At 54.6% G+C, this 70,016-nt stretch overlaps 1 protein-coding gene across 3 annotated transcripts; it reads left to right on the top strand.

The window, feature by feature from the left end:
- Positions 1-27,949: 27,949 nt before the first annotated feature.
- LOC125108694 (tyrosine-protein phosphatase non-receptor type substrate 1-like) lies at positions 27,950-68,335 on the top strand. Of its 3 annotated transcripts, none has more exons than XM_047744850.1 (9): positions 27,950-28,329; positions 29,352-29,439; positions 46,345-46,698; positions 51,426-51,746; positions 52,334-52,672; positions 54,587-54,694; positions 57,614-57,638; positions 63,830-63,881; positions 65,798-68,335. In XM_047744850.1, the coding sequence occupies exons 2-9, from the start codon at positions 29,361-29,363 to the stop codon at positions 66,050-66,052; spliced, it is 1,533 nt and encodes a 510-aa protein (XP_047600806.1). In that variant the 5' UTR covers positions 27,950-28,329; positions 29,352-29,360; the 3' UTR covers positions 66,053-68,335. The 3 variants fall into 3 exon arrangements, with proteins under 3 accessions (XP_047600806.1, XP_047600805.1, XP_047600807.1); XM_047744849.1 differs by lacking the exon at positions 27,950-28,329 and adding an exon at positions 28,752-28,815; XM_047744851.1 differs by lacking the exon at positions 27,950-28,329 and having other exon boundaries at positions 28,861-29,439; positions 63,830-63,869.
- The last annotated feature ends 1,681 nt before the right edge of the window (positions 68,336-70,016 follow it).

Raw genomic sequence — 70,016 nt, 5'->3', positions numbered from 1 at the left:
AAAACCACTCACTGCCTTTCTGGACGTCACCGTAAGGGGTCAGGAGAATCCTAGGAGACACAGAGGGTTGCAGACGTTCACGAACCATCTGGAGACGCACAAACACAACGTGTCCCTCCACTTCCAGCAGTGCTTGTCCTTGTGCTTGGAGAACCACAGGAGCCCACAGCAAGCAGCCTCCATCCAGGCTTAGCATCTGGGAACCATGGTTACAGCTGCCTTTTGATGGGCAGGGGATTCAGAACGCCTTCTAGCCACCCCCTGGCTCCTAGAGGCTGTGTCAGAAGCAGGAGCAAGGTTCCAGGGGACAGGCTGGAGGTCACCAATTACCCTGAGACACCACCCCCTGCACCTTCCCCGCCTGAGCCGATCATCCGGGCACCTTGCACCACCACGAAATCCTTTTTAGAGCCCTGAATTAAAAATAAATTTGCAAGCACATAACCAGATGTTACATGGGGAAAAGATAAATAACTCAGCCTGTCAAGGAACTGCCTCATCTCAGTCAACCCTCTCTCTTTCACAAGGTTTTAATTTTTAATTTCACAGCGGTAACTATAGCAACCTGCAAAAATAATATATTCCAAAGCAAAACAACTTTCTTGGCTCTGGCTTGGCATCTCCATGTTCCCTCCTTCCCTCCTCTCTACCAACTTCACGCAGGTCTGTGCCCAGAGTGGATGAATGTTCTCAGCTTTGAACTCCCTTATTCATTAAGCAATTAATCCATTCATAGGCAAGTATCTCTTGCCATCCAAATCCATGCCACTCCAGAGTTCTGGTTGCAGAATATTGGACAATGGGTTCAGAATCGTGAGAGACGCCATGTTACGCAATGTACTGGTTCCTAAGTTTTGCGTGGATAGGAGCAAGAGTTTGACTAGCAAGTGACACCTGTATTCCCTGGAAGCCTAACTTGTCCCAGGGTCAGTGCTGGGCACCAGGGAGTGAAAGAGCTGAGGAAGACTCAGCCTGATTTACAAGGAGCCCAAAGTCCTTTGGGGAAGACAGACACAGAAACAGATCATTTCAGGGGCGCCTGGGTGGCTCAGTTGGGTTGAGCATCTGGACTCCTGATCTCAGCTCAGATCTTAATATCAGGGACATGAGTTCAAGCCCTGCCTTGGGGCTGCCAGTGTGGAGCCTATTTTTAAAAAAAATTTTAAAAATGTAAAAACCCAGATCGTTGCAATCCGATAAGACAAGTCCCTGGCTAAAAGGGATGAATAATGGCTACAAATGGGGCACAAAAGAAGGAAGAGGTTTCAGTATCTAGTGGGGTCTGGGAAAGCTTCAGAGAGGAGGTGACTTCTGAGATGGATCTTGCTGATGAGCAGAAGTTTTCTGAGTACCGAAATAGGAAAGGGCCTGCCAGGCAGGTGGAACGGAAGTGCAAAGGCAGAGACGCGGGAGGCAGGTTGGCGGGGTCCACACGCAGGACGCAGGTTGTGCCTCGTGGGTGGAATCCTGGCGAGGTTGGTAGAACACAAGCACACCAGCCCAGATCTGTGTTGAGGATTTCCACTCGGAGGCAAGGGGAAATCAACAAAGTCATGGGGGTGGACAAAACATATTTTAAGAGGTGACTCTGGGGACAAGTGTGGGGAATGGATTGGTGGGGACAGACTGGAGACAGCCTGTAGGTAATGCAGCGGGTAATTGGGAGGATGTCATTCAATGCTGCTTCGTGATGCCTGGAAGTCACCTAATAAATGTGAAGTGTTAGTATTGTTCTTTGGGGCAAGAGTTTTGAGCACGGCACACACGTCAAGCCCCCAGGAACAGAGCGGTCACCACGTACACACAGGGGCCTGCCCCCTGCTCACATGCTGTGCGCAGCCTCGTGGACATGCTGAAGTGCTTTATATAGAACGTTAAAGAAAGCGAGATAGGAAATTATGCATAAAGCTTGATTCTAATTTTGTTTAAACACATACACTCACGAAGGCCCGAGGGATACACAGCACATGTAACGAAACTTAATGCTAGATGGTAGAATTGAAGGTGGCTTTTGCATTTTTACAATTCTTTCCTGTTTCGTTTTTTTTTTCTTTTATAAATTTCGCAGTAGATTGTGTTATTTAAATAGCCATTTTCTAAAAAGAAAGGAAAACAAACATGCTCTTTCCCTGACTTCCCTACCCCTCGTGCATTTCATCGGCTCTCTGGGGAAGCAGGAGCACCCCCGTCTAGGGGCGGCAGGCTCGTGCTTCCCAGGGGTCCCAGTTGAATCCTGGACTGACTGACCTTGAGTTGGGAGGAAAGGTTGAGCTCCCTGTCAGTCTGCCTATGAAGATAGGCTCTGCCCCTGGGGTCTGAGGATGTGCTCTGTGCTCATCCATCGACCTGTGACCAGAGAGGAAGAGCTGTCCAGTGCTGCGGGCCAGTGTGAACTGTTCCATGTGCCCGCATGTCCAAGCCACATTGTCTGGATGGCTTTCTATAAGCTGACATTTGTCCTTCATCTCCAGCTCCTCGGCCACTCCGAACTTGAGTGGGGGAGAAAGGAAAACTTGTGTGGTCACCGTCAAATCACTGGGTCCGCACCTGGATCCTAAAAATGGACTATTCAAAAAGATATTAGCCACTGATTTTTCTCAAGTTTCCTACCCAGTCTGACATCTAGGACTGTGTGATATGCTCGGTGTTCATGGGAGGTTCTCATAAGGCCCCCATGGTGGGCTTCATGGTATTACCTGTCTGAGTCCCTTGTTGGGAAAATGGTCCTTTCTTTGAGCTTTCCATTAAGGGCACTCAGACAAGGGTGGTCTTGGGCGTCGTGGAGGACCAAAGTGATTTTTCTGGATTAGACGTATGGACACACACGTGGATATACGACATGGAGGAGAAAGAAGCCCTCTCTCTGGCCAGATTGCTGATTTGGGGCACACGAGTCTTGGTCTGCTTGTTAATGGCCCTCTTCCCTGTTACATGTGGAGAGCCGGTTTACATGCTACATGTGGAGATACAGCTAAGCAGAAAAGATGACTGTCGAATCCCTCTGTCCAACCATTCCTGAAATGGCCTTCCCAGACCAGAACTAGGACATTCCTTTTCCTTCTTAAGTGAGTGCAAGTTGGGGTTTTATCTATGGAAATGGAAGGGATCCTGACCAGCATCCTAGAGTGGATGTCTACTGGGTAGAAGTTAATGGCTACCCGAATCCACGCCCCCTTCCTACTTACCCTCACTGAAAAGACCAGTTGTTCCTGGGTCATGATCTTATCCCTCCACCCTCCATAACCGCTGAGTCTCTACCTGGATCCCCAAACAGATCAGGTGAGGTGGCCATGAGCCCCTTCCAAGTGTACCCATGAAACTTGGTCCTCCAAACCCTACCCTTTTCTCTCCTCCACTGGGGGACGCAGAGATCCAGAAAGGAGCTCCAACCCCCAAAGGTATGTCAGAGCCACTGGACAGAAGGCGGGATGTCCCAATGACTGCGACAAGTTGACCCACGTAGGAAAATAGCATGAGTGGGAAACTCACGTTATTGGGTTGAGCCACTGAGATTTGGGGTTGTTGTTTTTGTTTGTTTGTTTGTTTAAAGATTTTATTTATTTATTTGACAGAGACAGAGTTCACAAGTAGGCAGAGAGAGAGAGAGAGGGAAGCAGGCTCCCCACTGAGCAGAGAGCCTGATTCGGGGCTCGATCCCAGGACCCTAAGATCATGACCTGAGCTGAAGGCAGAAGCTTAACCCACTGAGCCACTCAGACGCCCTTGGAGTTGTTGGTTACAGCAGCTACCCTGCTCTAATCACTACAATAGGGTGGTACTTTGGAGGTCATACCAAGAGCTATGACCCTGCGGGGCCTCCGAGCTTTCGTTCCACCAAAGATATTTATTGAGCTCCCATTCTGTGCTTGCCCAGCCCTGCTGCATTTCTCTTTATCCTACTCTGGTCTCCATGACCTCCTTCCCCAACTATCTGTCTTATCCGCATGGACCCAAAGCTTCCCGAGAGCCAGGTCCTTGGTCTGTCTTCTTCCTCTATGCTGCATCCCAGGGTCTAGTTAAGTGTCGGGCATACAGCAAATGCTCAATAAATATTGATTAGTTGCTTTGCAAAACGACTCCATGCACAGAATTGTTTGAGGCTTAAATGAGGTTTTGACTGTGACGCCACATGGCACACAAGAAACGCAGAGTAAAAGGAGCTAAGTAAAGACACCTGCAGGCTGGGCAAGGCTTTCCAAGGGAGTGCAGACGTTAACCAGGACTGTCCTATGCCACACGCTGGTCCCTGGCTGACCCCAGAGTCCATATAGGAGGCAGAACCAGGACAGAGGGGACAGGGGAGGGGACCAACGCTTCTCTCAGGAAGCCCCGGTCCCAGGGGGTTTGGGCTGTAGTCGGGGTGAGGAGACACTTCAGGAAGCATCACTCTGAAGGCTTTTGCTATGAGAGCAGCCTTGGAGCAGACTTCTCACCTTTGTCTCCGTGTGGAGGTGGATGTGGGATGCCTGATACACTTCTGGGGTAAAGCTTCCCTTTAGCAGTTTGAGATCGCACCACAGGAAATGTTAATTCCTTGCACTCAGTCCTACTTGTTCGAGACAGGCTCCAGGGATTTATCCCAAGACTCCAAAATAATGTCCAAACCACACACCTGGCCTAGGGATTGGGAAGAGGGATGACAGCTTGAGCTCTGGCGCCAGAATGCCTGGGTTTGGATCCTGCCTCTGGCTACTTTCCAGCTCTGAGACTTCAGACTTCCTAGCTTCTCTGAGCCTCAGTTTGCCCATCTATAAAGCAGAATGATAATAATAATAATAGTAACCACCCTTGAGGCCTGTTGGGAAGAACGGAAGAGTTAATGTGAGTCAGGTACACCACACCGCAGTGGCCCTGGGTCTCTCTGGGGATGGTGGGCAGTGTGAATCTCACACCTCTACTCTTGTGATGGCCCAGACCACTGAAAAGCTTGGCTGTTCCCTAACCCTGTGATTGCACTATGTTGCATTTTAGGGTCTTTGGGTCTTTGAGACTCCACTTACTACATCCCAGCAGCCAGGAAGTAAGTCCGTCCTTCCTGGGGGGGACCTGGGTACCCACCACACCCCCTTCCTTGCTGTGTGAACTTAGGTAAGTTCCCAGCCTTCTCTGAGCCTCAGAGAAAGTGACTTGCAGAGGGATGATGATGATGATGATGATCAAACGAGATTCTTGCTGCCACTTATATTCATTCCACAATTACTTTTATTGAGCACCTACTATGTGCCAGGCATTGTTCTAGGCTCTGGGGACACGGCAGTGAACAAAACAGACAACATCCTGGTCCTGATGGAGCTGACATTATCGCAGGGCTGCCACACACTAAACAAACAAGTCAACACATGGTGTACTAGACGATGATAAGTGCCACGGGAAGTAAGAATTAAACCAAGAAAGGGGAAGGGTAGTGGGTTGGGGAGATTCTGGTCAGGGAAGGCCTCCCTCAAAATGAGCTTGGCAAAGTGAGGGGCCCATGCAGGTGTCTCAGGGAAGAGCTTTGCAGGCGGGCAGGTCCAGAGCACATGAGTGCGGGGACACCGGCTGGAGTCAAGGTCAGGCAAGAGCGGGGCCGGTATGGCAGGACCTCCCAGGCCACTGCAAGGACTTGGAATTTTCTCTGTGTGCAGCGGGGAGCCATGGGAGTTTATGGGCAGAAGGCATGACCGGACTTGTGTCTTCCTAACAGCATCACCTGGTTGACAAGATGAGATGGCCGCCATCATAGCCACCACTGTGCAAGGGCTCATGGGCATGCCGTCCGTGGTGGATGCTCTCCACTCCCTCTGTCCGGCAGCCCAGTTGGCCCTGCCCAGCCGGCCCTGTGCTGCCACTCCACACCCCCATCCCCTCCACCCTGTTATCTGTCTTGACTCCTGCTTGATTTCCACTTGAGCCGGTGTTCCACCCCCTAACCTGCCCTCATCCCTCCCTTCCCAGAGAACCGGGAAGCAGGAGCAGGGAACAGGTCTTAGCATCCACGTACCAGGTTCAAATCCTCCCTCCTTGAAATCCCTGGGCCTCAGTGTTCTTCATCCAGAACTGGAGGAGTGATAACAGACTCACCTTCATCTAGTGAGTGGAGCCCCAAAGATCCAACCGTGTAAACCGCAGCCGAGTGCCACCACACCCGAGACCGGAGTTGGTCTGCATTTGCAGAAGAGTGAAGGTGGGAAACTCACGTTGGCCAGCACTCCTGGAGAAAGGCCCAGCGGTCATAAGGCTCATTGCCAACCATCCCCACCCCACTTCCCACTCAACCCAAGACGGTCCACATTTCAAAACAGGTGCTGGACCAAGGTTGGCTGCTCATCACCGCCTGAGGGATGTTACTCACAGACACACACACACACACACACCCGTGGAGAGGGGTAACAAGTCCCGATGTGAACCATCCCAGGGAGCATGCCTAGCGTGTTTGGGAAATGTCAGCTGCTGCCGCCGCTCCCAGCACATCTCATGGGGAGGACCTCCTTCCTCCTCTGCTTGGTCCCAGCCAGTGAGAAGTATGCAGGTAGGGTATGCAGCTCACACATATCACCTATGCCCGGTACAGAGCAGAGACCGTTGGAAGCAACTAGAGCCCAGCCAGGGGCGGGTGTGGGTCCCAGTTCTACTGTTTACCTTGTGGCCTGGGGTGAGTAACTACTTCGCAGAGCCTCTGTCTCCTCATCTGTAAAATGGGACAATGCATTCCTCCCAGCAGGGTGAAGGGGCCATCCCCCGGCATCCTCACTAAGGGGCCCAAGGGTTCCTGGCAGAGAGGCCCAGTGGACTTGGTGGTGCCCATGAGAGCCGCCGCAGCATCCGGGCAGAGCAGATTAGGGTGCAAGCTCTCTCACATGAGTCACAGCCGAAGAGCTCCCTGGTGAGGCTCACTGGGGCGGGGGCCTGGAGCAGCAGGAGTGGGGTCATTGTTTCCCTTCTACCAGTGACTCTGTGTTTCGTAGGTCTGCCCTGGACTCAGAGATGAGCAGGACTCACTGGGAGCCTCTTCTCCTCCCTTGTCCCAGGTCAGGGCAAAGAGACCCCCAAGAAACACACCACTTGTGAGGACCTCCTATAGGACCGCTGTGCTTCTAGGTGCTTCCTGAGAGCCAGCTCTTTCTGGACACTTGTACGGGTTCTGCTCTAGGTCCCACTCCTGGCCACGTCATAAGGGACCTCCCAACAAGCCTTTAAGATGGGTCTCATTGGTATCCCCAACTTGTGGGTGAGGAAACTGAGGCACAGAAAGGCTAAGCAGCTAGCCCGTGGCCACCCAGGTAACCAGCGGTAGGGAAAAGATCTGGGTCCAGTTCTGAGCCCCCTCTCTGCCTGCCTGATGGGGGAGGGAAAGCAGACAGGCCACCAGCCTGTGGCCCAGGCCTCTGGGGCTCCTGGCCACATGCACCCAGACCCCAGCCTGGAGCTATCGGGATCCTTTCCAGGGCTGGGGTGAGCTCTGCTGACTCTGCACACCTAGGTGCCCCTCTCTCTGTATGCTTTCGCCTTCCTGTTGGTGAGAGCCAGCTCTTCTCCCAAAGCTGGGCTCTGGGGCTCCCACCTGGCTCTGCTCCTTTGCTGGGCAGCCCTCTGCTTCCTCAGCCAGGAAATGAGAGCAACAGGACACGTCTCCTCTCATTGTAAGACTCTAGTGGGGGGCTGTGCTCAGGGCAGATGGTCCATAGAGCTCGCTCCAGCCCTAGCAGATCGCTCCTTCCCTAGAGTTCTGCGGACTTCTCCCCGCAGGTCTCTTTCTACCTATTTCCCCCTCTACCTCCTCTTCTGAGGCATATCTGTCTTGCTTTGAAAAGCTTCTCTTTGTCACTTTCCTCTCTTTCTCATGCCCTCCTGGGTCCTAGACCCGGGCTCTGCATTTCTGTGCTGCGTAAGCGTAGGCAGAGTGAGAGCAGCCAACGGGGCAGGGGACACTCTCAAACTTTACTCTCTAGAAAATTTTCCTGGGGGATTCCTGAGTGCAGATCCCTGGCCCCACTCCAGAGATTCTGATGGCATGGGTCCAGCGCAAAGTCAGAGAACCTGTGTTTTTACCCAGTACCCTCCCTGCCACGGCTCAGGCTGGCTCTTGGGCTAGACTTTGAGAAGCTCTGCCTTTGCCCTCAGTTTCCACATCTGCAAAATGGGAGTCAAACAGAACCCACCTCCCCAGGTGGTAAAGACGAAATGATTTGTCTGCAAAGCAGTGCATGCTTCTCCATTTCTCTCTGTCTTGGCTTCTGCCTGATTTCTTTTGTCTCTGTCTTTCCCGTTTTCTGGTTCTGGTGTCTTCTTGTTTCTCTATCTTCTCTTCCCACCCTCTGCCTAGAAGTGAACCAAGCCCAGAGCTGAAATGGAAGGACTGAAATAAAAGAGTGGCCCTTCTGTAAGGGCTGGGGGCCCCATGACTTCCGAATGCTCTCCACCTCCCACCCGCTGTCCCCCCAGACAGAGCATCTCCCGCCCCTGCAGCCCCCACAGTAGCAAAGCCCAGGGAAGATGGGGGATCCATTGTGCAGGAATGGCCCCGCTGCTATGGAAACCAGCGCTTAGGAACCGCTCCGAGAGACGAGAGACGATCCATTCTGGGGAGCCGCCTGGCCTTGGGGGAGGGGGAGAGGCCAAACTGGGCACCTTGGACCTTGCTCTCCCATTATGCGCCCTGTGACGCCAGGCAAGTCACTTAACCTCTCTGAGCCCTCTCTCTCTCACCGGCCTGGGAATGCAGCCCCCATTAGTGGCGGGTAATCACGGCCGCCAATGACTGAACACCAGGCTGCGGCTCTGAGCCTGAAGACGCGCCTAATTGCCGTTTGCTTTCATTACTGCAAGCTCAAAATATTCTAGTACCAGCTTGCTGTGCGACCCTGTGCCACCCGGGGGCCACCAAACGATTTCTATGATAGAATTCCCTCTTGTAGAGACAAGGGGTCCGCTCAGAGTCACCCTCTAAGGAGAACACACACACACACACACACACGCACGCACACACACACACACACACACACACAAGCTCACACCAGCCACGGAACTAAGCTGCCCAAACAGTGTTCCCTCCCACCCCAGCCCCAACTGAGAAACACTCGTTGCTATTGCCGTTCCTCCGAGAGAAAGGAGAAGCAAGCATGAGGTCTGGGGGATGACTCCATCCACAAAGCCCAGTGTCCTGCAGCCGCCTCAGCATCAAGAGCCACCAGGGATCTTCTCTGCTGGGGCATTTACTTCCTCGAAGCCTTCCTGCACTTCCCAAGCTACTCAGGCCTCCAGAACCACATCTGGGCTCATCAGCATGACCTTCAAGGCTCCCACCACAGGCCTGAAAGTTTCCCCAAAGAGGTCTGCCCCTGCCGCACTGTGCTATACAGCATAACCCCCCTCCACCTGGTCCTTCCCTATGAAAGGGCAGGAGTTGCCTGCCCCCACCCCGAGGGGCATCGGGCAAGGGCTTCACCCCTCTCTGTGCCTTTGGTTCCTCACACACTCACCCACCAAGACCCACAGCACACACAGCACATCTCCACCCCTGCCACAGGGCAGGAAGACCACGGGTCCGCCGGGCATCTAGCTGCTCCCTTGCCTTGGCTCCCATCATCCCCTCTCCTTGGCACTGTTCCCACCTGTCTGTCCAGAATCCTCTGGGATCCTTTATACCCCCACCACCACCCCGCACTAATGCAGTTCTTTGGAGAACACCGTGACTTGCCCAAGATCACACGGGAAGCGTGCGGCTGCAGAGCCCCATCCTCGGGGGCTGGGGGGGGACCCCGAGTCCTGCTGCTCGGAAGAGCATCCGCGCATTCATTCAGCCAGCCAGGCGTCTGTTTGTTTGTTTTCCCAGCAAACATTTATTACGCCCCAGGCAGGCTGCTCGGTGCTGGGGACCCAGCCATGAACAAGGCCAGCCGAGAATGAGAACGCGCAACCCAGAGAAGCAGACAGATGCTAAACAAGTAATTACAAGCCTGATGGATGCCACGGAGGAAAAGCAGAGAGAGCTCCGGGAGGGGGCCAGAGGGGACACTGAGGTTCCCATTTGTACGTGGTTTTACAGCAGCCTCGCCCCTGGGGCAGTCCTCCAGCCCCTGCATCAGAACCCCACCCCGGGAAGCCTGTTTAAGCCCTGCCAGGCCCGCAGACTAGCATCCCTCCCCCGGGAAGGCTGAACACATGCCCAGGGAAGGCTGCTGTAAGGAGCACAGCTTTAGAGGACTGGAGGGGGTGGGGGAACTAATGTTTTCTTATCACCACCCTATCCTGAGCCCAGCCCCCTCCTGCCAGCCTCTGATTAATGGAGAATTAGACCCAGTGTACAGATAAGCAAGCCAAGGCCTAGAAAAGCCCGTTGACTAGCAGGTGCCAAGCAGGGAGACAACCCGGGCCAGTCAGATTCCAGACCTCCAGGCGGTCCTCAGAGAGGACCAGGCTTCTGGGTGCCCAGCACACAGCCCCTCTGAATGTGAAAGGGAACATGAGTAACCAGCACCCAGGGAGCCCAGGGCTACTGCTTACAAGGTACCACCTGTGTGTCCTTCGCCAGAGAGGATCCTAGTGACAAGCTGAGAAGGGGCGCTGACATCAGAATGAGTCACTGTCCAGCCAGGCAGCCAGGTGCCTCTGTTTCCCAGCTGTGTGGCCTCAGGCAAGCCATCCAACCTCTCTGAGCTACCTTTCCCCATCTGTGTGGTGGGGCGAGGACTCCCACCCCTCCAGCCTCCGCCACCTTCCCTCTTCATCTCTAACCCTCCTCTCTGGCTGCTCTGGCCTCCAGGCTCTTCTCAAACAGGCCAGCTCCCCTCCTTGCCCATGGCTTCACACATGCTGTTCCCTGTACCCGACCGAACACCCTTCCTCCAGAGAACCACGTGTCTTTCTCCCTCCACCGCATCCTTCGAGTCTCTGCTCCTCCAACATCACCCTTTCGGAGAGACTCTTACTCATCCTCTGGCAAAACCGCCCCTTGCAATAATAATAAAAAATCCAGCACAGGGAATGTAGTCAGTGGCATGGTAACAGCCCTGTGTGGTGACAGGTGGCACGACACTTGTGGTGAGCACAACGGAACATACAGACACATCGAATCACTAGGTCATGCGCCTGAAACTCATGTAACTTCGTGTGTCAACTATATGTCAATTTAAAAGAAAGAAAGAAAGAAAGAAAGAAAGAAAGAAAGAAAGAAAGCCATGCTCTACCACCTTGTGTCCCCCTAGGCTCCTTACTTTTCTCCCCACGCACGGTCTCCAGCTTTGCTCCCATCTCCCTGCTGGAGAACGCAGGCTACACGCGGCCAAAGCCTCTGTTTCCTTCCCTGTTGCTTCTCCAGCCGAGGCATGTGACAAGGGCCACCCAAGCCCACAGGCCTTCTGCATCCCTGGGGCCTGCAAGGACCCTGGCATCCCAGGGAGGCGTCTGGGTGGGACAGGTTGTAAGCAAGCCGTCCCCATCCCCTCCTTGTGCGGCAGAGGATGGGGCCTCAGCAGAGCATGTCCCCTGCTCCGCAAGCCTGCTTGGGGTTCCTCCTCCCCTAGCTGAGGCCCTGGAGCAGGGGCAATGAGCCCCCACCCCTGGGCCTCCTCCCCGAGTGCCCTGGAACTGGCCGGCAGTGGGAAACCAGGCCCAGGCTTGGCAGGGGCTTGGCAGGGGCTCAGCGCCGAGGGGCAAGGCCCTGCCAACCTCACTCCCCCAAACAGCAACCGATTGTCCCGGCAGCTCCCAAGTCCCCCAAAGACCGCCCAGCCGTCACTCTCTCACAGGGACACCACTCTCAAAGGGACCGGCAGTCTGGCTGCTTCCGGCCACCACAGGGCATGGTGGTCCCGGCCTCATGAGAGGCCCTGGGACTTCCGGGCCTGCTGGAAGCTCACAGCCTGGTGCTTGGCAGAGAGCAGGCGAGGACAGATCCCGGGGCCGCCCGTGCTCTTGGCATTTGTATGCGGGTGCAGGCCTCGAGCATGAGCTGGAATCCATCACCAGAAAATAAAACACTCAGGGAGAGCAGGCCTCCGAAGACAAACGGCTGCAGGGCGAAGGTAACAGCCCCCCCCTACGCCTGCTCAGTGCTCACTATGTCTTGCTCTCAGGGGCGTCTCTGAATGAAGACTCATCTGGCCCTCACGGCAGGGAGGTGGGAGCTTCTGGAAGCTCCCCTTCTCAGAGAGGGGAATGGGACTCAGGAAAAGCCACCAGCCCGGAGAAGGAGAGTCAGGATTTAGAACCCAGACCTCCTATATGTAGATGTAGCCCCTTGCCCCTCTGCCTTCCTGAACCTTCCTTGCTGGAGCGGTGGATGGCACTAGGAGGAGCTGGTCCCTGGAGTCATGTTTCCATAGCAAAACCCTGTTTTTTACATACACGCCCCCTGCCACCACCAGGGCTGTGGGTCTGAGCCTGGTCTTGGACCACCTGCATCAGACTGGGATAGGGAGAGGGGGGCCTGGGTGGCTCAGGCAGTTACATGTCTGCTTTCAGCTCAGGTCATGATCCCAGTGTTCTGGGATCCAGTGTCCTGTCAGGATCCCTGCTCAGCAGGAAGTCTGCTTGTCTCCCTCTCCCTCTCTCTATCCCCCACTCATGCTCTCTCTCAGAAAAAACAAATAGATCTTAAAAAAAAACAACAACAAAACAACCCAGACTGGAATTTAGGGAACTTGCTAAAAAGTTCATTCTCAGGCCAACACAGGACCTGCTGGGTGCTGACTAAACTCTTTTTGGCGCCACCCTAACCGATTCTGATGCTCGTTTGAATTTGAGAAACCCTGACTTAGAGACAATTGTGACCTAGACAGAACAAGTTTTTTATTTGTCAGGTAATAGACCTTTCAAAGAGCTGCCTATGTGGGATCTGGAGGCAACGGTAAGAACTAGTATTTACTGAGCATTTATCATGTGTCAGGCCCTCTTCTAAGCACCCCATGCTCATTTCATCCTCAAAACAGCCCCAGAGAGGAGGTCATACGATAATTTTGTCCATTCTACAGATGAGAAAGTGGAGGACAGGGAGCTTCAGTTCCTTCATACAAGGTTGTGCAGCTAAAAGATGGCAGAGGCAGGATTTGAACCCAGGCAGGTCCCCTCAGGTGGAGGCTCCAGCACCTCTTAGAACTCAGTTCAAATCAGGGTCCATCTCTGCCTGCCCACTGTTACCCACTCACCCCTCTCCTGGATCCCATAGTCTAGTGGGAAAGGAAGAAGCGTGCACAGGTTGTAAAGCTCCATGGGGACGTTTGCTAAGGGAAGGGTCTGTGTAGCCTGGGACCCCTAACCCAAAATGGGGAGCTTGTTGGAAAAGCCTCCTGGAGGAGGCCTTTGAGAATTGGGTTCCCACAGACAAGTAGGAGTTTGCCAGGCAGACGTGGCAAGATGGCGGTCTTGTACAAACCCCTGAAGGCATGCGCGGAGAAATGCTATGGGACAGCTCCATGGGGCTGGGGGAGCCCTTGGCAGCTTGGAAAGGACTTGAAGTCCTGGCCAAGAAGTTGGACTGCACCCTGAGGAAGACAGGTGCTGCTGAAGGCTACAAAACTGTCTTGATTTGCAGAATGCCTTGAAGAGCCATGGCCTGAGAGTAGCTGGCAAGTTCCTTCCTCGGCATCCAGGAGGGATGTTCAGGAAGAGTCAGAGATACTTGGCAGTCATTTCGGGGGTGACCCTTCAGGCCGAGGTGGGTAAGGCGACCCTCTGAGGGGAGACGCAGGAGGGAGAGGCCCCTATGGGACACCCCTCAAGTCCTAACCTCCCAACCTTTGCCCATATCAGGAGTCCCGCCCTGACCAGACCTCTCCCCTGCAGAGTGTCACACCCATTCTTCCCTCCCCATATTATCAGCCAGGGGTAGGGACTGCTGCTTGTCCTGCTGTCTTCCGAGAGACACATGATCTTTTGGAGGTAGCCCATCGTATCTCTCTGGGTGGCCCCAGCAACTTTCAGGTGCCTTGGACACGCTTGAGGCACTCAGTGTGAATTAAGCCAGGGATGCCTGGTGGTATGGGGTCGCAGGATGGAAATTTCCAAGGGGGCAAGCTTTGGGAGCTTTCCTACCCCACTCTACCTCCACGTTCATGCACCCACCTTCCTGGGCTCACTGGCAAGGGCATAAAGTCCCACTCCCTCCCCGAACCCTAGTGCGCCTGGGAGCCAGTCGCCACCCTCCACACTCCTCTTCATCTGTAGATACAGATGCTAATATGTAACTGACAGAGAAATAGAGTCTCAAGGGGTCACAAGAATAAAGCCCTAAGGAAGGGATGGGGGAGGGGGTCAAGCCCTGGAGTGCATGTCTGGACCCCATTGGACCGCCATTTGAGGGTACACAGACTTCCATCTCCGAGTCTGCACAATGGGGGTCAGAACGGTATGCGATCGTGGGGAGACTGAATGGGCAAAAGACCTGCACACAGTGGGCCTTGCTTTAAGGTGGCTAGAACAGGACTGGTGACTTCCGGGGGCCCTAGCCCTTCAGAGACTCTGGTGGGGAGCGGGCAAGGGGGGCCAGGAGTGCCCCAGCCTGGCTTGGGCTAGAGGCTGGAGTAGGAGGTCCATGGGCCAGGTCACAGGGAGAGCAGAGCTGTGGAGCTGGCACTGGCAACCAGAAGGTATTTGCATCAGATAATGGGGAAAGTGCCTCGTTATTCCATTAACTAGCGTAGCAATGACTGCAGCGGAGAGAAAGGGTACTGAAACCCACAATGGGGATAGGGGCTAAAATCACTGCCCAGCAACCAGACGGGGGAGATTCCAGGTGTCACAGGGTGGAGGGACATGGGTGAAGCTGGGCTTCATCCTAGACCTTCAGCCCCCAGCCTCAAGGCAGCGGGAGACCCAACTGGGGACAAGATCGAGAAGCGCATTGCTGATCCCACAGTGCCAGCAGTCCCAGGAAGGTCTCAGGAAGAGGGAACCACAAACACGGAGGCCCTGGGTTGGATCTGGCCAGCACATCCAGGGCAGGAAGGAGGCCAGGGCAGAAGGAAGGAAGACAGTACGGCCTCAGGGCTGGGAGGAGGGAGGCACTGGGCAGAAAGGGCAACTATAGGACTGGGGTTTGATTCTAAGCACCCCAATAGCCCTGGAGGTTTTCAAAAGCAGGGGAGGGACATGACCCAGTTTAGATCATTTAAAGGCCTCCTGGCTGCTGGTTGGGGAAGGAGAGCAGGGGCCAGGGTGGGAGCAGGAGAGCCTGGAGTGGGCCGACACAGTGCCAGGGGCAGGCAGGTGGTGTTTGGGGATGGTGGTAGCGTGGGCAAGGTGGAAAGTGGACTCGAACTGGGGTTTCCAGGTTCTGTCAACAGGCCCTATGAATGGGTGAGGGAGTGAGGGGAAGAGAGAGGTTGAGGGTGACAGGGGGCTAGATGAGACTCTATGCCAGTAAAGGGTTTCCTTAGCAAGGCACCTTGCAGAGTCCATGCTTGAGAAACACTGCCCATCCAAAGCGCAGAGGGTCTGGCCCGACCTTCTTCCATTATGCAGGCCGCCATTCTGGCTCTCAGCTTCCTGGGTTGGGCCAAATGACCTCAGAGGGGAGAACGGAGGACTCCACACTGGTAGCAGCCAGTGTGGGCAGTGACAGCATGAGCGCCGGGCAGGAACATGCCCAAGGCCACTGGGCTTGTTAGGGGCAAAGAGAGACCCAGGAACCACGTCTCCTGATGCTATAAAAGTCCCCGCTGGGATCTGAAAAGTCTGTGATTGCCCAGGCACGAATTCCAGCAGCACCTTCCTCCAGAATCCACTGAGAAACTCGTTCTGAAGACTGTTTCCTGAGCCCGAGGCCTCTGCGGTCTTCACCTCAGAGTCTCACACTTGCTGTTTCCTCTTCTTGAACCTTCTTCCCATGACTGCTCTCTACCCTTTTCCCTAGCAGTCCTGCAGAGGCTGGCTCCCTGGGCCTGTGGGGATTTCCCAGCACAGGGCAGTGGCTCGGGCAATCCCGGGGAGGGGGGGCGGCTCACTCCCGCTCTGCCTCACCTCCTTCCACTGCTGACTTGGAAGTTCTCCCCAGCTCTGTGCCAGGAGAGGCCGGCATGGATGCCAACACCCACGCTGTGGCGCCACATCCTCCCCCTGCCCCCATAGGCTGGCCCTGGCTCCTGGGGGCCAAGCCACATAGGATAGACCCACCTTTCCTGCTCGGAACCCCACCCCCCCGAGCGGAATCCCCCTTTCTTCCTCCTCACCCAGCTCGGATGTGAGTCAGGGAAGGTCCCGTGGACATTTTCCCTCTGTCCTCCTCCCTGGCTTACCAGGGCATGGGGCAGGCCCAGCCTAACTAGGTGAGGAGGAGAGGAGGAGTCAGCCGGAGCAAACGTACCCTGTGCCTTGCCTGGAAACGTCATCTGGGAGCCTCAAGCCAATGGGCATTCCTTCCTTCTGTCCCCAAGGCTCTGGCCCGATGCTGGCCCCAGACTCAGGATTCGGGCCTCGTAGTTAACCCCAGGGTGGTCCCTGCCTCACTCAGGGCCAAGTTCAGACAAGAGGCAATCAGGGGCTTAAGTGGCTGCCAGAGAAGGCCAGCCGCCTAGTTATTAAATATTAAGTGGCAAGAGCCTGGGAATGTAAAATTGCAAATGAGACTTTGGAGCAGATGTTGCCAACAGCTTGGACCAGTGCTCACAGTTGGGACCAACGGGGGAATTCAAGTCACCAAGCTGGGCTGCTGGCAACCACTCTGCCTTTACTGGGCACCTGCTGGGTGCCAGGCTCTGAACCAGACGCTGTATGTAGAAAGAGTGATCGGGCCTAACTTCAAGGGGTTCCTGGTCTGGTAAAGAAGATGAACACAGGAAGCAAAGACTCATGATCTGCGGGGTAAGTTCTGGGCCATGGGTAATCCTAGTAGAGGTGTGAGAGACACCTATAAGGGGGTGGGGGATAGAGGCCTCGGAGGGGAAATTCTGAAGGATATATTTGATCGGTTAGTCATTCAACAAACCTTGAGTACCTATATGGTGTTGGTGTGCCAAACACTCTGGCAGATGCCGGGAAATAAAATATTAAATAAGTCAAACTCTTTCTCTCATGGCACTCAAAGTTGAGTGAGACTTGCATTCCACGGACAAATAAGAGTTTGCATCATGACGAAGAGGCAGAGAGGAACAAGCCCACGCAGAATGAAGAAGTTCAATAGATTCAAGGTAAGTAGGGAATTCAGCTGGCTGGACATGTGTGGAGGGAGAGATGGGATGGTTAGCAGTCAGGGCCTGAAAAGCTGCCATGCTCAGAAGTTTGGGTGAGTCCTGGAGAGGTCAAAGTACAGTGGAATGACCTCCCTCAGAGACAAACCATGGCTCCCAGGACCCCTGCAATAGGACCAACCTTTTGAGCTGTCATTCTGAGGAGCCACAAGAGGAAGGAAATAACCCAAGTGGGCAACCTGGGGAACGTGGCTGCCTGGTTTGCTGCCCACTCGTCCCCGGGGCTGGGTTACTGAGCCTCCACAGCTGAGGACCCTAGAGAAGCCCCGCCCTGGCTCACTCGTACCTGCAGGCTGTTACACTAGCTCCTGAACAGCTGAAAATATATCCTGAAAACACAGGCACCTTTGTCTTTGAGGGGAATGCAGTCCTAGCAGAAGGTGGCAGAGGTAAGATGACAGCCCAGACCATTCAGGAGACAAGTCCTTGCCAAGGGAAGATTCCAGTTCAACATCCCCAAGAATGTCCCAGCTGAGTAGACAAGCCTTTCTCCACTGCCCCATCCAGAGCCAAAGGGGAGACAGGATGAACTTTCAAGGTCATTCTTTGGCCATGATTCTATACAAAGAAAGGCAAGAGGACAGGGAGAAAGAGAAGATCTTTGTTTGAGGATCCTAATATCCCAGGAGGATTAGAGTCCTCAAACATGGTTCTAAGAGTCGAGAGTTATATGGGGCTAAGATTCTAGGACTCACTAGATCTAGAATTCTAGAATTCTAGAATCCTGTGACTCTAAGACTCTAGCTCAACTAGAAGGAAAATATCATAGACATCACATCCTCTTCATAAAATCCGTACTTCTGGAGAGAACCCTGCACCCCGAACTCCAAAGCCAAGCAGGCGTGTTTTCCCCTTTCTGTCTTTAAACTGTCTTCTTGCTCCTTGGTGTCTGCTCATCTGCTCCCCCCTCCACAGTCCCTCCCCCAAGCCTGGCAGCCACACATTTGCCATCTGCATACAACCCAGTGATTAGCACAGCCGTGCAGAGCAGGTGAGGAGGGATGTAGAGTCCTTGCTGCCTGCCAGTCAGAGGCCCTTCGGTCAACCAGGCTGCAGGGGAGTCACTCCTGGCTCCCCAGTAGGGCTGAGTAGAGGAGGGGAGACCTACTCATGCAGACACACACATACAGAGGCAGACACACAAAGGCACAGAGAGACTTGCACATCACACATGGACATCTGCAGACAACAGGCACTCTCACACATTCAAACAAATCAGAGCAGACACACATTCCTGCAGGGACAGCCCCCAACACACATATACACGAAGACCTAGAGAAAAGCATGCACCAGCACGCATGGATATTTGCAGTGTAACACACACACAGCAATGGAGACAGAGCCACACAGAGAAACACAATACCATGCACATATATGTGCAGACAAACACAAAGACAGGTGTTACTTACACTGAGACCCTCCCAGAGGGTCACGGCACTGAGCTGTTAGTGTACCTTCCAAAGGAGAATTGGCAAAAACGTCATCCTTCCCATACCCCTCTAATCCCTCTGCCACCCCCACTCATTCATGGGACATTATTGAAGGCCTACTAGGCATACAGCCTGGCTCCTGGCCCTCAGGAGAAAGATCCCAGATCTGTGTGACACAGGGGAGCAGAGCTCAGAAGCAGCTGAAACACATGTAGGCATTGAGTTCAGGAAATCATTCCCAGAGCTGAACAAAATGGATTGCCCAGAAAGGTAATGAGCTCCCCATTGCTAGAGGCAATCTAGCATAACGGAGAGGTTTATGCATCAGGTGGGAGAAGGAGTGCTGGGGGGAACGGAAGACCTTTAAAATCCCTTCCAGCTCTAATATTCTCTGTTTCTATCAATTCCACTGGGTTTCAAAATAGTGATCTTGAACATTTTTATCACATTCCCTATCAGCAAAAACATTTTATTTCATTTCTCAGGAAAACATTTTAAACATACACCTCCATGTATGTTTATTTACAAATGTTTACATCCTTTTTGGATAATACATTCTATTCTTCATAGATACACAGACACAAAAAGAGAAAAACTTGAAATAATGAGATGAAAACACATAGATCCTTACCTGAAAGGACAGGTAGAACTGGTGGGAAAGTGATAGAACATTTATTGAGTGCCGCCTGTGTGCCAGACTTTTGATATATATTGTTTCTTTGAATCTTCAGAATCGCCCTGTAAAGAGGCTATCACTTTTTTTTTTCCCTCTCTCCTTTTTACAGATGAGAAACCGAAGCACAGAGAGACGAAGTCTCTTACCCAAAGTCACGCCACCTGTAGCTGGTGGGGCTACAATCTGGACCCAGTCAGGCTGCCTCTGAAGCCAACTGCTTCCCACTGAAGCTTGGGCATCAAGCACTGAGGGGGTACGGCTTGCGTGGGGTGGGAGAAAGATCCATTAGGTTCTTGCACACATGGTGGCAAGTGTGAGGCCCTCAGGCTGGGAGGAAGGGGCTCTAAAACATGGCAAGAGCCTCACATGACACGCCTGAAGGATTTGGACTTGAACCTGAGCAGCAGTCAGGATTCCCAGACCACCAGGACATCTGGGCAAGACACCTACTTTGCTCCTCAAAGTGCGGTCCGTGGACCAGCTGCTTGGGCCTTACCTGGGAGCTTGTTAGAGATGGGAGAATCTCAGAGGCTACCCCAGACGTGCTACATCAGGATCCACGAGTAACAAGGTTAAACTTTGAGAAGCCGTGGGTTACATGAACTTCACCGCGTCTGGGATCCCATCCCACAGCGATGAAGGCAAGCAAGCCCAGCCTTGGTCATTCCAGGGACTTCTTCCTCCCCAGAGCTGGCTCAGTTCTGGAGTTGTAGAGAGTCCCAGAAAATCGGAGGTGGCTTCCAGGAATCTGTCTATGCTGCTTTTCTTGTCGCTCCTGGGCCCCATCTTGCTCTAAGTCAAAGCCAAAAGACTATTCCTTTTGCTGATATTCAGGTGAGATTCTCTGTGTCACTTCCTTCCGGAAACTCCACTCCCCCAGCAGGACCCTCCCGGCCACGCTTCTCCCAGCAGCTTCACTACCTACAGAGGACACAGTGTATCTCAGCCATGGGCTGGTCTTCGTGCTCCCATTCCAACGGGAATGTCCCCAGCACCCGCACAGCCCCCAGCCCGCGGCAGGTGCTCAGTGCGGGTCTGTGACTGAAGCATGGCCAAACCATCGTCCCCTCAAGGGGCCCCACCAGCCCAGCAGCGTTGTGTGGCCCTGGGGTCTGTGGTGAGGCCCGAGGCCTTGCAGCTCAGGTCTGGCTTCCTGGGGCCACCCTGACGCTAACCCCAATGCCCTGTCCCCGGCCCCCAGTCCCGCTCAGTGAGGGACAGTGTTCGCCAGTCTGGGAGCCCGTTTCTCCAGCATGTTCTTCCTCCCTCCGCCCCACCCCTGCCGCTTCTGATTCTCTCTGATAATTTCTTTCATTTGAGACTTTGACCAGAACTCAGAAGGTCTTAAATATGAGCCACCCTTCTGCCCCAAACCCTGGAAAGTACCTTGTGACTAAACCTAGTCATTTGCTTGAAGCTGGGAGAGGAAAGCCTAGGGGCGCAAACTCAGGCTAACATTGCCGAATCTGGCCGGTCTCCCTCTCTGGGCCTCAGTCTCCTCTGCTCCAGGGGCGGGGGGTAGGGGTGGTTACAACTTTCTTCAGGTGGCAGATTTCAGGCACTTAGGAGTGGGACAGGGAGGAATGGGGGTTGGGGATAAAGAAGACGCATAAGAGATTTGGTACCAAACGGTCTGGTTCATCACCTCGTTTGCTCCTGATCCCACGTCACACAGGTATCCCCCACCCCTCACGGAGCTTCTGGTCGCTCAGTTGTCCAAGTGGGGAGGCATGAGAGGAACCAACCCTGGCCAGACGAGGTCTGCTTCCAAGCCCAGCCTTCAGCCCTGCATGGCTGTGAGGATCCTGTGACTTAACAAGCTCTGGGCCGGGGCGGTGGGGGGGGTGGGGAACTCCCATCCCACCTTTGTCCTTGCTCCAGAGGCAGTGGTGGAGTGGAGGCTGGCATGGCCACCCACTGCCCCAAGGCCACAAAACTGAGCGGAGAAAGTGGTGTGTGTTTCTTTGGCTTTCCCTGCGAACCAGACCATTTCCTGCCCAGGGACAGACACTTCCTCCCAGGAACAGGAATGAGGCCAAGTGGAGTCCTGGCCTCCATGCCTGGGAAGGAAACCCAAGTTCAATGAGGACATCTGTTCCTAGAGGATCCCAGGCCATGCAGGGATGTCAGGGCAGAGGAGTCCACGCCCCTTTCAAGCGACCAGCATCTCACGGACAGAGCTGCTGGCAGCTCGGCACCCTCTCTCACTCTGTCTACATCCTTTACTAAGGCCCTGCTCTGTGTGGGCACAGCTCCGGGTGCTGGAGATCCAATACCAAGACCCTGCATGGAGTTCAAATCAGAGACGGGGGGAAAGCCAGAGCAACCAAGAGGTATATATTACATGCTATCAAGAAAAAGAAAGTAGGGTAAGGGCATGAAAAATGATGTGACAGTCTTAGAGTGGTTAGAACAGGCTTCTACAAGATGGAGACATTTGAGTAGAGACCCAAAGGGAAAGACAGAGCAAGCCAGAAGCTATCTGAGGAGAGGGGGCTCTGCGTCCAGGGAGCAGCAAGTGCAAATGTCCTGAGGTGGGCACCTACTGATCGTGTTCGAAGAATGCAAAGTAGATGCATATGGCTGGAGCTGAGTGAGCCAGGACAAGAGAAAGGGTAATGGGTGAGAGCGGGCAGGGCCAGGGGGGCCACCCTGAGTCCTGGGTTTTACTGCAAGTAACAGTGACAGGAAAGGCTACTGGGAGGTTTAGGCAGAAGGCAGGATAGGATGGGAAGACTTGAGAGCAAGCAGGAAGCCAGGGAGGAGGTGACTGCTCAAATCCAGGTAAGAGCTGGAGGTGGTGGGGTCAGAGGGTGACATAGGCAGTAAGGAGTGGTCAGATTCTGCGTCTATTTTGGAGGTAGCACCAAGAGGATCCACCTGGCAGGACTGTGAGTGAGGAGGAAGAGAGACAGAGAGGGCTTGAGGAAGACACCTTAGCAAACGTGCATGAGCAGAGCTGAGATGGGGAAGTCCGGCAAAAGGAGGCACCAGCTATGGTTTTCAGAGGCCGTTCCTCCCAGTTTCTCTCTCTCTTTCATACACATCCCTGCCCTTTTTACCTATTAATCTTGCCCTCAAACAGTTGTCAGATAAGGACACAGAGGCTGGGAGGCACCCAAGATCACACTGGGGGGCTGGCTAGAGCCTGGAGTTGAAAGCACATCCCAGTCTGAGCTATACTGGCCCATCACCACCGGAAAGAGTTTGCTGCTTCTGTTCATTCGCTATTTCATTCATCATTCAGATGCTTGTGTGCCTACAACGAGTCAACAAGCTCGGGGCTGGGCGCCATTGAGGGGCCTGGAAATCACAGAGCCAGCCCTGTGGTGGTGAGAGAGACTGCGAGAGAGCTGCACTGTGGGGCCCCCAGCTCTCAGCAAAGTAGAAACCAGAACGTGCAGAGACTGGGAGCAGCCGCCGGGGAATGAGAACTCCTGGATTCAGAGTCTTACGCTGCTGCTCACAAGCTTACCCTTAACCTCCCTGTGCCTCAGTTTTCTTATCTGTGAAATGGAGATAAGAATTCTGAGTCGGAGTAAGGAGCATGAGAGAATCTGCTGAAGTCCTTCAAGCCTGGGGCTCCGTACCTGCTCCTACGCGTATGATTATCGGGCAGAGCCCACACTTGAACTCAGGTCTCCTGGTGCGCGCCAAAGCAATCAGCTCTCTGTCTGGACGCCAGCCCTTGCATCATCACCCTGCAGGGCACCCCCACCCAGAGGTGTTGGGGGAGGCTTGGCTCCGCACAGCTGGGCTCAGCTCCTGGCAGAGCCAGAGCCCCAGAGCCCGAGAACAGTGTTTAGGGCCTGACAGCCTGGTCCCACCCCTAAGGAGCTCAGGCGAGCTGCCTGCCTGCTTTGCCTGCCAAGATACTTAGTTGCTGACTTCCCCTGGAAAGCACTAATTACAGCATGGCTCCCCCAGGCCCTGGCTCCGTGATCTGTCACAGCCCCTCAGCTCTGGGGCACCAGCGGCAACCTCTGAGCCATGCCCTTGCCCCCTCTGCTTTCCCTTGGGCAAGGGAGGACAGGAAACAGAGGGCTAGACAGAACCCACCAACGGGAATGCTGGGACTGGGCTCAGTGGTCCCCAGACCACAGCCTCAGCATCGCCTGGGACCTTGTTAGAAATGCACACTCTCAGGCCTTACCAAAGACCCACTGAATCAGAAACTCTGTGGGTAGAACTCTGGGATCCACGTATTAACAGTCACTCCAGATGACGATGATGCCTGCTCAGTAGGAAAAAAGCAGCTCTGATCCCTGTGCAGCTATGGTGGAAAAGTGGGGTGCTGTGGACAGGTGGTTATAAGTAGGGTGTTTTGAAGCACAGGCTCAGAGAGACTCCCCCCACAATTCCAGGCTCTGCCCATTTCTTAGCGTGCCATCTTGGGCAGGTCACCTCTTTAACTGAATACATATTTACTGATAACCTACTGTTTACTGTTGAAGGCCCTGGAGCTGTGGAAGGAAGAGAAAACAACAGCAAGTCAGCAATATCTTTTTCCTATATTAACTCATCCCTTGCAAGAGACGTTTTAGGTATGCTTCTGTTAATCTGCAGTGGAGGCAACCGAGGCAAAGATGATCAAGGTAATTTGCCCCAGGGCGAACCTGAGCAGTGCGGGCATCTACATCATAGGACGTGCCTCCAGAGCCAAGCACTGAGCCTCTGGGGCCGGGCTGACCTGTGGCTCGTCCAGGAGATGGACAAAACGCCATAAAGACTCCCCACCCCTGGCAGGTCACGTGGTGTGCCAGGAAGATGAAGTCAAGTTAGGAAGGGGGTCGAGTGCTTTGGGGTTTGGAGAGGTGAGTCTTTTCACAGTGTGGTCTGGCCAGGTGACCTGGGAGCAGAGACCTCTCTAAGGCAGCTTTCTGTCTGTAAAAAGAGGGCCCTGTCCATACCCCTCCTCAGTGTGGTCTGAACATGTCTGTAACGCAGAGTAGCTGCTGGACAAAGAAGACCTGTTACTATCCGGAGAACTGGGTTCGAATCCTAACTGGCCCGGCCCCTCAGCCACTCACTAGATGCGAGTCACTCCAGTCCCATGGGCTTGTTTCTGTGGGGATAAAATGGCTGTCGGGAGCCTTGGCCATGACCCCACATAGTCAGGGAGCGGAGCAGGCGTGCGGTAAGGACATTCCCACTGCTGCTCCCCATCCCGATTGCTGGCCAGCTCATTGGGAGCTCCTTTCTCCAGGGCAGTGGGTCCCCGGGTCCAGGCTGCCCGGGGAGGCCTCGCTATTTTTATTTTTATTGTTCTGGCTCCACAGCAGAGGCCTCTAACTCCAAATGGCTCCTGTTACCCAGAAAACGAGGTGGTTGGCAATGCAGTCTCCTGACTGGCCCCATACAAAGGCAGCCTGGCGGGCCTGCCTATTGACGCCAGCCCGGGGTTCTGGGAAGCGAGGAGCAGAGCCCTGGGTGGGGCCGAGTCCCTGCAGGTTCTGGCATGTCCTGGCCTGGGCAGAGTGACCCTGGCCCGGTTGCCTTGTGCCTCTGGGAACACAGTGCTGTTGCTAGGTCCTCAGTGAGATGACACATGTCGAGGGACCTGGCGCACACGCAGGGCATCCCTGCACGGGCAGAGGCTCAAACTCCAGATTCACTCCTACCACGGCTGGTCCCACCACACAGACCGTGACCCTCATCTCTGCATGAGCCTGGTTATTCCCATTTCACAGATGGAGAGACTGAGGCTCACAAAAAAAATTTTTTTTTTTTCCCCTGAGTCACACCAGTCAAATTGGCAAAGTCTTGGCTTCAAAGCCCCTGATTCCCTCCCTGCCCTCTCCCATGCTCCTTGGAATCTTCCTTAGGATGGATCCTGGACAACAGGGGCAGGATGTCACCTGACTTCCAGAAAAGATCCCTCTGGCTGCTGAGTGGAGAGTGGATGGGGGAAAGGGGGGCGAGGGGAGCACAAAGGTGCCCAGGTGGGAGACGGAGAGGCACTGCGAGGTGGTTTGGTTCTGGAAGGTGGAACCAAGATTGCTGACAGGTGGCCCATGGGGAGTGCCGGAGAAGAGCAGAGTAGGGATGGGGCTACCTCTGGCTTCCCTTCTCGAATCTTTTAGCCTTCCCTCAAATATCACATCCTCAGAGGCCTTGCCTGACCGGTCTCCTCTCCTAGCACTGCTGGGCTCCTTCCCTGCTTATTTTCCTTGTAGCCTTATCTCCAATTTACCACTGCGCTGTCTGTTTGCCTCTGCTAGCAACAGTCAGCTCTTTGCAGACGGGTTTTGCTTGGCTTTTCTTTTTTTCCCCCACTACTATATCTCCAGGCCCTATAGGGCACAGTGCCTGGCACATGGTAGGTGTTTAATAAATGTTGTCACAAGCATGAATGAAGGGACTATGTATGAAAGCAGTTTGACTTTAATCCAGGGCAACCCAGGACGCCTCCTCTGGAGGTGGCTGGTTCACCTCAATGATCTGCCATAATCTCTCTGTGTGACCGCGGGCAAATTGTCCCCCAACCTCAGCCTACCCAGCTGCCCATTGGTTTCCATGACCTCCCAGCCCTGTCAGTGAAGGATGATTTTTTTTCTGTGGTGACTGGACCAGGAGAGCAAGGCCAGAGGGCTCCTGGGGCAGAAGGCGGGATGGAGGGGGCCCCTGCATGGGGCAGCCCTGCTAGCGCCTTTGTCAAAGGTGCGCTATGTAAATAGCAGGTGGTTCAATTATTATCCTTCCTAATCCGAGGCTTCCTAATCCTGGGCAGGTCTGTGTGTGCATGTGCTGGGGAACGGTGAACGGCAGAGCCTTCTGGAAGCCCAGGGCCAGGAGACGGCCTCGTCTCTGACCTTCAGCAGCAGCTCCTGCCCACTCCTCGCACCCCAGAAGGATTCGGGTGATGGATTTTCCCAGGAGCCTCGGGTGGTCACCTTCACGGTCTCGGCCAGCTGTGGCCTGCAGAGTCAGAGATTCCCTACCCCCCTACCTCGGATGAGGAGGACCCCCAAACCACCTCCTGACTGGTGTCCCGATTCCTTGCTCCCTACCCTCAGGCTTACCCTCCAGTCTCCACCAGAGTGGGCTTTAAAACCCATAAATCAGACCATGGCGCTCCCCTGCTTAATACCCTCCGATAATTTCCTATCTGTAAAATACATACAGGCCTTTTACCAAGGTCTGCAAGGCTCCAGGGCTGGACCACCCTCCCCCATCTTGGCTTCTTCCCCTCTGACTAGGCTGGCCCCAGGGCCTTTATACCTGCTGCTCCCTTCTCCTGGAACAGCAAATCCCCAAATCCTCACCTTGCTGCCCCATCTGGCGTCTCAGCTCCCAGCATCTCAGGAAGGCCCAGTGCTTATCTGAATGAGCCCTTGCTTCTCACTCTCGATGCTCTTCCGTTGTTCATGAATTATTTCTACTTGTCTACTTACCTGTCTCCCCACTAGCCTGTGAATTCCTTGTGGACAGGGACCTTGCGGGGGTCGCCGTACCTCCCACACCCAAAGAAAAGAAAATCCCCCTACACTTCAAATACTGCACAGAACCCTGTGGGCTCCCAAGGACCAGCGCCAAGCAGTTTACTTATTTATCAAAGGCCGCGTAGCACTTGGTACATGCTCGGCACTGTTTGAAGCGCGGTACAAATATGAATTTATCTAATCCTCACACCCGTTTTTTTAGGTTGGTCCTCCTGTTAGCCTCACTGCAGATGAGGAAGCTGGGGCACAGAAATGGTCAGGGATTTTTCTCAAATCTATAGAGTCAGAAGAGATGGGTGGCAGATTAGAATGCAGGGAGCCTAGTCCATGCTCAGCAGGCAACAGTTAGTTGTACCCTGTGGGCCTCCTGGGCTTAGCACAAGGCCAGGACCAGGCATTGACTGGGAGGCTGGGGTGGATCTGGGGGAGGAGGAGTTCACTTGCAAAGGGCTTCAACCTGGAAATCAGGAATTAAAACCTTGTTTTTACCCCAGGCCTTTCTGTGCAGCTTTCAGCAAGTGCACTCCCTCTCTGGGCCTCAACTCCCTCTCTATTTCTGGGGCTGGCCTTTCCTCCACCTCGGTTCATTTGTATCCCCTTGAGGCCTTGTGAAGCAAAATGGGTTATAGCTAATTTCCAAACCCCAGTCCCTCCAATTAGCAGAGGGTCTGGGACTCCTCTGCTGCCTACTGCCTGGCACGTCCCTTTGCCAGGTGACCAGAGCATCCCCACTCCCTGTCACTGAGCCGGCTGCTGTTGGGAACACAGCTTTCCGTCAGGGAAAATGAGAGACAGAGACAGAGAGAGTGGTTTCACCAGGAGGCTCTGTCCTCTGTCATCAGGCCCTTTGCCCCTGCTCTCCTTTTCCCTCATCTTACCTCCTGCCTGTCATTTTTTGGGATCCTAGGCCTTCAAGCCCCACCTCTTCCCCTGCACCCCTGCCTGGGCCTTCTGTACCCCACCCCACCCCACCCCCAATCAGCCCTACCCGACAAAGATGCACCTGGCTGAGAGCCCACTGCCCCAGGGGAGGCCCAGACCCTTCCCCTCTGGTTTCTCAGCCACAGCCCCCCTTCTCGTTCCTTCTCCTCCCTGCTTCCCTGCGCCTCTTTTCCAGGCAGTACTGAAGTCCTTCCTACACACACGCTATTTTTGTACCATCACTCTCTCCTTCCTCTCCCCCTTCCCCCTACATTCACTTACTTCCTGCTTTTCCTTCACCTCGGCCCAGCTCTGAAAGAACCGGGCCCCTCGGGCGCGCGCCCACTGCTCCCCCACCCCCAAGAGGGGTCTTCAGCTTTGGGTCCCAGGGGCAGGGCCACTCCGGGAGGGGCCTAAGGCAGACACCCCCGCCCCGACCCCACTCCACCTCCACTCCCGTGCCGCCTCCAGCAGCTCGCCAGCCGGCGGGAAGCAGGGACTAACCGCGGCCCCGAGTCCGGAGGCGAGGGGAAGGAGGTCGGCCGCAACTTCCCCAGTCCACCTTAAGAGGACGATGTAGCCAGCTCGCGGCGCTGACCTTAGAAAAACAAGTTTGCGCAAAGTGGAGCGGGGGCCCCGGCCTCTGGGCAGCCCCGGGCGGCGCTCCCACTGCCTCCTAGCCCTCGCTGGCGGCGCAGGTCCGAGCGCGGCGGGCGGGCGGGCGGAGCGGAGCTGGGGGCCGGGGACTGGGGGACAGGGGAGCGGGGAGGGAGCGGCGCGGGCGCGTGAACTGGCACATTGTTGCAGCCGGCGGCCCGTCCTGTCCTGGGCGCTCGCCGGGCGCGCCCGCGGCGGGGATCGCGGAACCGCTCCCGGGCTGCAACCGCGGGGCCCGGCGGGGGGAAGCTGGGGCCGCCGCGCGGGCGAGGGGGCGACGCAGCCCTCCGCCTCCCCCACCTTCCCCCTCCCCACCCCCCGCCCCCGGCCGCGCGGCTGGCGGGCGACACTCGGCTGGCGGGCCCGAGCCCCGCAGCCTCCCCGGGCGGGCGGGAAGGAGGGAGGCGGGGAGGGCAAGCGGGAGGGGGCCGGGCTGCCGGGGGGAGGGCGGGGGCAGCGGCCGGGACTGCGGGCAGGGAGCGAGCCGAGCCGAGCCGCCGGCGCCGCGAGGAGCCCGGGCGGGGCAGGTGGGCAGCGGCGGGGGCGGCGCGGCGGGGCTCGGCGGGGCTCGGCGGGCTGCCCTCGCCCCTGCGCGCGCGGTCCTCCTCTCTCCCGCGCTGGCGGCCGAGATCTGCGCGCCGCCTCGCTCACTCCTCTCCCTCTCGCTCTCTCCCTCTCTCTCCCTCTTTCTCTCTCTCCCCTCTTCCCCTCTCTCGCCTCTCCGTGTCTCTGGCTCTCCGCCTGGCTCCCTCGGGTCTGTTTTTCTCTCCTGCCGCCTCTCCCTGGCCGTTCCCTGGCTTTATTTCTCGCGCGCTTGGGGTCTCTCCCCCTCTCCGTCTCTAGATCTCTTGGGTTGTGGGGGGTGGGTGTTCTCCGAAAATCGCAGCGGTGACGGCGGCTCCTAAGCCGCTCCAGGCGCCTGTTCCGGGGCGGGGGGGGGGGGGAAGCCCGGCCGGGAGGGAGGTGGGGGGGGAGAGGAGGGGGGAGCCTTAGTCATTTCCCCGCTCCAGCCTGCGCCCGCCCGAGCGCGCACTCACCGCCGCTCTCCCTCCTCGCTCCGCAGCCGCGGCCCATGGAGCCCGCCGGCCCGGCCCCCGGCCGCCTCGGGCCGCTGCTCTGCCTGCTGCTGGCCGCGTCCTGCGCCTGGACAGGTAAGCACCCCTGCCCCCCGCGGCTGCCGTCCCCCAACTGCGGGCCCAGGCCTGCCAGAGCGCCAGTGGGAGCCACTGGGCTAATTTCCAGCAGTAGTAAGGGGAGACATGTCTGTAACTGGAGTTACAGATGCAGAAACTAAGGCCCAGAGACAGCCAGCCACTTGCCCAAGGTCACACAGCCATGGGTAGGACCCACTCTCCCTCTCTCTTGTGTGGGCATTGTGCCGGGCCCTGTGCTGGGCAGTGGGACAGACCCAGATGAGTTGGTCCACCCAGCCCCTGCCCAATCTGATGGGGGAGGCAGGCTGTCAGCAGCTTTCTGAGCTAGGTACCCCTGGCTTCTCTAGAAGCTCTTTCCCTGGACTTAGGCTTTCCGCACGTCTGACTTCAGGGTCTGAGAGGAGGGGTCGGGGCAGAGGTCCCCCAGGTGCTGCCTGGAAGGGAAGAGAAATAGGCTGTTGCCATTAGGGAAGAGTGAGATTTCCCTCTGGTGCGTGGAGCAACACGGTGTTGGTGTGTGTATGGCAGAGAGAGAGGAAGGGAGGCCGCAGTAACTCCGGGGGTGAGCTGCTGTGATCAACAGATCCTAATGCGAAAGCACGGTGGATTGTCCCTGGGTTTGCCAAAGCCTCTTGCTGGATGGTCTGCTCCTTGCTGTTCTCCCGGCTCCCCCACTTCCTCCTGCCTGCCTTCCCCGGGCTTCCGCGCAGCTCCCTGCAGTTCAGGTGCTCTGTGGGGCTGTTACCTGTGGCTCTGAGCATGTCTTTTTGTTGGCCTACATCAAACACCTGGCTGTCTCCAGCCCCCGGCAGGCTCTGAAGGCTACCGTGTATGTTCGCCAAGGGGTGAGGTCACCATTCAGGAGTCCTGCTTCTTAAAGGGGTTTTGCAAAACCATGGGTCTCCTGGGAGGGCCCAGGTGGCAGTGTAATGGCTTTAAAGGAATTGGGGTGGGGGAGAAGAATGGGGAATCTTGTTGTAGACAGAGGGGTCCACACCATCCTTCTCTAGGAGGAAGGTAAAGATGAACTCAGTACCCACCTCCCCCCCCACCCCGCCTTTTGCATTTGCCTAGAGACTGGTAACCATCTGATAGCAGTGAGGAAGGGAGAACTAGCAAAGAGTGGGTGGAGGGAGAAGTGGGGGTGGACAGCAGCTTCTCTCTGCCCTGCAGTTTCCCCAGAACCCCAGGGATCTACGTAGGCATCCCCCACCCCAGCCGGGGTCTTCCCAGTATGTTTGGGTCCTGGCTGGGCGGAAGGAAACACTGATACATTTCAAGTCTGCCTGGTGAGTGGCATCTCCAATCTGATCCGCTTCTTGCTGCCCGAGCCACCCTTTCCACCCTGCGGAAGTCCTAGTTCCTGCCCCACGTCCTTCCTGGATCTGGCCTGGAAATGCACAAGTGTCTCTCACAAGTACTTCATTTTCCTGACACAGGGAATGGGGCCCAAGTTAATTTCTAAATGTCTGTTCCAGACCCTTCTCCAGCCAGGACCCCGTGGTTCAGTTTCTGGCAAATGACCTGGTGAGGCTGATTAGCAAGTTTTCAGATGGGCAGCCTGCCTTTCCTGGGGCGCTGGCCGGGAACACCGACACCCTTCTTGTGAGCAAATCTCCCCTTTTTCCCTATAAAAACAATCTATAAAATGGTAAAGATTAGGCCATAAAACTTCCGTTCCAATCCATTCAGCATCAATAGCCTGAAAAAGTGGGAGCAGCAGAGGGGCCAAGATTAACTTTGAAATAAATAAATCTGAGGAGGTGAGAACACATCTCTTGACCGAGGGTGGTGGGACAGGGGTGGGGTGTCGTCGTCATAGCTGAAGCCTGCCAGCCTTCTTCCCTCTGTGTCCTCCGGGCTTCTGGTCACACTCTGGGCCCCGGCATGGGCTTCACCTGGTCTGGCTGCAGGATGGGGCTGCAGCAGCCGCCCTCCCTCGGCTGCTCCCAGCATGGAGTTTATGACAAAGCAGAAGAGAGGCAGGACAGAAGGGCAGGAAGGTAGAAGGAGGCAGTTGTCCAATTTTCCAAGAAAATAGATTTGTTCGAGTGAGAAACTCAAATGTCAGGCTTAGGAAGGCGGCGTGAGATTGAATGACTACTAATGTCTCAGGAAGAACTGTCAGCCTGGGGGGGAGTGTGTGTCACATGATTGCTGGGGCCCCACATGATCACCGCTTGCAGGGGGCCAGTCATGTGAATTATCTGGGTTGGGGAAGGCAGGAGAAGAAGTTTCTAAAGATTGCTTTTAGCACAAATGCTGCCAAAGGGAAATTCTAAAAAGATGCCAGTGAAGTCACCAACCTGTGTTCTTGGAGCCGACGTGAGGCCTGTTTCCTAAAACAACCTCGCTGAGGGCCATTTGGAGGCTGGGAGTAGGGCAAGGGTCTCAGGGACACCTGGGCAGCCCCACAGCACCTGGCATCCGTTCTGCAGGCTCTCTGCTTGGTCCCACTGAGGTCACGGGCCTCTGGGGCCCACACTGGGTAGATCTCGGTGACTCCCCCTGGCTCCTCCCTCTGTCCTGGAGGAGGCCAGGCCAAGATGGGTGGGGTTCAGGTGTTGGGGGCCAACTGAGCTCTCCAGCGACCTTCTGAACCTTTGGTAGAGGGGGACACGCTGGTGGCTCCTGCGTACTTTCCTAACTGGTGAAATTAGTCTCACTTCCTCTTTCTCAAGAAGACAAAGGGGGTGGGGGGCTCTTTGACCCCAATGGACTCGGGCTGTTGGAAGTTTCTTTTAAACCCATGGTGTTCTCTGGGTCCTTTCTGGCCATAAAGTATTCCTTTACCAATTCCCTTGAGACCCGTGGTGTGGTGTGATTCAATCTGTATTTGTAGTCATTTGGCATGTTTGAGGTCCTGATGGGAACCACATGTGGAGAAGAAGGAGAATCCATGTCTTTGAATGGTAACAGCAACAGCACCAGAGACTGTGCGCCGAGGGCCTGCCTATGTCATCACATTAGTCAGGAAAACAAAGTGTGAGGTGGCTTTTATCCCCATTTTGCAGATGAGGAAAATCGAGTCCCAACTTGGAGAAGTAACTTGTCTCAGGAGTAAGAGGCAGGGGGGTCGAGATTTTGAATCAAAACTCTGAGGGAAGAACTTTACGGACTTAGTCCAGCCTGGAAGGAGTGAGAGGAGCCCCCTCCGGGCTCAGATGGAGGTTTGTCAAGAGTTCCTTCTGGGGCAGGAGCCCTTCCCTGAGTCACAGTCGCTTCCTGGAAGGCACACTGAAGATGGAAACATCAAGAGCCCCTCGCCAGTGGCAGCTTATGGGAGCCATGTGACTTCCACCAGAGCCCCCCATCTGGGCTGCCGAGCTCTGGAGGCCCCCAGAGCTGGAATATTCCTCCTTGCATCTTCCCGGTGCCCTTTGCGACAGATGGAGAGGGGGTGTGTGAGAGGAAGGGAGTCTAAAACTGTTGTACGGAGCCCACACACACTCGCTCGCTGCTTCCAATGGCTCCGTGCGACAGGTTATTTTCTTATTTGTAGAGTCTTGGACTGATGGAAGGTTCTCCCCCCACCCCTCTTTTTAAATGTGCTCAGATTTCTGGCCTGTCAACACAACGCAGATCATGTCACTCCCCGGCTCCAAACTGTTGAGTGGGTCCAAGTTTTCTCCAAAAACACTTAAAAAGAAAAGTGCAGCAGCCTGTGTGGGCTCCCTCCCCGACAGGCCTTACTCTCAGGCACATATTTCCCCAAAAGCTGACCTGACAAGACGGGCTGGCCCCCGTAGACCGCAGTTTGCCCAGCCCGCCAAGAGGGGAGCCCCTAAGACCTGAGAAGCTCCGGAGTGGTAGAATCCCACACTGGACCCTGTTTACTGCAGCGTTCCCCAAACATATGAACACGAGGCGTTTGGCTTGTGCAAGGCTTGCGAACATGCGGCCTGACCCAATTTGGTAAACGCTTGTGTACCCATCCGTGCCCTCAGCTCAACTCTCTCATCCCTGGGACTTCGCGGATGCTGTTCCCGCTGGCAGAGCTCCCCTTCCCTGTACCTCCTTATCTTCATATGCCCAAACCTGTTCCTCTTTCGGTTGGAGCCAAGGGAGCTCCTCCTTCTCTGAACCGTCCCCACCCCAGGATTGTCTCCCCCTGATGGAGGCTACTTGTTGCTTTCTCCTTGTTTCCTGGCCATATGCATACGTGGTTAGCACCTGGTGGGCGTGGTGGTTCAGGATCCAGAAGCGAGAGCCCGGGAGGGTGAATCCCAGCTCCACCGCCTGTGGGGCCACCTCCAGCGCTTGGTGTGTGTCTCAGTTCCCTCCTCAGGAAGACAGAGATGACCTCAGCAACTGTTTCAAGAATCAAGTGCACTGTGACGCACACACGTGTATGCTTGCCACTGTGCCTGGCAGGGAGCAAGCGCTCGGCACACGTCAGCCAGCCAGCCTCGCAGCCACCATCGCTTTGTTCTCCTGGGATTTCCTCCTCTACCAAAGTGGGGCTGACTTTTGTGAAGTACCCGGCACAGCCTCTTACAGGCACTGGGCACGAAATCGCAAACGCTGTCATGGGAGGGCGTGGTGTTCCGCTTGGGGATTTTCCCTGTAGCTTTGGGGGCCCTTGAGGGCTGGATGACTGGAGCGGATCCCCAGACTAGTGGGATTTAATTGTCTGTTCCTGGGACTGAGGCTGTGGGCGCAGGCTGCCTCTAGGTGTCTCTGTCCGGATCCACGGGTTTGGAATTGTGCGTTCCCAGACCCGGAAAGCCAGAGGGGGAGCCTGGGAGAGCCCCTGGTGGTCTCTCTGAGCGCCTCACCGTGCCCCACTGGGCAAGAGAGCCCAGCACTCGTGGGTTCACACCCCAGATCCACAGCAAGGCATGGATGGGATGCTAAGCGCCCTTTCTTCCAGGCCAAGCCTTTTTGAAACTGGGCTGTGCTGGAAGTTTCCATTGTTAAAGCCAGAAATCTGACAGGATCCCGAATTCCATGGAAAAATACTAAAGTAATAATAACAGGAACCTCTGTTTCCAGCCACTTAACGGGGCTGAGCACTGTATGCTGGCTGGCCTGTATGATCCCAGTAGTACTCAGTTAGCCTGGGCGATGTGCACAGTTATCAGATCCACTGGACTAATGACGAGACTGGGTCAGCGGAGTGGAGCAACTTACCAAGGCCACATCCGGACCGAGTCCAAATGACAACCTAGATCAGCCTGACTGCAGAGGGCAGGCTGTTAGGTAGACATCGCTCAGCCTTGTTTGACAGGTGGAGAAACCAAGGCCCGGGGGGCTGGCATCCTGCTTTCTTGGTGCTCCTCTCGTATTTCTGTCAATCAGCGTATCCTCCCCAGGAGGTGGAGGTGGCCCGTGTTCCCAAGATGGGTTTCCGTCCCATACTGGTGAAGGAAGTATCTATTTTCACAGCTGAAACTGCTTTCCTGTTCCCTTGAGCGTTGCTGGGCCAGGTCTCCTGACGGAGCCCCCCACAAAACGGATTTTTCCCCATCAGGTGTCTGGCCAGGGCCTCCATCCAGAGAGATGCAAAACAGACGAGGTGGAAGTCAGGCCACAACACATATTGGCTCTTTGTGTCTGTGAGATTTCCTGGCACAGCCACTTGGGGGCATAGGGGGTGAGATGGCCGCAGATTGGCTCCAGGAGCCTAAGGGATCAGTGGGGGAGACGGAGAGCCAGGAGCAAGCGAGCAGGGAGCCTCTGCGCCTGGAGAGCCAGCCAGAGGTGTGGGCCCCTAAGCCCCGCTCCATTGCCAACCGTGTCCCCCAGAAATGGAAGCCTCGGTGGAAGGACAGAGTGTCCTTTGTACTAGGGATGAGCTGGGCCTCAAATCCGTGCTCTCTTTCCTTACCTTTTTATTTTGGAAAATTTTAAACATGCACAAAAATGAGCAGGAATAGTGGGACGACCCCTGGCTTCCACACTGATCTGTCATTCTTTTTTGACTGCCTCCCCCCCCACCGACTTTACTGGGAATGGAGGGGTCAGGGAAGCTTTGGAAAACAAATGCTAGACATCAGGTGTCACTTCAGCCATTACTAGTCTGACACGCATCCCTCGATGTGCTCCGTGGTCTAGTGCTCCGTGGTCTAGTGCTCCCAATGTGCCCACAAGCATGGAGTCCTTCACTCACAGTTCACAGAAAAGGAAACCGAGGTTCCTAAAAGCCAAGTTGGGCTCCTCCCATGGCCACCTAGCCAGTGAGAGTTAAAACCAGATCCTAGCCTTGGTTTACTCTTAACCACTTTGCTATTCTTGTTATAATCATTTTAGTTATAAATATTGGTCCAACAAGTACTTTTGAACAGCTACTGTGTGCCTGGGTGGCTCTAGTTGCTGGGGTGACAACCATTGGTAGGCAAAAACACCTGTTCTCAGAGAGCTGATGTTCTAGTGAGGAAGAAAAACAGACCCAAGTAAATACTGCATCAGGTGGAGACAGGTGCTGTAAAGAAAAGGAAAGCAAGACGAGGCATAGAAGGTTGAGTGGGGACAGAAGGAGGGCCTCTCTGAAGAGTGGAGGCCTGAATAACACTGAAGGAGCAGCCATGAGAATATGAGGAGAGCGAGCCATGTAGAAGGAATAGCAAGTACAAAGGCCCTGGGGCTAGAAAGAGTTTTCTTTGGTCCAGGGATAGCAAGGAGGCCAGAGAGCCTGGAGTGAAGGGAGATAGGCAGTGTGGCGATTGGGAGAGGTCAGGGCCAGACAAAATAGGATCTGGGTCACTGAGCACCTTGACATTGAACATGTCAGGCCTTGTGATAGAATCATTACTCTGTGCCTCGCCTCATTAAATTCTCACCACAATTCTATGAAATGGGAACTATTATTATTGGACAGATGAAGAAATCAAGACTCAGAGAGGTACAGTGACTTGCCCAAGGTCACACAGCTTGTAAGTGCAGAGCTAGGGTTTGAGCCCCGGCCCTAAGTGCTATAGCATCCTCGTCACTGCTTTCCTGCTTCCACTATTGCCCCCTCCCGTGTCATCACCCAGAGCAGCTCACTGAATTAAATGCTCCTTGCTCCTGCGCCAAACTTCTCAGTGGTTCCCACTTCCCTTAGAATAAAATCAAACTTCTTACCATGATCCATGGGGCATGGCATTTTCCGGACCACGTCTGTCTGTCTGACCTCATCTCAATCCACCCCCTCCTTCCTCTGTGGGTTTTGGCTACAGCAGCCCTCCTTCTGGCCCTCTTAGGCACTAGCCTCTTTCTTGCCTCAGGGCATTTGTACATGCTTTTCTCTCCTACTGGAACAACTTCCTGGCTCTTGCTTCCTTCAGGTTTCAACAGTAATCTCGCCTCATCAGAGGGGCCTTTCCCAGTCACCCCATTCTGCAAGTGGGTCCCCCTTGTTATTCTCTATTATGACAACAAATTTGTTTCTGAGCACTCCAAGCCATTTCTGTATTTGTGTCATTCTTTCGGCCTTGTGTCCCCTGCTAGGATGTAAGCTACATGAGAGTAGGAACTGTGTCCGACTTAGTCACTGCTGGGCCTCCTGGGGCCTGAGCACAGGGGCCGGCAGCAGTAGGCAGGCTAATACATATGGCTGAAAGAAGGAACAGGTGGGTAATAAGATCCCCATTTTCAGGAAAAGGCTCAGAGCCTTGAGGTCACATAGGCAGTAACCCTGGTCTGAAAGCACAGTCCTGCCCTCGTACTAACTACACCATCCCACTTCTGCGGCTGGGGCCGTGGCCATGGCATGGATCCCCACCCCTCCTGCTGTCAAAGTGATCCCGAAAACATCAAGAAGCACACGAATGTCAGGGCCAGCCTGGGTGGAGGGAGGTAGCCGAGACACATGAGAACTGGTACTTAAAATTCGGGCTGTCCGAAATACGGCTTGCCCCCTTGTAGACACCGTGATGAATGAGCTGGCAAACCATGAAATGTGAATGCCGTTAGTGCTCCAGTCTCTTGGTCGCGGTGGATTTGGAGGGCCCAGCCCGACATCAGCCGCTCCCAAAAAGTCATTCATTGCATGAGGCCACCCGGCACGGTGGGGTGAGGGTGCAGGTGAAGGCCCACCGCTCGATGGCCCCGTGACCGTGAGCGTCAGTCTTTTTACTCTGTGAAACGGGAGTGGTACCGGCCCTGTCTTGCTGGGTCCCTGTGGTGGTTTGGTGAGGCCCGTCGTCCTGCTGGCAGTAGCGATGCGTGATGTTGTCCCGCCGTGGTTACTATTACTGTTGTTGTTGCCTGGTCATCGTGTCCTGGTTTGGGGCTGGGAAGAGCAGGTGGGACCCCCGTTCTATTTGTTCAGTGGCAGCGAGACCTGAAACCCACACGCTGCCCCTCTCAGCCTCAGTTTCACCTTCTGTGAAGCAGAGGTTCACCTTGGTGGCCCTCCTGCGGACCCCTGCCTGCTCCAATGCTCCAGCCCAAAGCCCTTCTCACCCTTTGTCTTGCTGACACCCCAGGCTCCCTCTCCAGCAGGGGAGGCAGTGGAATGGCCGTCAGCTCTGGGACCCATTCCTGAGTTCGAATCCAACATGCGCCTCTTACTCTGTAAGCAGGGGCTCTGGAGCAAGGGCCTTTTCCTGTTCTGAGCCTCACTTTCTCCATCTGCAAAATGGAACCTCTGCCCCTGTTTCCTCTTGCACGGGGACTCTTGAGGGTTAAGGGAATGAAGAGCTGTGAAAGTGCTTTGTGAGCTACAAGGAGCGCTATAAAAGGCATCAGTGAATAGTGTCAGCTTGGGGAAAAAATCTCATCCAGAGACTGTCTGCTGTCAGCAGCAGGGTGTGCTGAAACCTTGGCAAATGCTGCTTAATAAATGTGTGTTGCTTTTAAGGGGGCCTTTATCTCGGCTGGGAAAATGTGTGCACGTCCTTGGCAGCCTGAGAATCCAGCAGCCTGAGTTGGAGGGGACCCCATCGTGGCAGGGGGAAGTGATCACTCTCCAGCCCCAGGAGCAGCTGTCTGTCTGAGCCCTGCTTCTGGCCCTGCTCTGCCTCTCAGGGTTACAGCTTCCTCACCTGGAGGAAGGGGACAGTGACAATAGCAGTCCCCTGGCCGTGCTGTCATCATGAGAGTGAAGTGAGGGCTCCCCGTTATGTGACCTCATGCACACGTGGGACCCATGGGAGAGCCCGGGCTGTCCCTAGAGGAATAGTGGGGCTTGCGGTCAGAAGGACTCACCTGGGTCCTCAGCCTGTCCAGGTCCCATCTTTGGGCCTCAGTTTCTCCGTCTGCAAAACGGGAAGGTGAGAAGCAGGTCCTTAGGTTGTCGAGGCACCAAGTATGGTGGATGATGGGGTGGTGTCCCCGTGTGCTCTCCCTGCCTCAGCGGGGCCACCGAGGCCTGCTAGACACAAAGTGTGTTTATAGCACACGTGTTCCTTTCCCAGTGCTTTGCAGGCATTGTTTCCTCCCCTCCAGGTCCCTCCTGCACCATGCCAACACTCACTAGGGCCTTTGAGCCTCCCCATGTCTGTGCCTTCTGGCCAGCAGTGGGCTCAGCCTGCTCACAGGGGCCGCAGTGAGTGGGCTCATGCGTATGTCGGCCAGAGCCGGTTCTGCGTCAGAGAGAATGTTTAGCTCCTCAGTCTTCAAGCCGTGATCATCCATCATCCCCTCCATCCTTAAATGTCTGCCGCACGGCCATGGCTGCCCAGCGTGATGTGCTTCCTCTCTGCATTCTTCATACGCGTTAGCCTAGAATGACCATAGTGTTATTGTTATCATCGTCCCCATTCTACAGATGAGAAACCACAAGTCCGGAGGGGTTAAGACATTTCCTGGAGTCTCATAAATGGCAGAGTTAGAATCTAAACCTGAACAGGATATAGCAGGGTACAAAACTAAGTGTCTGCTCTCAAAGGGTCTATAGGTAAGTCTAGGGTAGGGCCATGGAGCTCACGAAACTGACAAATACCCATGTGATATGTTATGTGGTAGGTGATATGGAGGAAAATAAAACAGAGCAAGGGCCATGAAGGGGGGAGTGTTTTACACAGAGTGGCCAGGGAAGGCCTTTCAGGTAGGCCTGAAGGAGGTAAAGGAGCAGAGTATAGATATCTAGGGGATGAGAGTACCAGGCAGAGGCAGAGGTGAGTGCAAAGGGCCTGTGGTGAATAGTGACTCTGGCATGATTAGGAGCAAGATGTCATACCCTGATGGCCACCGGAAGGATTCTAGGTCTCGCTTAGAGTGCAGTGAAGGCTGCAGGAGGGTTTGGCACAAAGGAAGATATTACCTGGCTTAGGTTTTAGGGGCTCCTCTGGCTGCAAGGAGAGCATGTATTGTAGAGAAAGGAGGTGGAGGCAAGAAGGCCAGTTTGGAAGCCGAGGTAAGGATGCAGGTTAGGGACGGTGGTATGGTCAGGCGACTAGAAGAGATCAGAGTCTGGCCACATCCTGGCAATACCCGCTCATTGCTGGGCTTGGGGCCGGGGCGGGGAGGGGGAGGGCAGTGGTCCTTCTGACCACTCACATCTGACATTGGGGAGAGAGAGAGTTGGACCCCCTTTTTTACAGTTTCGAGAAAGCAGAGGCTCTGAGAAGAGTGATTTTGCCAAGTCTCCCCTCTGGGGGTGAGCCATAGGGATCGTCTGGCCCCAGAGCCCATGCTCTGGACTGTTAGCCTCTCAGGAGTTTCCCTGCTGCGTCGAGGGAGCTGCGGGGGGTCTGCCTGCTCCCTACAAGGATATGGCACAGTGCCCAGTGCCCAGAGCTGCCTGGAGTGGGGGTGGAGGAGAGAGTGCCCCTGTTTTATTTACAAGGCCATGTGCCTCCCCATTTGCACTGCCTGTGATGCAGCTGATAGTTTGTACCGCGGCTCGATGGGTCTGTCCGCCGGTGCCAGGAGATGGCTCCCAGTGCTGGCCTCCTGTGCAGATGGCCCCTGAAGCCCAGTCCCAGGCTAGCCCCATCCCCTCTTGCTCACGGCCAACGAGCATGTCCCAAGGACTCCGCCCTGCTGCCTGGATGGTGCGGAGCCCTTTCCTGTCTTCTGCACCTTTTCTCCTGTGGTTCCCCTTTCCTGGAATGCCTTCCCGGCTCTCCAGCCTCTGTCAGCCTTCATGACGAGGCTCATTGGCCACGATTTCCAATAGGTCTTCCCACATCCCACCACTCTTCCAGGACTCCATCCCCAACCGATCTCCCTCCATGTGGTCAGTGCCTGTGCTGGAGACTAGGCCCCACAAGGGCCAGGACCCGTGTACTCAGCTTTGTGTCCTGTAGCTTTGAGGACTGGACTTGGCACTGGCGTGGGGTTCGGGAGGGCATGAGTGGACGAGGCCTCCTCCAGAGAAAGTAAGTGCGTCGCTGCGGCTCTCGGAGCCCCAGAACACTGACGTCAAGTCCTGAGCACCCCCTCTCGGGAAACGCAGGATCCATGAGCCCTCCACCCAGGCAGCCCCTCCATGGATCAGCCAGAGGGGCTGTCTGCTCCCTGCCGTGGGGCGTGGGTTCCAGCTTTGGGGCAGGCCTCTTCACTGCCTAAGTACAGAGTAAACAGGTGCCCCAAGCTGGCCATCAGCCATCAGTGCACATCAGCCACTGAGGACATACCTGTCCCTCCCTTCTCTCACCACCATCGAGTATGGAAACCCGTGCATGCCAGACACCTTCGGGCACATGGGCACACGGGTGTGCCGCACACACAGTGTCGCCCCTGCTCCCAGCACTCTGCTAGTGCACACACTCGCATTCACATGCCCGTCCCCCATAGCACTCAGGTTCCCTCCCCCACCCCCGCCCACTCTCTACACATGCATGCACACACACACACACACACACCCATGCACGGCCCCCCTCCTGTGGTCCCCAGCAGGCTGTGCCCACACCCCTCCCAGACATCTGCTCACACCCTCGGGCACAGACACACCCTCTCGTGCCACCACTGTGCTCACACACACCCGGGCTACACGTGATTCACATACCCTCCCCCATGTAGTTCGCACCCCCTTGTGCCACTGTTTGCTGGGCCATCCGTGCACACTCGTGAGCAACGCTGTTGTACTCGTAAGCACACACGTGTCATCTGCACGTTGCTCACTTGTGTACACACCCCTTTGGCTTGGCACACTCATGCACCTAGGTGCCCTCTCCCATGTCGGCCCCTTCACTTTTATGTGCACACTCAGCCACACTCCTGCACTGCATGCTGGGACACACAACCCTTAAATCGTAACCCAGAAGACGCCAAAGGCAGCCGCTGACGAGGTGTGTGTGTGGGGGGGGTCGTAAACCAGCAGTGCCTCCCACCCCAGGACGTCCAGGAACGGTCGTAGTCACAGAAGGGGCCACTGAGCTCCCCTGCTGTGGGGGCCCAGTGCAGGGTCCTGAGCCCCCCGGGCATGGCTGGAGCTCTGGCCATGGCCTCCCAGACCCCAGGGCTCCTTGAGTTTGTGGAAATCTGACAGTGGCCGCCCGCCTATCTCACAGCAAGTCCAGGAGGCTGTCTTCACCCACTGCTCTGACCGCTCCTGTTAGAAAACTTACTCCTAGGTTTTATTTTATGACTTTAATTCTTTTCCAAAAGAAGTAAATGTTCACTGAAGAGACACGATTTCCATATTTTGTTTGCTCTAAAGCGAAAAAGAAAATAGGCCGACCCCTGGCCTCATTTCCCAGACACAACAAACCTTAGCATCATGGTGTTGGTCACGCTAGATCATTTTCTCAAGACGTTCCAGCAATCAGTCAGCATCTGCAGACGTTTCTCGAGCGTCTGGTCTGGGCCGAGCACTGTGTCAGGAGCCGGGGAGAAATGGCAGTGAACAAAACAGACAAGGTTCCTGGAGGGGAGGCTCATTTAGACAGTAAACAGGTATATAACATACATAGTACACATATAGACTTTTCTTATTAGAGTACTGTAAATATTTAATACTCATCGAGTTTAAGAACTCTGAAAAAGATCCAAAATAGAAGGAAAAACCTCTCAGGTTTAGATTCGTAATGCAGAGAGAGTTGCGTTTTAGAGCCTTGTATCTATAGTACCTGGCTGTTGTTTATTTAAATATGGTTTTATTTTATTTTACAAAGTCATAATCATACCGAAAGCACAGTTTTTCTTATTTTTTTATTGCACGAGTCATGCAAACAGAAAACATAAAAGCAAAATCCCTTGTAAATCTACTACAGAATTAACCATGGCTAATCTTTAATATGCACCTTGGGTTTTTTTTTCGTTTTTTTTTTTTAACTTAGCAGTCTGAGATCACACTGAGTGTGTCACTTAGTAAGGACTCTGATCTCATGATATATTTTCGTGTTAATAATTGTCATTCGACACCGTCCTTTTCAATGGCTGTAGACTCGGTCCTCCTGTGGGTTCACCATCACAGGATCAGTCAGTCTCCTTCTCTTAGACATTAGGACATTTCCAGGTTATTTTTATAAGAGCACCCGAGTGAATGAAGCAAAATGTTTGCTCAGATTCTTAGTTATCGGAGTATGATTTTACATTGTTTTTTCTCATATGCTAACGACATCAAAATGTGGATTGCAGTTACCTTTGCTGGTATTCTCTGAGATCATTATTGTGTTTTTATACTTTTTCGTTTTCTCAACATGCTTTGCCACGAACAGGTTTCATTTGCATAATCACAATATCAGTTATAATTACGCCCCGCAAAAAATGTCCACATTACCAGCTCTCATGGTGCTGGCTTTTTTAGGCCTCCCTATAAGTCCCCCTAGGGGATAGTCCCTAATTCACTCCGCCATCCCCTCTCTCATGGGCAGCCTGGGTTTTTTCCTCCCCCAACTGTTTCAAGATCGTCATGTGGGAACCCCACACCCTGCTTGGGGTTATGTCCTCGCGGAACAGCCCCGCAAAGGCTGGCGAACAGCTTTCACACCTTTGGAACATCGTGCCAAACTGCCTTCCCGGGAGGATGTTCCAATTTCCCCTCCCACGGCAGCATGCGAGAATGCCTGCCCAGCCGCCCTCCTCTCCTGGAGACGGTTCAGGCGCCTGGACCGCGGACTCTCCCTTGCCAGGGAGTGCAGGGAGAGAGCAGGAAATGGTTTTGCCCACAATGCCAGCATGATGACCCCAGGCCCAGAACCGCAGGAGTGATTTTTAACAAGCCCGGTTTCCAGAACAGAACCTGCGGAGAAAAAGCAAAGCAAAGCAAGCAAGGGGGAAAAAAAAAAAACCTCTCTGTTGGAAAAAACACACATATACACAGATTAAAATAATATTTGGCACTTACGTCGCACTTTTAAAATTCTTCAAACGCTTTATAAACACTAGCTAATTAATTAAGCCGCCTAAATCTGGCTGCAGTTGGTGGAGAGAGCTCAGAGAAGCTAAAAAAAAAAGGGGGGGGGGACCAGCCCTCCCCAACTCCAGATTTTATTGTCGCCTGCCCGGGGTGTGATTACAGGCCTCCGGCTGCACCCCAAGAATAGCCTTGCTCCAACACGTTGCACGCCTGGTTCTGTAGCCGTCTCATGCTCGCACTGCTCCTCTCACCAGCTGCTGACTCACAGCCCTGGGCCGCGTTATTGATAAGGATAATAATAACCGGCATCAATTCTACACGCCCTGGGGCCGGCCGTGGTCCGTGGGGGGGGCGGGGGCGGCCAGCTCGCACTGTCTCCCGGATATGCCTGGGGCAGCTCCATTCAGCCTCAGCCAAGCAGAAGCTGAGAGAGGGGCTTGGCCGGGGAGCAAGTGAAACCCCGCCTTCATGAGTGCCTGCGTTCATTGAGCGTATACTTACCGAGGGCCTGGAGCTGCCAGACATTTTTCCAAGCAGGGGGTTGGAAACTGTTCCTTGTGGATGCTGCATCCTGGTTGGGGGGAAACATGACAATCAAGGATATAAATGTTATATCCGTGATAATAACGGGAACAGACACTGAAATCTAACCAGCCCCTACGAGGCAAGCACTTATGTCCCGCCGTACCCTAGTGCTCAGGATGGTCCTGCGGGGGTGGATGCCGGTACCCCCACTTTGTGGATGATGGGATGGAGGCCCAGGGAAGGTGGGTGCTGGGCTGGCTAAGAGGGGAACTGGCACCTGTGCTGTCTCCAAGCGGCATTTCCAGTTCCTCCAGTGGCCCAAGCTGGAATGCAGACACATTGGGGGTGTTCTTGGTGGCTGCTTGCTGTTGGCAGGTGCCTGTGCTGTCTCGGGGGGCTGGCTCTGCTTCTGGGAGCCTTGTTTGTGTGCCGGTCACACACCTGGCCAGCAGCTCCAGCCTGAGCCCCTGCCCTCTGTTTTCCTCCCTGCACAGGGAGTGTCGGGCCGCCATCTGGCTGCTCAAGGGTCTTGGACCCTTGCCGGGAGAACTGGGAGACCCCCAGCACGGGAGTCAGGCATGGGATGATGGGCACAGGGGTGGAGAGGCCTGTTCTGAGGGACTGGGCTTGCCAGCAGGGAAGGCAGACTGGAGTCCATGGGCTTCCAGTGGTGCCAAGCCGTGAATGGGTGGCGGATTCTCCTGCCCAGCCACAGCCAGAGGGCATTGGCTGCACCCTGTCAGGTGTACAGGGCACAGGTGGCCTAGGGCAAGGTGTCAGGATAGGACAGGGTCACACTACGGGTCAATGAGTGACCAGGAGGAGACAGATCCCCCTTCAGCACCTACACCAGCTGCCACGACCTCATGTCTATTTTTTGCTCTCTCTTCCCCCACTCTGACCCCTGTGCTCACTGTCCCTGCCCGTCCACCTCTCCCCCTCTACAAGTCCCCACCCACCCACCCAACCTGGCTCAGAATCGGGCCCTGGGAGTACTTGGACCTGAGTATCTTGCCGGCTTCTCTCAGCAGCTTCCCACAGCCCAGTTGCCTTCCTGGCTGTACCCTCCCCCCCAACACTGTCATCACCACCATGTCCTCTGTCCGGATTCCCTGCCTACGGGCTCCACTGCTCTCCAGTTTGGGGCTCAGGCCCCTCCCCTCCACCACCCCTAGGAAGCCTTCCAGGTACCCAGCCGGGAGTCCTTGAGGCCTAACGTGCATCCAGCCCTTGTGTGTCCCCAGCACTCAGGACAGCCTGGCCCGCAGGTGCATTAGCAAGGGCGGGCTGGAAGTTCACACCACAGACCCCCCTCTCGTTTATTTGTTGTGTGATGACAGTAGCTTCCCTGTGCCCTGCCTGGTGCTAATTAACTTCTATGTGTCATTGCATTTTCTTCTCTGAACAAAGCAGGGGGCTAGGGGATGCTCTGCCCATCTTGTAGCTAAGGAAATTGAGTCTCAGAACCAGGGGACAAGTGCGGGTCATGTGTGAATAAAAGGTGAGCCACGTTTCAGGCCACCTCAGATGGCTCTGAAGACCTTTCCTCGGCCAGGGTTGTTGGTTGGTCCTGCCAGAGACCCACTGAGATGGGGTCACAGAAACTGATTGACAAATGAGGAAACTGAGGCTCGAGAGCCATGAAGGGACCTGCTCAGACTCAGAGCAGCACTCCCATCCACATCCACATCCAGGTCCTGTTGGATGTTCTTGGCCTAACTGAGTGCCATCGTCACAGAGCAGTAAGGTCTGAGCCCGGACTCAAATCCAAGTCCTCCCGCTCCACGACTTCACAGCCTGGACGAGCCCCAGCTGCTGGTGGCTTCCCTGCTCGGAGGCCTGCTTCCTGGGCCAGGCCCCAAAGAACCTAAGCTCCGTGTGGAGCCCCACGCACACCGTGCTGCCCCCCACCTCGGAGCCCCTGCCCCGATGTGCCCTCTGTCAGGAATGCTGTGCCCCTCACATCCTGGGAAGTTCAGAGTCCATCTCAGACCTGACTCTTCCGCAGAGGGCTCAGGACCTCCAGCCCACCCCTGGCACGTCGCTGACCTCAGTTTCCTCGGTTGTGATGGGGTCTCCCATTACAGACTTGGGAGAGCTACTCCTGGTGCGCACTCGGTCAGGGAGCTGTTGTGCATAAACATGTGAGGAGACGCGTAGGATCACGGCAGGATGAATAGACAACTGCTCTGTTTTCCTTCCAGGTGTGGCCGGTGAGGTGAGTCTGCAGGTGATCCAGCCTGACAAGTCAGTGTCTGTCGCAGCCGGACAGACAGCCACTCTGCGCTGCACTGTGACCTCCCTGCTCCCCACAGGACCGGTTCAGTGGTTCAGGGGGACAGGGCCAGGCCGGGAGTCAATCTTCAGTTTCAAAGGGGGCCACTTCCCCCGAGTAACAAATGCTTCAGACACCACAAGGAGAAACAACACGGACTTTTCCATCCGCATCAGTAACATCACCCCAGCGGACACCGGAACCTACTACTGTGTGAAGTTCCAGAAAGGGACCCCTGATGTGGAGTTTAAGTCTGGACCAGGCACCCAGGTCACTGTGAGCGGTGAGTACAGCCTGGGCCTCCTTTGTCCTCTGGTTGTGACAACAAATCAATAAGAATGCCCTCCGTTGTCTGACCAACAGCTAAGAATCAGGCATTGTGGTGGGTGCCCCTGACTTCAACCCCTTCCACAGATCAGGGAGGTCGTGATGTGTGCTCAGGTCACAGGGCTGGAAGACCATGGGAAAGTCCAGAACCCCAGTCTGTGGGTCCACAGCTCTTATCTTTTCCAATTCTGACCAGCCCTCTGGTTCCAGGGCTGAGGGACTTGCCCAGTCACAAGACCCCATGTCACTCTTCCTCCAGAAAGCACCGCCCTCCATGTTCTGACTCTTCTCTTCATTCAACACTTACTAAGCACCTGCTGTGTACAGGCTCTGCTCTGGGTGCTGGGGAAGCAGGGAACAAAACAGGCAAGGGCCCTTCTCTCCTAAAGTGGACGTTCCCTTCCCTTCCAATGAGGACAGACTCATCCAGGGCAGAGAGAAGGAAGAATGGGTTTCTTTACTTCATCTTCAGAAACATCACATGGAAAAGACATTCCAGGGAGGCACAGATGCACTGTTTACTCAGACAGCCTAGGATGGGGACATGCCAGAGGTTGGACCTTTGCTGTGGGTCTGTCCAGAAACCCCTCGTGTGATTCAGGAACCCACTCACCTAGTCCCTGCAGGCTCCGAGCAGACCCGGGGCATCCAGTAGGTCCTCACCCGGGGAAGAGGTGCCCCATGTGGGTGAATAGGTTTGCCGCATTGATATAAAGATGATCATTTAGCATTTTCTACCAGCGGCCTGGGATCAGAAACCTGGGCTGTCAGCAAACGAAGGGCCCCACGCAGCCCAGCACCCCACATGCACATTCAGAGTCTGTCACAAGGTGACAGGGTCTTGCTCATGTTCACGGATCCAGTGAGTGACATCGTTCCAGAAACCATCTGATTCCAGGCAGGTTCCTTCCTGCCCCAGCTGTGGAGACTGTTTCCAGGGGAGAACCTGGTGCGTAGTAGGTCCTGAACCAAACCAGGTCACGCTGACCCTTTGAACGGGGAGCCAGTATTTCTCCTTTTCATCATTTTCCCAGACGTTCAGAATGCTACAGCCCTCTCCTTTAAAATACTGTATTGTGTTCTTCGGCAAGACGTATTAGAAAGAAGAGTCCTTGGGGGGAGGCGGGCCAGCTTTGTACTCCCAAATCAGACAGATACTCAGACATCTGATGAAAGGTGGAGCCTGTTCCTGGAGGACAACGGTTACACATATGTAAGAGCATCACGAGTCTGTCCCCTTTGTGTGGGGTTGCTCCATCACTGAGCAGCCTGGGGTGGCAGCCTGGACAGAACAGAGGGGCCCCTGCAATCCCAGCAACACCCCCAATGGCACCATTCCTGGCTCGACAGACCGAGGAGGATGGAAAGGCATTTCCCAGCGGGTGTTCAGGGCCCCATGAGCAAGAGCTCATATTCTAGACTCAGCTGTTGGGGCCCCGCACCTTCCATCTGTTGCCACAGGGTCAGCAGGTCCGGGGACCCAGAGGGACACCTCCCCATAGTGGCTTTCAGTGGAGAATGTCTGAGGGACAGGGAAGGTGGCGGTCACTGTCAGGCTAAAGGAGGTGCTCTGTTGTGAATATGAAGGCTACGGCCACAGGAGGTCCCCCCAAGATACGTGAGGAGTGAGGAGCAGTCCCTTGGTTTCCTGTGGCCTCAGTCTCCTCACCTGTAAAATGGTGATACCGTGGACTCCTTTGCAGAGAGAGGGAAGGATCTGAGGCGCTCTAGCTACATCACCGGCCATGGAGGCGTTCCACCAGAGTTGAGACCCAGCTCCCTGGCTGAGCTCCATGTCCTCACCATAGAAAGTGGACCATCATGCCTGTCTTGGCGGGATGTTAGGAGGATGCAGGGAGCCGGGTGAGGGGTCAGACTCTCAGGGAGCCATGGGTGCCCCTCCCAGAAATGTGCGACCCTGGGCTAGCCTGTTTCCCTCGGGGGCTCTGTGTCCCATCTGTGACCCAGTGGTAATCAGGTGGCCAGTCAGGGGGCTAAGGACTGGTGAGGAGATTCAGAAGGCCCCGGATATGGGGTTTAGGCTTGGATATCCACACACAGCGGCCGAGAGCACAGCAGGGCACCCCCTGCCCAGGCTCCCACCCAGCTCTGCCTTCCCTGCTCTGTGACCTCTGATGAGTTGTCGGCACGTCCACACATTGGGCCCAGTGTCCTCGTCTGTCTGTGACAGCGTGACCCCACAGAGCTGCTGCGGGGATTGAAGGAGGCCTTAAAGTGCCTAGAGCAGGGCCTGGCACAGGGTCAGTGTCCCAGAAGCGTAGCCAGGATAGGCCCGAGCCATGGGACCTCAGCCAGGTCACTTTCCCTCCCAGACCTCAAATGTAAGTGGGGTTTGGGGGGTGTTGGGTGCCTTGCAACCTGGGCTGCTCATTAGAATCACCTGGGAAACAAAGATCCCCAGCCCCCGGCTCCCCCTTGGATATTCTGACTGACTTCATCAGACATGAACCTGGGCAGGTGAATTTTTTATCTACTCCAGGGGACAGTGATGCGTGGTCCAGGCTGAAGAGTCCTAAGCTGGGGGTTCCCCGAGGTCACAGACGAAACACTGAATTTTTCAACCCCTTGCTCCTGGGGCTGGGAAAGGAGTTTTTTGGTGGGTGAGTGTTTCACAAGAGCCTGTGCCCATGACCACTGTGAGTGGAGTGGCCAGGACATCCTCCCGAGGAGCACACCTGGGGCCAAGCAGCTTCCTGCCATCCGGCCCAGGGAGGGGACAGCGGCACTCTGCTCAGATCCCAGCTTCATGACCAGGGACCTTCCCATCCTCCAGCACGTGTGCCCCTGAGCAGGGGCTGGTATCCCCACACACACTCACCACTCAGCCCCAGAGCCCTCCCTGCCTCAACACACCCAAAACGTCCCGGCCAAAATCTGTCCTGCCTCTCTCAGACACGCTCCTGGCTTTCTGGAAATAGCTGATCCGCGGGAACATGCCTGTGATCCCGTTTACGTTTTGAAAGCCATTTCGCCAAACTTGCTTCCTGAGGGGATGATTACAAGAAGAGGGAGAGAATCATAATTTGCTGGTTTCTGCGGCTTTTCTCTTTTGGGGTTCTGCGTGGCAGCGGCGGGGAACAGGTCTGGGGACTCTTCCGGTGTTCCCACCAAGCTTTCGTTTTGTCTTCTTACTGCCTAAAGGACAAATAGGTAGTTTCAGAAGTGGTCAGGACCAGATCTTAGGATAATAATCATCGGTGTTGTTCATTAAGCACCTACGGTATGTCACGTTCTGCATTTTATGTACATCCTCGCCGGTCACCCACGTGGTGTTTTGACCCACTTTGTACCAGAACAGACACTGAGGTGCAGGAAGAAAGAACAGAAAAGCTAAACTGAATCAGGATGTGAGTGTGGGTGCGGGGAGGTGAGGTGAGCTCTGCCCTTTATTCACGGCATGCTCTGGGCCAGCCGTGTTCCTCCCTGAGCCTTGTCCCCCTAAATGGGACCATCCTGGGGCCCCCCTGAAAAGGCTGGCTGAGGGGTGAAGGAGCCATGGGGTGAGGAGGAATCAGCCCGGTGTCAGGTGCCCAAGATGTGCCCGTGAGTGGTAACCGAGCACAGCCCCTTGTCCCTCCAGGGGCATCTGGGCTGCTGCTGTTTTCATGACTTCACTTATTCACCTGACCGCAACATGTTCCATCTATTTTAGGAAACAAGTTAAATATTTACAAATGTAAATATTTGTAATATTTTTGTGTTTGTTCTAGAAGGTGTTGGTAATAATTAACAATTTGGAGATACTCTGTAGGACCTTCTGTGGGTGAAATGCCCCCCCCCCCGCTTGATTCACTGATGTGTGTGTTTTAAGGACACCAGACGTCTTCTCCCTGCTTGTAGTCCCGTGTCTCTGCCCTTGAAATTAACTCACGATTAAGAAATTAACCAACTTAGGCTTTCTCAGCACTCAGTGATCTTGGTTTTCAACCCAAAACAGACCCAAGAAAAGAACACAGTTTCAGAAAAACATCCCTTCATTCTCTCCTTCTTGGATTCAGGGATGGCACAGATGAGACTCTATGGAATATTTGTGGAAAAATTGGAAACTAGAGTTAATTCGTAAATATCTGAACAGAGAGCTCTGAATGTAGCTCAGGTTTGGGATAAAGATCGATCTGTGTTTGTTTGGTTCTGAGAAGCATTTTCAGTGTTTTATTCAAAGTGAAACTGCTTGCATTCCCTTACTTGCCCCTCCCTGCAACCCTGGGAAGGAGAAATGCCTCCTGTCCCATGTCACAGACGGAGAGCCACACTGTGCCATGGCCACACCTGTGGTCAGCTGGCCAACCTGGTTCCCCTCTCCCCTGCACAGACTGTTGAACCTGTTGCAAACCTAAGTGAGGTTTGCAGGGAGGCAGCTAGGAACGATTGATGCCAACAGTCAGACCCATCAGAAACATCCTTCCTGTGCCCAGATTGGTGGGAAGTCACCTGGCAGAGAAGAGAAGGGGTGACTTGAACTCAGGTCTAGAACTGCACCTGGCCCCTGCCCCCGACCCAGAGTTTCACTCTGGAACCTTGGGGCCTCCTCCATGCAAGGAGGAGAGGACACCGCCCTCCGCACGCTATCAGAGGGTGGCGGGTTCTCCACAGCGCCTCACACATATCCTGAGCGCTGATGACCACAGTCATGCTCACTGTTCACAAATGCTCCTCTTGTAGCCAAACCCTCTCCCCCCGTGGTGTCCGGCCCCACAGCCAGGGCCTCGCCGGAGCAGACAGTGAACTTCACCTGCAAGTCCCACGGCTTCTCCCCCAGAAACATCACCCTGAGATGGTTCAGAAACGGGAATGAACTGGCAGCCTCCCAGACCAGCGTGGACCCAGAGGGAAACAGAACGTCCTACAGCATCTCCAGCACAACCAGGCTGGTGCTGGCCCCGGGGGACGTTCGCTCCCAGGTCATCTGCGAGGTGACCCACGTGACCCTGCAGGGGGGCCCTCCTCTTCGTGGGACTGCCAACCTGTCTGAGGTCCTCCGAGGTAGATGCCCCTCCCCTCCAGCCCCAGCCCGGGTCTGGCCCCAAGTCTCCGAGCCTGCCCCTCCCCCACTCCCTGCCCCAAACCCTCCGTTCCCTGGAGTCTGACCCCTGGCAGACCCTCCAGGTCACCTGCACCTAGATGTGCCGTCCCCTCCATGTGCCGTCCCGTTCACCATGGGGTGAACACCTACCACGTGCCAAGCACTGCGCTCGGTCGTTTCCTTTACTCTAACATAGCAATTCCAATTATCGGGCACCTGCTGTACTCCATGCCACAGTGTGCTTGGTGGGGTCATTTATTTTGCTACAGTTATTCTATTCCAACTGTATGCGTGGGGCTGAGAATCTTGATTTCACTCATTCTTAGCCTACCAGGAGCCATCAGTCCTTGAGCGCCTACTGTGTGCTGGGCACTGTGCTTAGGGATTTCATTCATACGCAAAGACTCAGTGTTTGAGCACCAGCTGTATGCCTACCTCTGTTCTGGGTGACTCCCTTGTTGTGTGGGGGGAGCTAAGTTCTCGAGCCCCCCCCCCCCATGGTCCATCTGTTCCATGAGGTGAGAGCTTCTACCCTGTGCTGTTTCAGTTCCACCCACCGTGGAGGTTTCCCAGCAGCCCCTGTCAGGGGACCAGGTGAAGGTCACTTGCCAAGTGAAGAAGTTCTACCCCCAGCGCCTCCAGCTGACCTGGTTGGAGAATGGCAACGTGTCCCGAACAGAAACGGCCTCAAGGCCCTCAAACCTTGTAGAGAACAAGGATGGGACCTTTAACTGGACGAGCTGGCTCCTGGTGAACTCATCCGTGCACAGGGAAGACGTGGTGTTCACCTGCCTGGTGCAGCACGACGGGCAGCCCGCGGTCACCAGAAACCATACCCTCGTGGCTTCAGCCCACCAGAAGGACCAGGAAACCCAAAAAACCCAGGGTGAGGCCTCAATGCCGACTGTCCTGGCACTTTAGATTTTATATTTCTTAACATTAAAAGTAGTAATTCACATTTATTATGGAATAATCTAGAGGTGTGTAGATACGAAGTCGAATTTTACAATAAGTGCCCCTCCCCCAAAGCCCACAGCTCAGCAGTGACTGCTGGTAAGGGTTTGGTACCCATCTTTGTAGCTCTTTTGACAGAAGCGTGCATTCGAGAGAGACCAGGGGGAGGGACACTGGCCTGTTCCTAGCTTCCTGCCTCCTGATCCTGCACCTGACAGAGACTGTCACCAGGCCAGGCTAGCTGTCCCTCCTGCTGTTCTTTCTTGCCTGGGCTTTGTCTCTAGCTGCCTTTGCAAGCCTGCACCTCCGGAATGGGATGGGAACCCCAGAACCTTTGCGGCTTATCTCTAGTAGAATCATGGCAGTGATGAATGACCTTGCGCAGACTCTGATACACGTGCAGCTATTTCTGGGGGACGATTTCCCAAAGAGCATTTCTAGGCCAAAGTGCATGCCCGATGAAGACGGTGACAGCCTTGCCATTCCCCTGTTCCAGTGAGAGGCGTCAGTGTAATTTTCTCAGCCCTCCCAACCTGTTGTCGACATCTCTCTCTTCTTTCTCCAAAACAGCAGCACCTCGTTGGCATTTTGGTGCCACTATGGAATGAATGTTCCATCCCTTGTCATTAGCAGAGCTCTGCCTTGCACCTGGCCGACCTTTTGAATGGATCACAATAGAGACCGTATCTTTCCTCGATGCAACCTATGACTGAACGGGAGCTCTAGGAGCCTTGGGGCCAGGGCAAGGTGTCCCTTTGATGTCACCGATGCCTGGTTTTCATAGGATGAGCACTATACTAGCAGACAGGACCTGTGAATTTAGACCCTGGCTCTGTCACAGACATGCTAGGTGACCTTGGACAAGTCAGTGCCTCTCTCTGGGCCTCTTGGCTTGCTCATGGCAGTGATGAAGAAGATGCCCTTGACCTCCAGCTCTGAGACTGAGCTGCCAGGGATCATGGCTGTCTTGTTCAGCATCGTAGCTTCAGGACCTGGCATCTAGTAGACACTCAGGAAATGCTTTTAAAAAAAATGAGTGAGTGAGTGAGTGAGTTGGTTGATTGTTTTGTTAGTAGGTTAATCTTCAGAGCTATCCAACAAGGTAAAGATTATTATTGGACTCAGTCATACAAGAGGAGGTCAGTATGCACAGGGAGGTTTGAATGCCTGGCTCAAGGTCACACAACCAGGTGCACTGATTTGAACGCACATCTCTGCAGCTCAGAGCCCTGCTCCTGACTACCCACAGTGCTCTAGGGCAGGATCCCTCCGACCTGTGCCCTAGCACCAGCCCTAACCACGCGGTCTCTATTGCATGTGACCTGAGGTCCCATCTCCTCCGCCCCAATCCCAGGCACAGATAAGTAGACAGCTCCTGAGAGCTCTGTAGAGTCCAGTAACCAGCTGCACACGTCTGCCATTGGTCACCATCCCTCGACAGCCCGCCCCCAATCTATGTGTGACAACCAGTTATGACTCAGAATTCCAGATGGACCTGGGCCACCGCAGTGGCCACTCTGGTTCATTCCAGATGAGAAGGAACATGTTTCTGTGCCTTGGGAGTGAGATTTCTGCCCACATCCTGAGGCCAGGGTTCCTCCATCGCCATCAGCCAGGAATGCTTTCCTTCCTGGCCACCTCGGCACGGTTTTTGCATGGGGACCATACAGGTGACCCACGTGGGGAAGTGTGTGCCTACCCATGAACATGCCCTTGTGACTCCGAACACGTATGGCCAGATGTTCTCTGTTAATGATGCCTACCTAGTGGTGAAAGGGGTGGTGGGTATTAAGTTTCACTGTTTTTAATTTGCATACGTGAAGCCTCTGTTCCGTGTGGTCCCTAGACAATAATGACAGCCGGAGCATCTTCATTGTGGTGGGCGTGGTTTGTGCCTTGCTGGTGGCTCTGCTGATCGCAGCCCTCTACCTCCTCCGGATCCGACAGAAGAAAGGTACGTGCATTCTCTTCTTCCTCCCCAAGAGCTGGCCCCTGGGCTGTCCTTCCCAGAAGGAGAGGCCATGAAGGCGCTCTGGGCTAACATAGCTTGAGCCATGAGGGAGTCCAGTTGCTTCCACAAGAAGCCCAGCGGTAACAGTGTCAAGGCTGGCCCAGCACCTCCTCCTCCCACCCCACCACCACCACGTGGGTCCCTCCCTCCATCTCACCTTGTGATCGCAAGATAGTTGTCACTGCTCCAGGCTTCCCATCCTCCCAGGACCACTACCAAATTGGGAAGCAGGGAGATGCCAGGACGCGAAGGGGGTCTCAGGAAGGAAACATTATTTGCTAGGAACCCCAGCAACGTCTTCTTTCCTCTTACCCATCCAGGTACATGCCCAGCCTCTAGGCGGGAAGCTAGAGGAGGTGGGGATCATACCAACGCCTCCTCCAAGACTGTTGGGAAAGATTAAGTGGGCCATGTCATGTAAAACGTTCAGGGAGTGCCTGGAACACAGCAGGTACTCAGTAAACGTTAGCTCCTGTTGTCAGTATTGTATGTGAGCCCAGAAACAGGAGCCGCCTTCCTGGAAAACTGTTGTCACAGCGGCAAGGCACACAGCCTTTGACTGTGCAACAGGAGGGTCGAAGGGCAGATCTGGGATGTCGTGCCCTCATTTGTGTGTGGAGGTGCTGTGGCAAGGCCTCTGACTTCAGAATCAGGCAAACCAGGGTTTCACAGCCTTGTTCTAGATTCTAAACAATCGCATTGGCCTCTGTGAGCCTCAGTTTCTGCATCTGTAAAATGGGTATAGCAGTGCCTCCCTCGGAGGAGAGTTACGAAACACCGATGAGCTCACGTAAAATAACATTCTCAGACCTCAGAAAATATATGCTCTCTTTGCCACTCTTGGAGGAGACAATTTTAAGCCGGTGTTTCTGAAACTTATTTGACTACGAGTTACAGAAACACATTTCATGTCTCCACTCGGAGCACACCACACTCCTGTAGATAAAATTGGAACTCTGGTATTTTCTTTTCTGTCAGATTCTATACTAAATTCCCGTTAAAATGCTGTTTGTGACCCACCATATGCTACAGATCGCTAAGTGCTGTCCTGAGCTGCCTTTCTGCAGCCTGACCCCGGGGCTGGGCTCCGATGGGCATGGTGTTCATCAGTCACACGTCTCTGCACCCCTCCTCTCTGCTCCCCAAGCTTCCCTCCCTCCTGGACTGGCTGGCAGGACTCGGCTGTGAGTACTGGCTGAGGCTTAGCCACCCCCATTCAGGAGGGCTGGAGTCCGGCCCACCTTTTGGATTCTGGAAGAGGTTTCTGTTAGGTAATCTACCCGGTGGTTTTCCCCTAATGTCCAAGCCTTCACTTCACACAGGAAGGGCAGAGAAGCAGGCTCCCCCACCCGCCGAGGGTGACAGGCCCGCCCATCAGAGGGCATTCATGGTGGCCGTGAGTGAAATCCCAGCCCCTCTGGGTTTGTCCCTGGCCACCATGCCAGGCATATGCACCCTCCTTACTGTGGGCTTGGGCCCCGAAGAGGGATGGGGCTTGGAGAGCTGCAGATACTGCTGAAGGCCACCCAGCCCTCAAAGGATGGGTCAGTTGTGCTCAGACCCTAGCTCTCACATGCAGGCCCTCGTGACAGTGACAACTAGCGCTCTGACGTGCCACGCATTGTTCTCACCACAAGCCTCTGCGGTGGTTTTATTAACCCGCTTTTACAGAGGCACAGACTGAGGCGTGGAGAGGCTATAAAATTTGCCCAGGGCTTCACAGCTGCTAAGAGGTGGAGCCAAGATTCAAATGTGGTCCGTCTCCAGGGACCACGTCTGAGAACCACTCTGCATATCATCTCTGCCTTAATGAGATGACCCTTCCCTCCTCATTGGTCCCTAGAGGGGTTTGCCCATCCTCTACCTCAATACTGGTGATAAAATGTCCTGATTTCAGCTCTACTGCTTACCAGCTGTGTGACCCTAGGGAACCACCCAGTGTCTCTGGTCTGAAATGGTTGGTGATTGGTGTCCCAGCACTCTGCAGCCCATCAGCTTCCATTCAGATGGTGGATGCTGAGATGCAGCCTTCCCAAGGCTACCGGCTCACCTAAAAACCCACTACCTGCCCCAGCACCAGGCACTCACCTGGCAGGGAGAATTTTTGTGTTATGGAAGGCTCTAGCCTGGCAAAGTGTGACTTCTGCAAAGGTGTACAGGTTGCTGCTTAATTACAATTTTACAGTGGGATGGGGGGTCAGTTAGTGGTCAAATCCCAGCAGCTTCTCTGTGGGATGCTCCTTATCATAGGTTTAAATTCTCTGAACCAGATGGATCCTCTCTTCCCGCCTAAGATCCTTTTTTGTGACGTAGTGACATGAAAATAAATGGATGTCCAGCCCAGCCCTGGGAGCTGGAGAGCTGAAATCCAAGCTCAGAGAGGGCACGTGACCCAGCCAAGGTCATACAGCGAGTGAGTTGGGGGCAGACGTGGGATTTGCACCCGCTCCCCCAACTCTCACTCTGCTAAAATCTGATCCTCAGCAGTGAAGGGTCCTGACGGGGATCCAGGCTCCTACAGGGTCTCAGGTAAGGTACCTGGCGAATGGAAGTGAGGCCAGACAGACGCAGGGCAGTCGACCCCTCCTGGACTGAAGGCTGCTTGGGGATCGGGCCTCGGCAATCCCCAGAGATGGGAAAGTGGGAAGGCCCAGACCACTGGTACCCCTGATGGAAGATACTGGACCATCCCGCTGGAGTGGCCATGGGGGATTCCTATGGTTCAGAGGAGGTGATTTCAACAATTCCTCACAACCTCCCTGGAGGCAAACCTTTGCACTCCCCCCTCCCCCACCCACGAAAAGTTACATAAGAACAGTGTGTTTCTAGGTTAAATAACTGGTTTGGGTTTTTCTCTTTCAGCCAAGGGCTCCACTTCTTCTACAAGGTAAGTGCACTGCTGGGCGAGGAGGGCTCTGTATTGGGTGGGTGGTCGGTTGACAGCCCCCCACAAACTGTGAAGTACCATCCACGCCCACTGACCCCCATTCCCATGTGGGACAGCCTTGCTATTTCTCTCCTGTGTAAGCAGCTCTGCCAGGTCCGTGTTTAATAATTGTCTAGAGCGAGGGGATTTGAAGGGATTTCTTCGGCACGCGGAGGCTCTGATGTCCTGTCTGCCATCCGCAGACAGTGAGACCCTCAGCCAGTCCAGTTCGGATGGTGGTGGAAAGCTGCCGTCCCCACACGCAGCCCCTATCCAGTTGCGAAATTTGCACCTCCTTTCTGTCATTCTGTGTGTGTTGCGGGCCTGGGTGCCGGTGGCCCTGGGAATGCCGGGACAGGTAGGGTAGAAACCGGTCTGCCCCCGCCACCACCCCTGACCCAGCAGCCGAGGGTCTGCTAAAAAGCAGGGGGACGGAGACTGACTGACTAGCTTAGTCAGGGGACGGGGCCTCTGCTGAAGAGAGGACGTGAACAGGGACTGAGCCAAGGAGCTGTGAAGGGGGATGTGTCTGCTGGGCAAGAGAGCGAGCACGGCCAAGGCGGGAGGCCAAGAGGAGGAGGCCTGCGTGCTGGGACAGAAGGAATGGGAAGGGCAGGAGATGAGGCCAGGGAGATGCAGGTCCATGGTCTCAGCCCAAGGCCATGCAGCCAGGTTGTGACTAATTCAGACTTCCCAGCTTTTAAAGGAAAGCCCCCGATATTTGCCCCCAGCGGAGAGATCCAGAACCCCATAATCTACCACTTGAATGGACCTGCCTGGAAACAACAGATAAATTGCACAGACACGCCCCGCATGGGCCATAAATAAAAGCCATAAATAGCTTCATGTTGGTTCAGGTCAGGTTTTGCTAACAAATGGGTTGTGCAGATCTTTCCCTTTTTTTTTCTTTTTTCTTTCTTTTTTTTTTTAAGAGCTTTGTGGATTTCAGAACTGCAGAGTAGGAACTAAGGTTCTGGAGTGGAGGCCAGTGGTCCAGGCTGACTCCCAGTGGGACGAGGAGCTATAGGAGGGAGACGATCTGACTTGTAGTTTAAAAGGACTACCGTGAGCGGCGTGTGGGGAGCAAGCTGTGGGAGGTGAGGGAGGGGGCAGGGAGGCCCAGAGGAGGCTGCCGCAGGGGTCCAAGCCTGTGTTCGTGGCCTGGACCATGGGATGGGATGGCGGAGGAAGGGGCAAATGCTGGATGTAAAGTCAAGAGGGCTTGCTGATGGATTACAGACTCAAGCACAGTCCCCAGGTTGGGGGCAGTGGGAGTGCCGTGTGTATGTGTACGCCAAGTACACTCTTTTTTCCAAGGGCAAGACTTCACTTCTTTTTTTGTTTTGTTTTTGAAGATTTTATTTATTTGAGAGAGCATGAGCGGTGGGAGTGGGGGGAGAGGCAGAGAGAGAGAGAAGCAGGCTGTCCACTGAGCAGGGAACCCAGTGGTGCGGGGCTTGATCCCAGGACCCTGAGATCATGACCTGAGCCAAAGGCGGACGTTTAACCGAGAGAGCCACCCAGACACTCCAAATCTTGACTTCTATCCTTTGCCTGGAAACCTTCGGTGGCTTCCACAGCCCTCGACAGTGTCCAGCCACGCACCTGAGGCCCTCAGGCCCCTCTCGGTCTGGCCCCCACTGACTTGGACCGTTTCCCTTCCAGCTACTCCCCAACCTTCACACTCCGTGACTCAGCCACGCTGCACGCCCTTCACAGCCTCCCACATGCTGTGTCCTCACTCTCCTCCCAGCCCTCACGTGCCGGCCTCTCTCCCTGAGATGTGCTCCTGCACCACTCAGGGTTTCCGCCCTGCCAGGGGGCAGCAGTCACCATGGGCTCTGCCAACAGTGCCCCTTGGAGTTGTGTGACACGGAAGCTCAAATGGGCACCCCTCCTTTCACCTGCTTGTCTCCCGCCCTTCCCCTGGGCTCAGCAAAGACATTACCCACACACACACACACCCCCCCAGGGACAGGGTCCCATCCTGGCACTTCTCCTGGTGCCCCTGCACTGACAACCACAGTGTATCCCAGCTGCCTCTGGACCTGCCCTAGGCTGGAACTCACCCCCCAACCTTCTCACACCCACCACCACCCCCGTTAAGGGCAGGGAGCCTTTCCCTCAGGTTCTGCTGAACCTGGCACTGTGCCTGGAACGGAACAGGTGCTCGGTTAAGATTTGTGGAATGAACCAAATGCACGAGGAATGAAAGAAAGCCATCCCAAACCATGGCCCCAATCCCCAATCTCTTCCCCTTCCGAATCTCTAAAACTCTCCTTCTCAGTGCCTTCCTGGCCGCAGATACGGGAGGATCGTTCTTTTTTATTTTGTTTTTGTCGTTGTCATTGTTGTTTGCTTCTCTTAACTTCCCAATTAGACCATAAGTTCCCGAAAGGAAGGGACAGTGTCCGTAATAGTAACGACGGCGTCAGCAGCTAACATCCATCCATCAGGCACTTCCTGCATCCCGGGAACCGATCTCTGACTTTTCCTCTAGTGGCCCAACAGTAATTTTAATTATAGCATAAACCCTCTGAATTACTCTCGCCCCATGTTCATTGAACAGAGCTTCTCAAACTCAGAGCGTGCAGCAGAATCTCCTGGATGGCTTGTTAAAACACAGATTCCTGGGGGCCTCCCCCTCTCCCCACTAGAGTTTCTGATGCAGGGTTTGCGTTTCTAACAAGTTCCCAGGTGGTGCTGATGCTGCCGCTTCCAACCCAGACTTTGAGAACCCCTGTTCTGGAAGGTTATTCTTGTCACAGTGTATGCGGAGGAAACTGAGGCTCAGAGAAGTCACGTGACGTTCCCAAGGCCCCACAACCGGCAAGTGCCAGAACTCGGGCTCCAGCCCAGATTTCCCTTGCACAGGAGCCCGTTGCTGCTGCTCACTGCTCTCATGCCTCCCACTGCCTACTTTTTCTTCCCCAGAGAAGCCAACCATTTTCCGCCTATGTTTTATTTTTCCAGTGTGAACCTACCAAGGGAGCCGTGAGATTGCTTGCTCCCTTTCATCTCCCTAAACCGAAGCGCTAGCTGGTGAGCGGGGATGGTGGTTCCCATGCAGCGGCCAACTTCAGGCAGCCGGCTGGGATCGGGCACTTTCCAGGAAAGGCCGGTGTGGATAACAACCGAGCACCTTTGGGAGAGTGCTGAGGGTGGGTGCCGCCGCGTTGAGCTCAGGGGGCCTTTCAGGTCTCAGGGCTGGTGGAGGACTGGGTGTCTCTAACTCCCCGGGTTAGGGACATACCGGTAGAACATTGTCTGTAACCTTCCCTGGCTCAGGTGGGAGAAAAATAGGTCTCTGCTCCCTTAATTGGGCCCTGGGGTTCATTCAGTCGGCCGTTTGTTCACTTGTCGGACATTCACTGCGTTTATTCTTGGAATACTTAGGGCTTCTCTGATTCTTTCATTTATTCATCTGAATTGAGCCCAGCTCAGCGCCTGGTCTTAAGCTGGGGGGGTTTGAAGGAGAGCAAAAAAAAAAGACACTCATCCTAGTCTCGTGGCCCTTTTGATTCAATGTTCATTCATTCATTCATTCATTCATTCCTTTGTTTAACAAATACTTAGGGTGTGCTGACAGTGCCCCAGCCCGTTACTGGGTGTCAGGGCTCTAGTGTGGAGCCCACGATCCATCAGGAGGGAGGTCACCAAACAAGCTGGGTGGGAGGTTAATACACAATGTCATACAGGTGCTGGCTGGATAAAACAGAGCTAGGCAGGGAGCAGAGCAGGGTGTGGGCTGCAGCGGGCAGTCAGGGAAAGCTGGTGTCCAGAGGTGACATTCAGAAGGTAGCTGAAGGGCAGGAAGGCTCTCGCCACGGGAATATCTGGGACAAGAGTGGGCCAGGCAGAGGAAACAGCCAGTGCCAAGACCCCAAGGCAGGAGCAGTTGGACAAGTTCATGGAACACGGAGGAGGCCAGGGCAGCTGGGCTGGATGGGGCGAGGGGAAGAAATGGGAGACTAGAGCACTGAGCTGGGACCAACCGCGCAGGCGTGCCATTCTGAATACGGAGATGGATTTCACTGTGCGGTGACAAGGGGTTAAGGGTTTTGAGCAGAAAATGACATGACCTCACCTATACCGTTTCCATGTGGAGAATGGCATGCCGAGGGGCAGGAACAGAAGCAGCGACACCAAGGAGGAGGCTCTCCAGGAACCTAGGGAGCTGGGATGGTGGTGGAGGAGACTTGAGTAGCTGAGTTTGAGAAGGATTTTGGAAGCAGAGTCCACAAGCATTGAGATGGGCTAACGTGGTTTGTAAAGGAGGACAAGAGAATCAGGGATGATTTCCATTTCTTTAGCCTGAGCCCAAGTATGGGTTAGAGCAGTGCCATTCTCAGAGATAAAAGAGAGACACAACAAAATGGATAATTGCGTCTCATCTGCAACATTGCTCTGAAAAGAGAGGAACCCAGTGTTCTGAGAATGGAATTTGAAGTCCGGTGAAGGTTTCCCCAAGAAAGGACTATTTGAAATAGAATCCGAGGAAAGAGAAGCAGTGAAACAAATGAAGATGCAAGGAGGGCTGCCTGTGCAAAGGCCCTGGGGCAGTCTGAATGTCTTCATTCCAAGTCACTTTTACGCACCTCTACCCACGTGCTGACCAAGCATGGCAGGCAGGCAGGCAGGAGGCAGACGGGAAAATAACCAAGGAGGCTTGAAGGTATCCTGGAGGGGCAGCCCAGCCAGCCCAGCGCTGTCAGAGAAGCTCTCCCAGGAGAGTGACACCATGGTTAAGTCTTAAAGAAAGCACAAGTTAACCAAGAGGAAAAGTGGTTGAGAGCGGCTTTCCAGGCTGTTGTTGACGCAAAGTACGTCTCATTGAGTAGCCATTGTGAAATACTCGGTGGGTGGATATGTGGGTAAATAAGGTCAGGCAGTGAAAGGGCCTGGGGCAGTCTCACAAGGGCCAGAGCACACGGGGCTTACAATGGGTTGATGGGTGATGGGTTTTACTTGAACCAGAGGTCGTGGGGAGGCTTGGAAGGGGTGTGGATAGAGATTTGTGATCTTCCTTAGCAGCCGGTGTCCCTGCTCCCGGAGGGCTCTTTCTGTGGCCACGTGGGGCTTGTCATGTCCCAGAACTGCTCTCAGAGCCAAGATCTCGTGCCAAATCCATTAATAACCCTGCTGCCAAGCCCCATTGCTCATTTCTGACATTATCCAGGCTCACATCCCCAGAGTTGCCGGCCTGAGAATTTACACAACTCCCGTAAAACCGTGGCTCCGGTGTGCTCACCACCTTGACCATGACCCTGCAGTGAGCCAAGTCACGGCCTCCAATTACAGAATCAAGTGCATGAACAGCTCCTTTGACTAACCAGGACACTGTACCTTCTCTTTTCTTTTCTTTTCTTTTTTTTAATGCTAAGACCTAGATGTGTAGAATATAGAACGTGTAGGAAATATGGGAACGAAAAGGGAGGAAAAAAAAATCCTCCCAAAGACCACTGCTGTTAGCATTTTTACTATGTTTCCTTCCGTGTTATCCATACATTTTTAGAATCGAGATCAAACCACAGAGAATGTTGCCTTTTCACTTATCACTTTAAGGTAATCATTTGTAATAAAAAAAAAAAAAACCCTCATAAGCCTTTTAAATCTTTATCTATGAACCTATCCTAATTTCCTAAGCCAGTCCCAGTTGGCAGAGCTGTAACATATAAACCTTCCTCCCTGTCCTGCTCTGTGACAAATGCCTCCACGCCTAACGCTTTTTCTATATTTTGAATCCCCCCCCCAAAATGCACACTTATGAGTCAAAAGATGAGGACACCTTCCAAGCTCTCAATTTTGCCAAGCTGCCTCCCAGCAGGCTTATATGGGTTTGCCCTTCCCACCAGCAATGTATGAATGTGTCTGTTTCACCATACCTTCCCCAGCACCCAGTATTTTAACTTTTTAAAATCCTTGCTGGAAAATGTAGGTTTGGGGGGCGGAAAAAAAAAGATAAGTGCATTGCTTAGAATTCCTTCTCAGTAAGACTGACCCTTCCGTCCAAACATTTGATAAACCCTGTGTTTCTGTTGTGACTTGCTCCACCCATATGGGAAATGGAACGAAAATGTTATTCTTACCGATTTGCATGAGCACTTGAGATAGGGAGGATATTTTTATCTGTGCGTCTCTTTCCTTTTTAGGTTGCATGAGCCCGAGAAGAACACCAGAGAAATAACCCAGGTACAGTCCTTGGTGAGATGCCCTTCCGGGAATCTCGATGGTGTGATTTCCTTCCCCTCAACCAGAGTTGCAGCTCCTGTTCTAAATTAAGACTCCTTCCCCAGAACGGGGCAGGGGGTGGCGGGGGGAGAGTTGGGGAGCCTGACATTCCTAATGTCCCCCTCGTCCTCTGTTAACACTCTCCCTGTGCCCCAGCCAGGAGAGAATCACAATCTCCCTGACCCAGCACACCCACTGTACAACTCCAGGGGGCACTGTCCGCGGTTTGCTTACTAAATGCCTCGTGCAAGGGCGTACTCCCTTTCTGGCGCTTTCTCCTCAAAACTGCTGATGCAGTGGCGTGGGCAACATGGTTGGCCTGATTCTGAGAAGCCTAGCCCTGCTTCTTGCTGGCTGATGCTGTCAGACCTTGGAGGCAGAGGGCTTCTCCGCCTCTTGAAATGAGACAGGCCCTGCCCTGAACCCAAGAGCAAGGGAGTACCAGCTGTCCTCGACATTTCCCCTGGCTGTTGTCATCACTTCAGACACAATCTGTGGTTCAGAGTCAGGGCTGGTAAAAGCGCACCATTTCTAGCCCTGAACACCGCGGCCTGCTCTCCTGACCCGGTCAGCCCCAAGGGCGGGGTGGTGTGACCACAGCTGGAGTCCAACAGACTTTGGATCCTTTCCAGCTGTGTGACTTTGACCCAAGTATTTAACCTTTCTGGGTCTCAGTTGCTTCACTTGTAAAATGGGTAAGTAATTCAACAACGGGCTGAGTGGGGCCTAGAGAAGGGGCTCTGTGCGGCAGCATGGAGCCTCCAAGCCCTCGGAGGTCGAGCTCTGCAGTCATCACTGTGCACCGACAACCAGTGGCTGCCGTCGCCCCCTCTGCTTCTACGGTCGGGGCAGGGGTGCGGAGGGAGCAGAGCTGGTAATGCACGATGAGTGATTTGAAGGCGGCTGTTGTGCATGGCAAGACGAGCATGTGGGAGACCTTCAGGTTGGCTAGGTGGCCGATGATGGCTAACGTTTATCGAACATACGTGTGTCACTTGATAGGTGCCAGGCTCTCTCCTAAGAGCTTTACCTGAGGGATCATATGTGATCCTCACAGAGACCCTGGAAATACGGTTGTATCCCTGCTCTACAGATGGGGAAACCGAGGCCCAAAGAGTTTAAGTGAATTGCCTGAAGTCTCTCAACTAGAGATAGCCCAAGTGAGACTCAAACCCTAGGCCTCTTAGTGCATCTGCTCCTTGGGGGCTCGTTCCCATGCGCTGCTCTTCTCTGTCTCCCAGATCCCAGCTTCACCCTGAGTGAGGCTGAAATTGCTGTCTGTCCGTCCATCCATCCATCCATCCATCCTTTCAACACTGATTGGGCTTCTTCAATGCCGGCCTTGGTTCCTGCATTCTAATTCATAGTAATATGTGTTGATGATACCAGTAAGTGAATGACTGTGTCCACCCACTGTGGGTCGGCGTCTACTCCGACCCCCAGACAGAGTCTGTCGTGGGGAGTGGGTGCCGTCATGAGTTGAGGAGGCACAGGGCGGTAGCCCTAGAGCCCGCCGAGGGCAGGGTCTTAGGATAAAGCGCTGCTTGTGCTGGAACGTGTGAGGCGGATTAGGTTTCATGATGAGGAAAAAGGGGTTTGACACCAGGCAGAGGAAGGAACACTGAAAAGGCAGGATGAGGTTCAAGAGGAGGGACACTGAGGCAGGGCTGTGAAGTGACCGGGCTGGCTGAGTTCAGGAAGCTCCCTCAGGCTGTGCAGGGCTTGGAAGGGTAGAGCTGGAGGTAGGTAACCCGGGCCAGAGAAGAGTGGGGCATGACTCAGGGCTGAGCCAGTGTGGCCCAAGGGGAGACAGAAGCATCCAGCCTTGGTGCCAACAGGCCAATGAGTGGCTGGGAGCCCCAGAATGAACGTCTCTCCACCACATTTAGATCCAGGACAACAATGACATCACCTATGCAGACTTGAACCTGCCCAAGGGGAAGAAGCCTGCTCCTCGGGCCGCCGAGCCCAACAACCACACAGAGTATGCCAGCATTCAGACCGGCCCACCGCCTGCGCCTGAGGACAACCTCACCTACGCGGACCTGGACATGGTCCACCTCAACCGGGCCCCCAAGCAGCCAGCCCCCAAGCCCGAGCCGTCCTACTCGGAGTACGCCAGCGTCCAGGTCCAGAGGAAGTGAATGGGACCATGGTCGTCTCTAGGGTCTGTCCTCGCGAGCCTTCCTGTCCCATGTGGGACAGCTGTGATGGGGACAGCCAGCCCAGTTCCCAGAGGGCCAGGATGGCACAGGCCCCGGGACCCCAGGATGAGGCTGGTTCTTGTTTCCCCGACCCACTTGGCTCTCCAGCATTTCCAGGGCAGCCACCGTCCTCCCAACATCACCACACATGGAGGCCGATGGTGCCGGGCCAGCCGGGGGACCGATCTGGGAACTAGCCAGAGCCGCCAGGCATCCAGGAACCCTCATGCTTATCTCCAACGACATGTGGGTCTTGGTCATGGTCTTGGAGACCCTGACTAACCCCCTTGATGTTCTGCAGCCTGATCTTCCAGGGTGAGGAGGAGAAAACCGCACCTCCTTTCACCACCACCCATCTGGGGCTTGGGGAAAATGTTCCCTTTAGATCAAACCACCCCATCCATGGAGAAGCTGGGGGGAAAAAAAAAGAAACCTCTGGGACCCGCATCCCAAGACTTGGTGAGATTGCTGCCAACGTCCTAGCCTCCCCATCACTGGACTGATGGAGGCAGAGGCCCTGGGGGAGGGGAGGACCCTCCAAGGAACTCCCATGCAACCACCACCACCACCAAGGACTGCGTAACAAAACCCTTCTCCTCCTGGTGGCCCTCCGAGACTCCTTGAGGACCCATCATCCCAGCCGTGACGCAACACGTGGCCCCTCCTCTCCTTTCTAGACCTGAGCTTGCTTCCTCCAGCTAGCACTAACTCAGCAACATCTCGCTGTGGACGCCTGTAAATTATTGAGAAATGTGAAATGTGCAATCTTGAAACTGAGGTGTTAGAAAATTTGATCTGTGGTGTTCCGTTTTGTTTTTTTTCTTAAAACGACAGCAACGTTATCTTGGCTCTTTGTCATGTGTTGAAGTCCCCTGTTGGGTCTCGTGTGATCTAAGGTTTACCGCTTGGTGGTCCTGGAGGGATCCTCTTACAGCAGAAACCGAGTTCCTGCACGACCCAGGCCCCGAGGATGGGGAGGAAGGTTGTGGTGTGGCTGCTCCGTGGAGACGCTTAGCCTTCACTCTCCAGGACGAAAGTGGCCGTGCTCTCAGCCGAGCCACGTGGCCGGTACTGCTGCCTTCCGTGCCCCCAGTGTGCTAAGCCCAAACCTGCCCAGTAATTCTCCAGGCTTTGTCCTTCACAGGGCGAGAGGGAGAGAGGAAAGATGCCTACCCCACCCCCACTCCCTGCCATCCCACAGGCACTGGATGCCATGCAGGGGAGGGAAGCTATGCCTGGCTACCTCCCCACCCGTTAGTGACTGCCCCCTTTTCCAGCTCTCTGAGCTGACCCCTGCTAGCGGAATCTTCTATTTCTGCTCTCAAACGCTTTCAGGATCAAACTGGAATAAATCCAAGACAGCCAGGAGGTTGGGCAGAGGCTGTGACTTATTACCCCTGACCCCCCCCAACCCTTCCAGTGGGGAGTGGGGGCCTGGCTAAGCCCAGGGCCAGCACGTATGGCAATCCCTGTTTATTCAGTCTTCACATATAAGCGACCGACTCTGCGAGCTGAGAGGTTCCTCTTTCCTGTACCCCTGGGTCCAGCCACTCGATGCCCCAGGGGTCCCAGGCATCGGAACAAGAAGCTGAGGCACCTTGCCCATCAGCAGGTCCCACACGTGGAACACAGGGAGCTCAGTTCGGACCCAGTTCTCTGGGGACAGTGATTTGGCGCTTTACGTGGCGGCATCCAGGAATCGGCTGAGCCAGCAGGCCACGTGGGCAGTTTTGGCCCTATGAGCCGAAGTTTCTCTGCGGCATCTGGGAGCACAGTGGCCCAGCCACCTGGATCGGGCCGCTTCCAAATTCCGAAAGGTTGGCTTGTAAACCTTAGTCTCCCTCGCTTCTGCCCAGAGAAGACACATGTGTTGAGCGTGCGCACGTGTGCACACACACACATGCACACAGAATCTTAAGAGAATGTTTTCTTGGTGCCATTTTCATTTTATTTTATTTTGAATTTTGGAAGGGGAGTAAGGGAATGAGGCCAAGAAAGTTGTGCGGCTTTAGCTCCGGCCTGGCAGCCTGGAGATTCCCGTACCTTGTGTATTGAACCCCAGGAAAAGGAAGAGGTCGAAACAACACTGCAGAAGGAGCGTGGTTTCGGGAGTTTATTTTAAGACTGCTAGGAAGGAAACAGGCCCCATTTTGTATATAGTTGCAACTTAAACTTTTTGGCTTGCAAAATATTTTTGTAATAAAGATTTCTGGGTAACAACGACCCTTCTGGATGTTGAGTGGCTTTGTCTTGACGCGTGTAAGCCCCCTGTCCCTGGGAGCCAGGGAGAGGCTGGCGTGTGGCCCTGGGGCTTGGAGACCGCAGGGTTTGGGTCTCTCTCTTGGGTTTTCTAGACACAAAGACTTTGTTTCCCCTGGCTTGGAGGAGTCAGCAGAAGGTTATGCCAAACACCTGCATAAGCCTTATTCCAACAGAACCGTGTTTGAATCCCAGCTCTGCCACTCTGCAGAGTGCACACAGCTCGCCTCCTCCCGGAGACTCAGACTCACCGTGTTGTCAACACAATGGGGACAGTCGTGCCCTTAGCCAGGGTTCCTGTGCAGATTGAAGGGGGCCGGGACTGCCGAGCCCCATGCCTGGTGCGTGGCAGGCCTTCACTAAGTGTTGGTCCTTCCTTCCTGCCCTAGGCGTTGCACAGCTGGGACTACCCGCCCCTCCCCACTGGTGGGATCTTGCACAAGTGGGTCACCCTCTGGGAACCTCACTTCCCCTTGACTGACCGAATGCAGAAGTCCAGTGCTCGGCCTAGAATATCCTCGCCAGATGATTCCTGGCAAGTGCTAGCATATAATGCTCCTGTAAATGTTGGCTTCCTTACCTCTTCTCCATGGGAATACTCATAATATTAATGACAATTAGATAATGACGGTCATGTGATATTAACAAGTGTGGCTTAGCGCGTGTCAGAATGTGACCTTGCTGAGCTTCAGTCCTCACAATGGAGGTAGGAAATATTCCTGATCTCATGAATAGGGAAGGCACAAGGAAGAGGTAGAATTTACGCAGGGTCACACAGCTGACAAGGGCTGTCGCTGAGACGCAGGCTCCAGCTGTGCGACCTCAGTGGGCAGCTTCTAACCCCTGAGTCGAGAATTGAGGGCTCTCGTGTTGACACTGGCCAGGTCAGATGGGGAGAAACACGCCGGTGCCTCCCAGTTGTTACCTCATTTAGTCTCCCCAGCCCCCAGATGAGGGGGAGCTCTTGTCATACCTATTTTGTGGATGAGTAAACTGAGGTCCAGAGAAGCTAAGACCTTGCCCCAGAGTCCCCTGGCAGAGCGAGGCTTTGAACCCAGAGTCTGGCTCTTCCTCAACACATCCTACCGCCTCGTTCACTTCTCATAGCGGCCAGATAGCAGGGGCTGTGCCCATTTAGCAGGGAAGGAAGGTGGAGGAACGGGAGACTCGGGGCACCAGGCCGAGCTCACGCAACAAACCTGCAGTCGAGTTGGGACTTGTACTTGGGTGCGCAAGCCTACGTGGGACCATCCCCGAGCCTGATCCGTGATCAGAGATCTAAAGCATCCAAGGCAAAGGAGCCTCCCGCCGGGCTCAGGGAAGTCACCTGCCTTGCAGGCCAGGCCGGAGAACTGACAGAGAGCTCAGCCCTCAGCCTCCCTCGGGGCCCAACCTGGGAAATCTGTGTGCTGCTGGCCAGGATCGGGTGTTCAAGGCAAGCATCCAGGCTGCGTGGGCGAGGAAGTGCCTCGAGTTTTCTGGGAGGGTGGGGGATGATGGACGGCGTGTCCGGGCAAGGAGACTTGGGGGGTGTATTTCATGCAGCACCTGGGCCCCGCCTCCTCCACGGCCCAGATCTCCAGGGCTGCAGGTTGGCAGGCAGAATGAAAGTTGATGGAAGCCAAGTGACCCTCTTCCTGCCCGC

Source organism: Lutra lutra, chromosome 9, assembly GCF_902655055.1.
Source record: "Lutra lutra chromosome 9, mLutLut1.2, whole genome shotgun sequence".
Taxonomy (NCBI): Eukaryota; Metazoa; Chordata; class Mammalia; order Carnivora; family Mustelidae; genus Lutra; species Lutra lutra.
The sequence above is the reverse complement of the archived record's forward strand: the minus strand, read 5'-3'. Positions and strand labels throughout refer to the sequence as shown.

What these genes read in the sequence shown, in the direction of transcription:
- LOC125108694 (XM_047744850.1), top strand. Translation starts at nt 29,361, where the DNA reads ATGGAGCCCGCCGGCCCGGCCCCCGGCCGCCTCGGGCCGCTGCTCTGC. An exon ending in GGCTCCACTTCTTCTACAAG is followed by an intron (nt 57,639 to 63,829) that starts GTAAGTGCACTG and finishes TTTCCTTTTTAG; the next exon opens with GTTGCATGAGCCCGAGAAGA. An exon ending in TAACCCAGGTACAGTCCTTG is followed by an intron (nt 63,882 to 65,797) that starts GTGAGATGCCCT and finishes CACCACATTTAG; the next exon opens with ATCCAGGACAACAATGACAT.